Source organism: Oncorhynchus masou, chromosome 29 (genome assembly GCF_036934945.1).
Source record: "Oncorhynchus masou masou isolate Uvic2021 chromosome 29, UVic_Omas_1.1, whole genome shotgun sequence".
Classification (NCBI taxonomy): Eukaryota; Metazoa; Chordata; class Actinopteri; order Salmoniformes; family Salmonidae; genus Oncorhynchus; species Oncorhynchus masou.
Genome location: NC_088240.1, coordinates 84,495,761 through 84,565,760, shown reverse-complemented (window position 1 = coordinate 84,565,760; position 70,000 = coordinate 84,495,761). Strand labels below are relative to the sequence as shown.

The following is a 70,000-nucleotide window of genomic DNA, read 5'->3' as shown; positions in this document are numbered from 1 at the left end:
GAGGTGTCCAATAACACCCAAACCCACATTAGGCTTTGAAGAGGTGTCCAATAACACCCAAACCCACGTTAGGCTTTGAAGAGGTGTCCAATAACACCCAAACCCACGTTAGGCTTTGAAGAGGTGTCCAATAACACCCAAACCCACGTTAGGCTTTGAAGAGGTGTCCAATAACACCCAAACCCACGTTAGGCTTTGAAGAGGTGTCCAATAACACCCAAACCCACGTTAGGCTTTGAAGAGGTGTCCAATAACACCCAAACCCACGTTAGGCTTTGAAGAGGTGTCCAATAACACCCAAACCCACATTAGGCTTTGAAGAGGTGGTGGGTCAGACAGAGGATATGGGAGGATGGGGGCTATCTCATGATGATATTAAACAACATTACTGCTGTTAGATGGAGAAACTTACCGCATTGTCATGCTCTCTGTCCTGAAAGACAGGCAGCAGAGAGTAGCTCGACTGGAAGGAGGACCGGCTCAGAGTGGCAGTAGGAGTGTTGTTAGAGTTGTTGGTTTGGTTCCCCAGGTGTTGGTGAAACAGACTCTCCACTAGTCTATCAATCAAATGGTCTTTGGTAAGCCGGACCCTCTGGTGTGCCCATACACAGTTGTTACAAAGGTACTCCTGGCAGTCTCGGCAGTGAGAGGTAGCGGGATTGCCCTCGTTGCAAGAGCTGCACAGGGGCTCTCGGCTGTGTCTGTGAGACAAGTTGTTGCCCCTGCTGCTAACAGTATTGTTGATTTGCTCCTCAGACAAATGTACCACGGCATCCAACATGTTGCTAAATAAAAAGTTTGAGGAGGGCAAGGCATCTACTCCTGATATGGGCATTAGAACCTTTAGGTCACAAGTCGGGCACCGGAGTTTCAAGGGGTCTTCGGGGTTCCGGTGGCCCTCCAGACACTGCCTGCAGAAGGCATGGAGGCATGGGAGGACGTGGAGCCTTCTGGAGGATGAGGTAGATGAGCTAGTTGAGGTATGAGACGAGGACGAGGAGGTAGAGGAGTTGGAGGAGAGTGGAGCAGAGGAGCAGCACAGTTGTTTGCATAGGGAGCATGTAGTCAAGTCGGAGTCAGGGAATGAAGCCATTTGCACGACTGCTTTGGAATAGGGGTCTTTAAACCCGCATTTAGACATAGCCTACGGTTGCCTTTGTAAATAGATGCAATGACGATAGACTAGATTAAATGGTTCTATTAAATGTTGCTCCTATTGTACAAAATTGGTATCCACTCACTGACACCAAATAAAATGTGTAACTGATTAAATAGGTCTGCCGGTGAAGGACGTGCGTTTGAAGGAAATTGGAATGGCAGTCAACGTCAATGAAAGCTCTTTGGAATAGAAACAACTTCAGGTCTTCCTTATTTACATACAAAATTCACATTTTACGTGTTTTGCGTATTGACATTTGAGAGTAATTTTAACTTAATATTACAGAGTTGTATGTTCATGTTTACGTCAATGCTGCGGGGAATAAACCAATATTGTGGCAAACATGAAATCGGCTGCGTGTCCCCCACCCGAATTCTCCCCTAGCACAGAGAAGGGCCACCTCCGGTTTTCGTTATCAATTCCTCTGTTCATTTACGCACAAACGTGTTAACAGTAAGTGTCCCGCCCAATTATTCTAATCCTCCACCATCACAACTCTTTCAAATGTAATCAACCATGCGCATCAGACAGAGACTGTTGAAGGCAATTCAATCATGAATCCATTTGATGTAAGAAGTTAGCTCGATACTTGCGCGCATAAGAGCAAATAGCCAAACAGTTGCTGAACAGTCTCCCAAAAAGGATTTGTTACTCTATGATACCTTCTCTGAACGAAATGCTCTCTGTGATGCATTCGTTGTGCTCAATAAAAGGCTGCACTTTCTTGAGATCAAATGTCCAGCGTTTTCCCCTGGCTCCCCTTGACCATCCGCCAGCGCAGAATGAATCCATTCGTTCCGTGCAATGAAGCGTTCCATGGAATTGTGTTCATTTGCGCTTGTGCACGCGTTTTACGCATGTTGAACTAAACCACATATCAAGAGGTACAACGACGGTTTTACTATATATGTGTATTATGTGCCATGTTAACTGCAGGACGTGAGTTTCTCGAAAATGCCCTGAATGTCTCTAATCCTACAGCCGTGAGCATACTTCCGTTTCATCACACGGAAGGGGACTTTGTTGGACAGCGGGGCTGGGCAGTTACAAACTGGCGTCTCCCTATTCATGCCATTTAAACAGTAACATTTTAATTGGAAATGTTACAATATAGTATGCAATATGTCGTGGCGTAGACCTCAAACAGCAGTTGTGCAAAAACAAGAAACTTCCTGGAAAAAAATGATAGACTGGCTTTAATTTCATTTGACACTTTTGAGACTATTCCATTGGTTCCATTGTACCAGGCAAACTAAATCAAACTTTCTCTCTGGCTTGTGTATTTAAAACAACTAAAAACGCAATCATTTGTATTTAAACTGCAGTAAGTAGCCTAATGCTAACGTTTTATTTAAACAACTCCAATGCCCACGTTGAATGTGAACAAATCAATGACTGATCATGATAGTATCCATTCACCCTGTCTCAGACTGACAAGCAATGCTTACTCATGCATGCCTCTGTGAAGGCCATGCCATTGATGTTGTGCTTTGGGCAGGAAAATCTCACACACACAGACAGTGGTCAGGACAGGAGAACCCCAGTGAGGTTTATCCTTTACATGTTGGCAGTCCAAAATAAGCAGTGGTATGCCAGCCTGGGTGACAGAGCTCTGACCCCATTATCCAATCCTGGACAAGGAGCTGGCTCCGCCCAATCCTGCTCAGAGGAAAAACCCAAGAGGCTACTAGGACTGGGGCACTATGGAAAGAAAGAGTCAAGAAGCGTCAGTGTTGGAAATGACCAAAGACAACGTGGTTGTCCGTCTAACCAGCCGAGATCTGAACCCGAGTCTCCAACGGGAGGAACCAACCAACCAATCTTAACCATTAGACTAAGAGGACAGTTCCACAGCACTTGTGTTGATGGCCGGGGTAGGCACGGCGTCGACCTCTAACATGCATGTCTCCCTTCCCTGAGTCATATTAAACTTGGAGATAAAACCTGTGAAAGACTCAGAGACATAAAACATGGGAATCACATGAACACCAGTAATACTCTACCAAGCCCCAATCAATATCTGAATGTCAAATCAAGAGTCACGGGTGGGTAAACATGCTACCTTTCCTGTTATTTAGCTTGCTGGGACAATAACTTCAATGTCCCTGGCTACTTCAAAGTAGGTCATATTTCTGGTTCTGAACTGAATGTTATGATCATAATGCCAGGATGTATTTTCTGGTTACTAAAGGAAGCAAGATGACACTGGGAAAGAGAGTAGAGTGATCAGAAACATTCAGTTCAGAACCAGAAATATGATCTACTTTGAAGTAGCCAGGGACATTGAAGTTATTGTCCCAGCAACCTAAATAACAGGAAAGGTAACATGTTTATCTTCCCATTACTTTTCATTTGACATTCAAGATATTGATGGCCCTTGTTATTTTACAGAATAATGGCCAACTTTATTGCACTTGATTAAAACCTTTACCCCAGTCACAAGAGGGCCAAACGCTGGTCAGGCCTCTTGTCATGATCAAATGGGGTAATTGATAGTGAACGCCCCCCTCCCAGGTCTGTGAAAACGCATTAGAGCAGGAGCAGTATGGTAATAACAGTGCGTTAGAGCTAGCCTGGTTGTTGTCTCTGTTCAGTAATAACATTCGATTCCTTGCCACTCTTGTCATTTGCCAAAGACGAGTGGGAAGGAGTAGAATGTTAGTTCTAAAGACTGGTACCTAGACTACGTTAGATCAGGGGAGGTATGGTAACAACAGTGGGAGCTCAGGTATAAATCATTAAAGGCTTTCCTGTTTCAAAACAGTCTGATTTAGCGTCATGACCTCTATGGCTTTAATGGCAACACTCAAACTCAGAGGGGGTTCCTCTCTAACTAGGAGGAAGTGGCCGATCAGGATCAGCTTGCCATAAACCAACCAAACCCATATCCTGCACAATGAAGAGGCAGGATGACAAACACCAGCACTGCGAGAAGGCCAACCCCATGCGAGGCAGGACACAACCTCCCCTGTCTATTCATGTCTGCTAAAAAGCTAAGAATTACTCTGCTAATATCCATCCCACCCTGCCTCAGGGTCCATCCCAAATGACACCCTATTCCCTAGTGCACTACGTTTTACAGGCCCTGAATCTAGGAGCTGGACAGTCAGACCGACAGGCAGACAGGTGATGGTGGATCTATGATCTGTTGTTTCTTTGAAGAGGCTGTTCTGGCCACTGATTTAAATAAACACATTATCTATCTGTATAGTCCTGGCTCAGTATACAGAGGAGGAAGGGACTTCATATCGTCTAATTCAGCACACATTTATCACTCTGGGAGAGTGAGAGACATCCACATGTTCATGTAGAGTTTATGAATAGGTGTGTTTGGATCAAATTGGCTTTTGACAACCTTTCAGCACAGAGCTGATTAGGGATGGTGTCAGTCAGCTCTGCAACAAGTTACAACACACTTTGTGAAGGACAATGCCAAACAAACAAGAATGTTGAAAATAGTGTTCATCCAGCAATAGTCAAACACATTTTACATTCGTCATTTAGCATCTCTAAATGATATTAGATTAAATCAATGATCCATCTTTTAGCAGGTCTTTATTTTGTGGTATTGGTTGTGTTAAAGTTAACAAGAGGTAAAAACAAACATGTATGAATCATTATTGTTCCCAGCTGTCGACAGTATTCTAGCTAGTCAGGTAACTGATGCAGTTAGTATTACTTGATCTTGCAGTATGACGTCTCCATTCCATTTGACTGTCCCATCACACGAGAGCTGCATCAATGTGGTGGGATCCACTTCCAGTACTTTAGCTCTTCTAATAGCTGGTGCCCATTTCAGTCAAGATCAACCTACAGTAGACCACTAACCATAGGCTCCATGTATCAAGCATCTGATCTAGAATCAGGTCTCCCCTGTCCATGTAATGTTTTTTTTATTGTGATCTAAAAGGCCAAACTGAGCCTAAATCCGCACTCCTACTCTGAGAAACACCAGAACATCAAATCACACTCGGAAATGTATATTTCATTACAAAAACCAATGAAGCCCATACTGAGTTTAGTGAGAGAGCACACCATCTAGTGTAGAGTTTAAACACTGCAGCAGTATATGACGTCTCCCGTTCCGGTCATCGTATGAGACAGCTCGTAATACCGAGCCATTTCTTTTCTTAGCTCTTCTTTTGTGATAGCAAAGTGTGTTTCTGTACAGTTTAAAGTCAAGTGTAATAGATTTGAATAAGTGTAATTAGTCGTCTTCGTAGATCGTCTCGGAAATACTACTCCACAAAATGTTAATTAAAAGAACACAATCAATATAAAGTGCCACTGTACTACATTAACAAACATATTGTTTTCCCCCATACACCCCTAATGAACATATTGATACTATTCCTCTGTGTTGGTTTATTCACACACCTTCCTGAACACTGACTGACTTCAACATACTAGGCCTTCTTGTTGGTTAATACAAACTAACTCTATTGCACCAGCCTGCTCTGACCAAACCTTGTCACACTACTAAACCAAGCTGCGCTGGTCTGGTTACCCATCCTATTCACCATAGTCACTGGAACGTGCTGGAAAGGACATTATGAAAAGAACGTATGCACGCCAGCACAGTACTGGGCCTGGCTTCTCCATAGCGATGGAATTTAGGCTTACAAGTGTTTTAACGATGCATCTTTCCTACAATGACCGAAAATGTAACGCCACGCAGACAGAACGTTCGCCAAGTGTGTCGATACTGACAAGATTGAAAGAAATCGGATCAGCTTTCTTCATTAATATCTTACCTTAAAATGATAATTATTCCACAATACTGACAACGGATCAGCTAGTGCGACTGCAAATAATGAGGCTAATGCTTACCCTATAATAAATGCACTACATCAAGATTTGACACATCATGAAATATGCAAAGGCAGAAATGACAGATGGTAGCCAAATAGATAAATAAAACTAATGGAAATATAGGCCTATATAGACTATACTGAAGGTAGGTAGGCTATTTATATCTGAATGCAGTCATATCGGGGTTTTTATATCCTTTGGTTGTTTCTAACGATTGCAAAGGCATTGGCAACTCTACATTTGCAGTCAACATCGTTGTGAAGTTATCGGTGGTCACAGAGAGACAGAGAAGCATCTTGAGTCTGTTTAGTGGAAGGGTAAAATAACACCAGCTGTTCTAGGAGTGATCTGAGGCAGGTGGTAAATAACAAGCGTTTTCAAGTGCAACTTTAGTAAGGATGGCTTTGGAAAACAGTTCAGCGATTTCAAAATGCTCCTACGAAGGTTCTAACTATGAACTCAGCCTTAAGATGCTCCTGGGAAACCGGGCCCTGGTTCAGCACAATAGTGTGAAAAGAGTATGTCTGTTTATCTGTCCTCTCCAGTAGAAGGATAACGTGATTGACCTTGTGAGAGTCGGTCGGTTTGTTTCTCCGTGAGGCAGCTGCAGTGTAGCTTGGTGGTAGACATGGTGAGGATAGCATTGAGTCTGGTTCAACCAGGCGTGCTGCAGCATGTCCCCTGTCCCTGTCCCCTCAGCCCTGCCAGTCCCAGGGGATGCACAAGTCCCCGTCCTGCATGACAGAGTAGAAGTGGGAGACCTCCACCCGGAGGCCCTCCATGAGGGGGGAGCGTTCCTCCAGCAACCGCCTGCAGCAGGGGATCATCTGGTTGTGTCTGACACTGGGCTCCTTGGACAGATTCCTCAGGGCCAGAGCCTCCAGGCAGTGGAGCAGTACCTCCTCCTCCTCCTTCTGCAGCCTGGGGGACGGACACAGGTCAGGGTCACACACAGAGCACGCCTAGCCACACAGACCGAGGGATACACAACGTACACAGACATGTAGGAGGGCAGGAAAACAAGGTTGACAGACACTCACTGGTTCCTGTGTTTGATTCGTTGTCGGGCCTCCCAGGCCCTGCTCTGGAGGAAAGTCTGTAGTCTGCTGGGCTCACAGGTGGCTGGGATGATGAAGTGACCCATCTCATGCAGGCTGGGGCTGGAGCAGTCACTGGGACAAAACACCACAGGTACATCATCAGTGGTCGGGGAATCTCTCACATGCCTCTACACCAGGTTCCCCTCTAGGCAGCCTGCCAGTGATTTCATTTGGCCCTCCAAGTTCTGAGCAAAATAAATCAATAATAATAAAAACGTTTTTGGGAATTGTTGTTGCTGGACATAAAATACTAAAACACACATAAATAGCAAGGCTTATGTGATCCTATCCCAATGTAAACAAGGTTTGAAATTATTCTGCTTTTGTGAAATACTATATCTGTTTGGGATCCAAATGATTTATAACTATGTTCCGGCCCCCCAGCCATCAGGATGAGTCCCACAGCCAAATGTATACTGAACAGAAATGTAAACGCAACATGCAAAGTGTTGGCCCCATGTTTCAGGAGATGAAATAACATTCCAGAAAATGTTCCATATGAACAAAAAGATTATTTCTCTAAAATGTTGTGCACACATTTGTTTGTTTACATCCCTGTTAGTGAGCATTTCTCTTTTGCCAAGACAATCCATCCACCTGACAGGTGTGGCATATTAAGAAACTGATTAAACAGCATGATCATTACACAAGTGCACCTTGTGCTGGGGACAATCAAATGTGCAGTTTTGTCACAACACAATGCCACAGATGTCTCAAGTTGAGGGAGCATGCAATTGGCATGCTGACTGCAGGAATGTCTACCAGAGGTGTTGCAAGATAATTGAAAGTTAATTTCTCTACCATAAACCGCTAATGTCGTTTTAGAGAATTTAGCAGTATGTCCAACTGGCCTCACCACCGCAGACCACGTGTAACCACACCAGCCCAGGACCTCCACATCCGGCATCTTCACATGCACCATCCACCTGGACAGCTGATGAAACTGTGGAGTATTTTTGTCTGTAATAAAGCCCTTTTGCGGGGAAAAACTAATTCTGATTGGCTGGGCCTGGTACTCCAGTGGTTGGGCCTGGTTCCCTAGTGAGTAGGCCTAGGCCCTCCCAGGCCCACCCATGACTGTGCCCCTGCACAGTCATGTGAAATCCATAGATTAGGGCCTAATACATTTATTTCAATTGACTGATTTCCTGATATGAATTCAGTAAAACCATTGAAATTGTTGCATGTTGCGTTTATATTTTTGTTCAGTGTAATTCAGGACCCCCACTCTACAGACTGGTATTACAGTAGCATCAAAATCACACCCTTGAACAGGAATGTGCTGCATAAACAGGGTATTTTGGCCCACTGGTAGACAGTCGGGTACATGGTCTGTGGTGTGGGTGGATAGGGAAGAGTCTCTTACTTCTCCAGGGTCATGGCCAGACCTTGCAGGCTCCTGGGATGCAGGGTTAGGCGTCGGGCCAGTAGTCTCTTATGGAAGGTGTTGAGGATGCTGCAGTGTTCCTCTATAGGCTGTACAGGTCCCAGTCTCTCCATGTTAATTACCTGAATACCTCCCAACACATGGCTGATCCTCTCCTTCAGCCACTCTGTCTGCTGGAGCAGGCTACGGTAGCTGGGGAGACTCACAAACAGCTAGGACACATGTACACACGCACACACAAACAAACACGGAACATGAGCAACAGGAGAATAAAAAAGACTGGTAACTTTTCCAGCTGAAATGTAACATGTGCCATACTTTTGTCCATTGGTGATGAACATCCATTGTTCCCAGCATCACATGACCCGAGGCATTCATCCCTGATTGGTCAGTGAATATTATAGTGTGTCCTAAAAGAAAATAAGGAATGCATAAAGTAATCTACCATACATCATTTTAATTCACTCATCATTCTCTGTCAGTCAGGACATCTTTCAAAATGTCAAGAGAATAGAACAATTCAAACCCACTCTTAAGACAAAGACCCTTATTGACTCTCTCCCAGGTGTGTATACCTCGCAGGTTGAGCACAGCCTCAGGGTTCTGCTGGGAGAGGCGGCTCAGACTCTGGAGCTGACAGCATCTGTGAGTCACTCCCCAGCTGCGCTGCCACCTGCAGGAGGGAGGAGGTATTGTCCTCAGATCAGGTGTTCAAGTGGGAGCAGAGATCCCCAGTCATGATGTAACAACAGGAGGCTCAAAGTCTCCAGAACATTGATAATACCTTACTTTGGAATGACATTGACCACCTTCTATTGTACCGCAGGCCAGTAGAACCCAGTCAAACAGTAACTCACTCAAACATGCACCCTATGAAGCTGAAGGGTCTATGCACTTTACTTCATAGGACCAGCACTGTGCATCAGAGTCATGTTGTATTCGGCGCATGTGACATTTCGATTTTTACTATGCATCTCTGCACCATTTCTATCTGCATGGGAGTTGGTGCACTTAATGAAACTCACCAATGTTTTCTTCTTCTATTAGAATGGAACAGCTGTTGTTCAGAGTGTTGATGATTACCTAATATCTTCCAAGGCAAATTTCTGACACAATTCCTTCTTGAGTCTCTTCAGCTCCTCCCGTCGAGGGACACTGGCGTTCTGCTTCTTCGTAGCCTCCTTCTCATGGTTTCTCAGCCACAAGCTGCAGCAGAGAGACAACTCTTCAGACAGACCAATGGCTCGCTTGTAGAGCATGTCACTTCTCTCATAGCATGAGTGGAATGAGCCAACCAGAGGAACGCAAGTACACAGGCAGTGACAAAGACAGCAAGATCATTTGTTTCTATTTAAACCCGTCTTCAGAATGCATCTGTGAATTTGAGTTGACAGTTAAAAAGTGATCAAGCTAAAGCAATGCTAATGTCTGTCATTCTACATACATAAGAAGTTACCGTTTGCTTTGGCTAGGTAGTCATTATACAGTACCTTAGTGTGGGCTCTACTTTCTTGGCCTGCTCCAGCTCCTGCTCTGGGTCTCTGAAGCCAGTGAAGCTGTAGTAGCTTTTGTCCCATTTGATGGGCCTGTAGAAAGGGTTCCCATGCCCAGCCACTGGCTGCTGGCTCTTGGGTGACTCTGAGCTGGCCTTCAGTCCCTTCATGTGCTCTGTGGACAGACTGCAGGACTTCAACACGTCCATTACGGTGGTCAGGACATCCTTGGTCTGCAGAGTGAAGCTGACTGAACGGAACCCTGAGAAATGCGCTCAAATGTATTACAGAGTCAGTCACAAAAAAATATCTACATTGCAAATGGCAGCATGTTCTCTATATAGCACACTACATTTAACCAGGGTGCATAGGGTGTCATTTGGAATGCATCCATGCATAATACTCACTCTCACAGGAAACGGTATGAAAAATCAAACGATCAAGAAACACCAATACTGTATAGTCTACATTTTAAGCAGGATAAAAGGACATTACCAGGAGGAAGGACGTCCTTCTGAATGTCTTCCTTCTCCTTTTCCCTGACATAAAAGGTGAGCTTTGTCGGTTGGACTGAGCGGGTCCCCGGTTTCTGAAGGATTTCCAAATAACCATTGAGTCTCTTGAGGGAATTTTCATTCACTTCCTGAAGAGAATTACACAAAGAACGTTTTGATTGGCATGTCCACGATAACAGAATGATTCTGAGGCTCATACAACAATGAATGCAAAGTTAAACAAACCACACACCTCTATGCACAAGGACTACTTTTAATAAATACCACTGACAATTTTACAAAAACACATTTACTTGAATAATAGTGCAGATGCAGTTTGGTAACAGAATGAGGGTTTATGCATCACTGTTCTTCAAGTAAATGTGCTTTTGTCAAATGTTGAATGGAAATTGTTAAATCGTTGTTGAATTGCCCTACGACATAATTCTATGATACATGGACATTATTGCTCTTTTGGCCTACGACAGGACATAATCATTCACCCTTTCCCTAGGATGCTGGCCAAAGAAGTCTGGATGCACTGCAAAGTAGAAAGGTCTCAGTGCATTGATAGCATCTGCCCCTGAAAGAGCTCTCTGATGGACCAAATGGGCTGCGACATGTCTGTTCCCCACTCTGAAAAACAACATGGACCAGAGAGGGGGGATAAAGGCTTGTCACTATGATCACTATGAAGTCCAAAGGGGGCCTGCTGTGCATTACATCAGGGTCTCCCGAACTCAGCCCCCCCAGTGCACGTTTTGGTTTCTGCCCTAGCACTACACAGCTGATTCAAATGGTAAAATCCTGATGATGAGTTGGTTATTTCAATCAGCTATTTAGAGCCTGTGCAAAAACCAAAACATGCACCCAGGGGTGGGCCCCAGGACCAAGTTTTGGAAACTATGCATTACATCACTAACAACAGTGGTCCTTTTCATAAAATCAATTCTGAGTGCAGGTGATAATGTAAGTATGATAATGTAAGTACTATAGTGGGTTATTTACCTCATGGCACTTCGCAGGAGAGAGGCCACAGACATAGCTGTAGCTAGCTCTAGCTGGACACCATCAAATCAATGACTTGTGACATCCACAGGTGTTGATTCTCTCCTGTTGGCAAAATAGGTTACAGATTATGAGCTGACTGACTGGTCCAAACTGACAAATCTTAATAAAGATTGTTGTAGCATTTATAGTACAGCAGTAGCTAGCCAGCTAAGCCTTGGTTTGTGAGTGCAAACTCAAAATAGGTCTTATTTACAGTATATTTGGCATTCACAGGACTAGCCTATGGCAAGGCCAAGGGGACACGTTGGACAACACTACAAACAACAACGCTATCACATCGTCTGGCTTGCAAGATCTTTCAGTTTATCCCAGCACAAAACTGAGCAATAAATCGTATGACTCGTTAGAACTAACAGATAATCACAACAACAAACAGGTTCAGCAAGTTTACCCACCTAGCTAGCTTCCTTGCAAGCTAGCTGTCAGCTGAAAATAAGCAACCACATTCAGACTGTATCAGCCACATGTCGATAAGTGTTTGGCTCAGAATTTATCCAAATTAACGAATACAGATGACCTTCTAAAGACTACATTGCTGAATTGGTAGTATGGCAGGGACTTTTTTACATAGATTTTGAGTCCAACGTTAGCCAGTGGTCCATTCACAGCAATCAGACAGACAAAAGCAATCGCACTACTATACTAAAGCATCGATAGCTCTGATATGGACGTTTAATGACCTCTGCTGGTGACTTCTGCTGGTTGGAAAGCTACAATTATTATCTCGCTGATCATTGCACCTCTTCTTAAACGCAGTCCAAATTCATTTTTTTCTGTATTTTGTATGATATTGTACAACAACAGCAGATTAAACTAACACCGTAAAAGAGTGATAAAATGTGATCAGTGTTATTTCCTGATTGTTGCTGGTTGAAAATACAATCTCCACAGGACCTTTTAATCAGCAGGTTTTGCATGGGTGAAGTTTCGGCTATCCATGGTGACATCTTCAGATGGTAAATGAGTTAATAGACCAATAATAAATACAGTTCCAAACCTCTGCCAAAACCTTTTTTTTTCAGGTTTTCCTTCCCACTCAGACCACTAAGTCCTAGCAAAATATTGCTTGAGAAACAGTTTTATGCTAAAAAAAAACCATTTGTTTCTTTTTGACCATTTGAATGGAAATCTATTACATCAAGGTTAATACCCAGACATTATTTGATAATGATATAAAAACGGCTGTATTGGATCTTTAACCAATGTCAGATTCTGATGGATCATAGATGTTCATTTTCTTCACCCACAAAATGATTTTAAGACACCTTCCTTACTGCCTTTCTTTGGCTTGTTTCTCAAACGTCACATTTTCCCTCCAGTCCAGGTTGTCCATCTGCAGAAAACCCTTTTTGTGCTTCATCATACCTGTGAATTACAGGAGGCTGCTAAGGGGAGAATCACTCATAATAATGGCCAGAACGGAGCAAATGGAGTGGCATCGAACACCTGGAAACCATGAGTTTGATACCATTCCAGTGATTCCACTCCAGTCCTTACCAATGGTGGAAAAAGTACTCAATTGTCATACTTAAGTAAACGTAAACATACCTTAATAGAAAATAGAAAATGACTCAAGTAAAAGTCACCCAGTAAAATACTACTTGAGAAAAGACTAAAAATATTTGGTTTTAAATATACTTAAGTAAATGGAATTGCTAAAATGTACTTAAGTATCAAAAGTAAAAGTATAACTCATTCCAACTTAATTATATTAAGCAAACCAGATGTTTTTTTTTATTTTCTATTGACGGATAGCCACGGGCACACTCCAACACTCAGACATAATTTACAAACAAAGCATTTGTGTTTAGTGAGTCTACCAGATCAGAGGCAGTAGGGATGACCAGGGATGTTCACTTGATAAGTGTGTGAATTGGACCATTTTCCTGTCAAAATGTAATGAGTACTTTTGGGTGCTAAGAAAAATTATGGAATAAAAAGTACCTTATTTTCTTTAGGAATGTAGTGAAGTAAAGGTAAAAGTTGCCAAAAATACAAATAGTAAAGTAAAGTACAGATACCCCCCAAAAACTACTTAAGTAGTACTTTAAAGTGTTTTTACTTCAGTACTTTACACTACTGGTCCTTACCACAAGCCCTTTCTCCCCAATTAAGGTGCCACCAACTTCATGTGCTGTGAATATCAATGGATTACATTTGTGGTCAAGTGCTTGTAAAATAAATCTATTTGGTTTGCTAAGTATAACAGTGTATTAAGACATTAGCAAAAATATATTTTGATATACCCAAATGCAACAATATAAAATGTAATGTTCAAAATATAATCTATTTTACATTTCAACATACATTTTTATACAGTATTAAATTGCATAAAATATATTCTAAGAGTAGCGTGTTTTCTACCTCATTACACATTTGACAATACAGTGTATCCTTCATAGATAAAAAAAATTCTCAAATCAGGCCATAGGATGCATACCTCCTACATTAGTAATGTGTAATTCACCACAACACACTATGTACAGGGTGTTTCCACATGTACCAAACACATACACTACCGATCAAAGGTTTTAGAACACCTACTCATTCAAGGGTTTTCTTAATCTTTGCTATTTTCTACATTGTAGAATAATTGTGAAGACATCAAAACTATGAAATAACACATATGGAATCATAGTAACCAAAAAAGTGTTAAACATATCAAAATATATTTTATATTTGAGATTCTTCTAATAGACACCCTTTGCCTTGCTGACAGCTCCCACACGCTTGGCATTTTCTCAACCAGATTCATGAGGTCATCACCTGGAATGCATTTCAATTAACATGTGTGCCTTGTTAACAGATCATTTGTGGAATTTCTTTCCTTCTTAATGCGTTTAAGCCAATCAGTTGTGTTGTGACAAGGTAGGGGGGTATACAGAAGATAGCTTTATTTGGTAAAACACCAAGTCCATATTATGGCAAGAACAGCTCAAATAAACAAAGAGAAACAACAGTCCATCGTTACTTTAAATCATGAAGGTCAGTCAATATGGAACATTTCAAGAACTTTAAAAGTTTCTTCAAGTGCAGTCGCAAAAACCATCAAGTGCTATGATGAAACTGGCTCTCATGAGGACCACCACAGGAACGGAAGACCCAGAGTTACCTCTGCTGCAGAAGATACGTTTATTAGAGTTACTAGTCTCAGAAATTGCAGCCCAAATAAATGCTTCACAGAGTTAAAGTAACAGACACATCTCAACATCAACTGTTCAGAGGAGACTGCATGAATCAGGCCTTCATGGTTGAATTGCTGCAAAGAAACCACTGCTAATGGACACCAATAGCAAGAAGAGACTTGCTTGGGCCAAGAAACACGAGCAATGGACATAAGACTGGAGGAAATTTGTCCTTTGGTCTGGAGTCCAAATTTGAGATTTTTGGTTCCAACCACCGTGTCTTTGTGAGATGTGGTGTGTGTGAACGGATGTGTATTTCCCACCGTAAAGCATGGAGGAGGAGGTGTTATGGTGTGGGGGTACTTTGCTGGTGATACTGTCTGTGATTTATTTAGAATTCAAGGCACACTTAGCCAGCATGGCTACCACAGCATTCTGCAGCGATACACCATCTCATCTGGTTTGGGTTTAGTGGGATTATAATTTGTTTTTCAACAGGACAATGACCCAACACACCTACAGGCTGTGTAAGGGCTGACCTGACTTCCACAATCCCCCAACCACAATCCCCCAACAATGGTTTGGGATGAGTCGGACAGCAGAAGGAAGGAAAAGCAGCCAAGTGCTCAGCATATGTGGGAACTCCTTCAAGACTGTTGGAAAAGCATTCCAGGTGTTGCTGGTTGAGAGAATGCCAAGAGTGTGCAAAGCCATCATCAACGCAAAGAGTGGCTATTTGAAGAATCTCAAATATAAAATACATTTTGATTTGTTTAACACTTCTTTGGTTACTACATGATACCATATGTGTTATTTCATAGTTTTGATGTCTTCACTATTATTCTATAATGTAGAAAATAGTACAATTAAGAAAGACCCTTGAATGAGTAGGTGTTCTAGAACTTTTGACCGGTAGTGGACATGCTTGCAGATCTTTGGGGGAGGAATTTGGAAATTCTACTGCACGGGAACTTCAACTCTATATTTATTTTATGATGAAATTGGTGTATGAATTATACGATTAATTTCCAATGTACCGTACAGTCTGAATGCAAATAATTTGACACAATAAAATACTCAAATCATTTGCAAAGATAATCATATGAATGACAAGATACATAGCTGTCGTTGTTCACATGTATCCTACTTTATTATTAGAATAATGATGCAAAAACCAATTCACAATTGTACTTAAACACTTTCACTCACAAACTACCACCACACAATGAAACATACAATTCGTTAAGTAATGAATAACAAATAAAGAGTCCTTTGATGAGTTTTAATAAAAGTATAAAGTGAAATAAAAGCAGCACTGAGGGATGCCAACAAAGCGTACTGATACTAAGACTGAGACTAACATCAACATCCATTTTCTATTTAATCCCAGACAAAGGAATACACCCAGCCTTTCATTTGTCATGCTTTTACATAAACCGGAACACGTTTCATTTGGATTGATTATTCATGTCATGCTATTCCCATCAGCACTGTCCTCTCTCTAGTTGTACTGTCTTATGCTCTGATAGTTCACTGATGTTGAATCCTAGTCCTAGTGTGCAGACACACAGAAGCTGTCATAAGGCAAGTCAATACAATACAACTCTACTTTAATCACAATTGAGAATTAAACAATGGTGGTTATGCTTCGGGCCCATGCTCAAATGCTCCTCTTATGCCTCAGACACACAGTGGAATATTTAGTTTATTTTTAATTAACTTCAACTAGTCTGTTTTTGAAAGACACATCCTCCACTAGTCTCGGCATGCATTTTGATCTGTCTTCCTGTGATCTGCTGCTGTGCCTTGCTGCCGGTGAGGGAGAGGGCTGGGCTCCGGGGCTTCGGTGCTGCGGACAGTGCTGTTGCTGTGCCTTGCTGCCGGTGAGGGAGAGGGCTGGGCTCCGGGGCTTCGGTGCTGCGGACAGTGCTGTTGCTGTGCCTTGCTGCCGGTGAGGGAGTGGGCTGGGCTCTGGGGCTTCGGTGCTGCGGACAGTGCTGTTGCTGTGCCTTGCTGCCGGTGAGGGAGAGGGCTGGGCTCCGGGGCTTCGGTGCTGCGGACAGTGCTGTTGCTGTGCCTTGCTGCCGGTGAGGGAGAGGGCTGGGCTCCGGGGCTTCGGTGCTGCGGACAGTGCTGTTGCTGTGCCTTGCTGCCGGTGAGGGAGTGGGCTGGGCTCCGGGGCTTCGGTGCTGCGGACAGTGCTGTTGCTGTGCCTTGCTGCCGGTGAGGGAGAGGGCTGGGCTCCGGGGCTTCGGTGCTGCGGACAGTGCTGTTGCTGTGCCTTGCTGCCGGTGAGGGAGTGGGCTGGGCTCTGGGGCTTCGGTGCTGCGGACAGTGCTGTTGCTGTGCCTTGCTGCCGGTGAGGGAGAGGGCTGGGCTCTGGGGCTTCGGTGCTGCGGACAGTGCTGTTGCTGTGCCTTGCTGCCGGTGAGGGAGTGGGCTGGGCTCCGGGGCTTCTGTGCTGCGGACAGTGCTGTTGCTGTGCCTTGCTGCCGGTGAGGGAGAGGGCTGGGCTCTGGGGCTTCGGTGCTGCGGACAGTGCTGTTGCTGTGCCTTGCTGCCGGTGAGGGAGAGGGCTGGGCTCTGGGGCTTCGGTGCTGCGGACAGTGCTGTTGCTGTGCCTTGCTGCCGGTGAGGGAGTGGGCTGGGCTCTGGGGCTTCTGTGCTGCGGACAGTGCTGTTGCTGTGCCTTGCTGCCGGTGAGGGAGAGGGCTGGGCTCCGGGGCTTCGGTGCTGCGGACAGTGCTGCTGTGCCTTGCTGCCGGTGAGGGAGAGGGCTGGGCTCCGGGGCTTCGGTGCTGCGGACGGTGCTGTTGCTGTGCCTTGCTGCCGGTGAGGGAGAGGGCTGGGCTCCGGGGCTTCGGTGCTGCGGACAGTGGGGTGTGACCCTGGTGTTGGGAAGAAGCCGTGTCTGGCACTATAGCGGCCTGATTCACAACACCAGCTGTCCCGCCCCACCAGAAGTCAGAGCTGGCTAGAGCTGTTCCTCCTGAGGCTCTCCTGAGGCCCTGCATCCTCCTGGGTGGATCCTACAGATCTCGGGGGCTGGAATTCAGATATAAACAACAGCATCATTATTCATTCATTCATTAGTATTACAGTCATTATAACAGTAAACACTCATTCCTATTCAGTGCCATTCAGTTGATTTCTTTTTTTATTTCACCTTTATTTAACCAGGTAGGCTAGTTGAGAACAAGTTCTCATTTACAACTGCGACCTGGCCAAGATAAAGTAAAGCAGTGCGACAGAAACAACAACACAGAGTTACACATAAACAAACGTACAGTCAATAACACAATAGAAAAATATATGTACAGTGTGTGCAAATGTAGTAAGATTAGGGAGGTAAGTCAATAAATAGGCCATAGTAGCAAAATAATTACAATAAAGTTTAGGTTAGAATGTATCACCACTTTAATAAACTGCTAACATGGCTACAAATGCAATGTCTAAACAATAAATACTTTTCAAAATCTAGAGTGTAGTATTGGGTGTGAGTAGGTTCAGGTAAATTCGGGGCATCCTTCAGATGTGGCAGATACTGTACCAACATGCAGAGTGGAGCAGAGTGTTCCACTTTAGAATCTGGAAGTGTATTAGGGTCTTGGCAGAGATAGATGGAGCAGAGAATAACTGAGGACCACGGCTGTAGTTCTCTATCCACCTCTGTACCAACATGCAGAGTGGAGCAGAGTGTTCTACTTTAGAATCTGGAAGTGTATTAAGGTCTTGGCAGAGATAGATGGAGCAGAGAATAACTGAGGACCACGGCTGTAGTTCTCTATCCACCTCTGTACCAACATGCAGAGTGGAGCAGAGTGTTCTACTTTAGAACCTGGAAATGTATTAGGGTCTTGGCAGAGATAGATGGAGCAGAGAATAACTGAGGACCATGGCTGTAGTTCTCTATCCACCTCTGTACCAACATGCAGAGTGGAGCAGAGTGTTCTACTTTAGAATCTGGAAGTGTATTAGGGTCTTGGCAGAGATAGATGGAGCAGAGAATAACTGAGGACCACGGCTGTAGTTCTCTATCCACCTCTGTACCAACATGCAGAGTGGAGCAGAGTGTTCTACTTTAGAATCTGGAAGTGTATTAGGGTCTTGGCAGAGATAGATGGAGCAGAGAATAACTGAGGACCACGGCTGTAGTTCTCTATCCACCTCTGTACCAACATGCAGAGTGGAGCAGAGTGTTCTACTTTAGAACCTGGAAGTGTATTAGGGTCTTGGCAGAGATAGATGGAGCAGAGAATAACTGAGGACCACGGCTGTAGTTCTCTATCCACCTCTGTACCAACATGCAGAGTGGAGCAGAGTGTTCTACTTTAGAATCTGGAAGTGTATTAGGGTCTTGGCAGAGATAGATGGAGCAGAGAATAACTGAGGACCACGGCTGTAGTTCTCTATCCACCTCTGTACCAACATGCAGAGTGGAGCAGAGTGTTCTACTTTAGAACCTGGAAGTGTATTAGGGTCTTGGCAGAGATAGATTGAGCAGAGAATAACTGAGGACCACGGCTGTAGTTCTCTATCCATCTCTGTTTACACTGGGTTTGGGATGGGGTGGACAAGTAAAATGATTGAGAGGGAGAGGTTTCACATAATGTGTCCATTTATTTAGAGTGGAAATCCAAATCCAACTAGAGACATTTGACTCAATTAAAGAGGCACTCCTGCTATTTTGGAACTTTTCCTGTTGGGAAACAATATCCCACATATAAATACAGTAATACACACACACACACACACACACACACACACACACACACACACACACACACACACACACACACACACACACACACACACACACACACACACACACACACACACACACACACACACACACACACACACACACACACACACACACACACACACACACACACACACACACACACACACACACACACACACAAATGTTTTTTGGAGCAAAACGTTGTTTTTTCGACACAACTGAAAACTTCAAGGAGTTTGATGGTGCCCTCTGATGTCATCGGGCTCCCCCTTGTGTTTTGTGTGGGGGAACAAAAGAGGAGTAATAGAGAACAGATGAGAAAGCCCCCCCCCCCCACTTGTGCCATGTCATAATACCTGGACCACACATTGAGATGTACCTTTTGTTAAGTTAATCAGGTGATAAATGAGGGTAAAAGGAGACTGGAGTGCCACTTTAACAATGAGGGAGTTTATGCTACACAGGAAATGAGGCTGAGAGACATCATCCAACAACGCAGCAGACCCATTACAGAGAGATTTGGAGAAACTTTTTTGTCTGTGCTAATTTAATGATTCCCAGAGGAAGGTCTGACTAACTGGCCTGGTTGTTATGAGGAGACAGAGATGGAGAGAGAGAGAGAGAGAAAGAGAGACAGAGAGACGGAGACAGAGAGAGACGGGAGCGTACTGGAGAGAGAAAACATCTTGTGAATCATAGCTCCACCATCTCAGCCAACTGTGTTAAAGGAGCTAAGCCTCCGCAGCCTGTCTGGCACCACGCTGTGTGACAGAGGTCAGAAAGAGGACAGAGGTGCTGAGGACATACTTAACTGGAACTTCTAGGGTGGAGCCAGAGCAGTAAAACAATGGCTCTTATTGGCTGCTGCCTCAGTGACTCTGGATAAAGACTGAGGCTCTGTCCCAAATGGCACCCTATGTAGTAGTTCTCATACGGCTCTGGTCAAAAGTAGTGTGTATATAGGGCTTAGGGTGCCGTTTGGGATGCAGCTTGGGCAGATCGTGGGGACATCTTAAAAGGGAAAAGTGACCACAGTGATTGACATACTGTTGCTCTGACTTCAATTCCATCCCACCATACAACTTAATCTCTTCTTGATAGACAGGCACAATCCATCAACAGATACATTCCATGTTCCTCCTCAATGGATGCCATTTTGTGAAAACATGGTTGACATATTAATATGAAACTTACTCTGAAAGCCATCAAAATACACTTCAAGTTGTAAGTGAGAAGAGCATATTAACGGTGTCACAGAGAGAGAGAGAGAGAGAGAGAGAGAGAGAGAGAGAGAGAGAGAGAGAGAGAGAGAGAGAGAGAGAGAGAGAGAGAGAGCAGAGAGAGAGAGAGAGAGAGAGAGAGAGAGAGAGAGAGAGAGAGAGAGAGAGAGAGAGAGAGATACCGGTAGGTAGCTGCATTTGAAGCTGCCACGGTTTGGGGGCCAAACACCTTTACCACTGTTAGCTGTAATGCGACTCTATTAATCTGCAGTTTGTCCTCTCCCCTGGACATATTCCATCACTGGAGGGTCAAGTCCAGCTAATTCCTCCACAGTTGAACATGCCACACAGCATAATATCCCAGCAATACCTTTCTGCCCAATCCTGTTCTATCCGCTCTGTTGCCCTTTCTGGTTAATCTAATTGCGACAAAGCCCACATAAGGGCTTTTGTGCCAAGAACTTCTTTATGGTTTAAAATTAAACGGCTTGGGCGCCCAGTTTTTGGACGGCAGCCAGTGTCCTTCAGACAAAGAATGTCACTGTGCTTAATAGGCAGAAAAGCTCTCCCCTGTCCCACCACACGCCCCAGTACTGCGCATGTCTGCTCCCACTACTTTCTGTCAGGGCAACAATGAGAGCAGTTACATCTGAACTGCACCATAGTGTGAGAGGTCCTTTTGAACAGGCCTGCTAACAGACACACTTCCATTTCTGTACAGACAAGTTAAAGACAGATAATCCTTGCAAACAAGTTTTTTTTTGTGTGTGTGGGGGGGGGATTCTTAATGACCTGATTTAGATTTTCTCAAGTTCTGGAAGTTGCCAGAATTGACCATAGTTTCTAGTAGCTCTGGTCCAGAGTGTTAAGTCCAACTTGCTGAAGGCTCAACATCAGAAAGCTGCACTTAATGCCCTGGACCAGAGCTAAGGTTCCAGCTGAGAGCAAAGAAGAGTAGTTATTCCAGTTATTCTCATATAAAATATGATCATTTCCCAAACAGCCAAGCCAAGCATCATTTCACACACAAGGGGCCACCAGACACAAGCTATGTCACTATTTCTGACACCTCCACATTGTCTGAACAAATCTATTTCCTTTTCATCAGATCTCTATGTAATCTACATTCAGTGATATCATGTCCTTAGTGCTGTGCTTTATTCCATTCTGTGGAATCCATGATTGGATTCCATTCTGGGGGAGTCCCTTCAGCACAGCAACATGCCTCCTTGACATTTCCGTCGGATAGTTCCAGACTCATTTTGCGTATCCCCCATTCATTACAATATTTGCTTATAGCAGAAATCCTTGAAATGATGAATCTACCTCTCACTGTTCCAATGTGGTCGTATGCACCTGCATTCCCCTTGGAGAAATTCAGGATCAATACATTCTCAAGTCAAAGATGCTTATCCCACTCACAAGCTAAGAAAAGTGTCTTACAGAACCCATGATATACTGTAATGTGGCACAGTACCAGTACAAGTGTCCATGTGTAACGGCTAAACCAGTCATTTGAGGTTAAAAAAAATAGAGAAATAGGAGACCTTCCTTGGAGTGAAGACCATTTGACAAGCAATTAAGGACTTGTTCGTTGTCTTGCTTGGGCTATTTCCTAAACGCAAGCATTAGTTAGCATTAATAGCTTCTCACGGTAATTAAAACGCCCTTCTAAATGATCCTGGTGCCCGACCAGACAGTGCAGTATGTCCCCTGTGTCTCCAGACAAGCCCAGCCTACCCCACCCATCCTCCCAACTCGGGCCACATTTCCCTCCCTCTGGCCTGACTTTGTGCTGATGGACGAGCCCATCCCTCACGGTCCTCCCAGACAGCTGTGCTTAGCCTGCAGAATGGAGAGAGAGAGCTTACTGGATGAAAGCAAGCATTTGTTTCCTAATGGAACCTTCAGCCCTCCCGGAAGACCAGTTATATTCTTACACCCAGAAATAAGAGGTTGGCATCATCACCGTCTTGGTAACTGGTCACTTTGAGGGTATGACATCCCTGGCTAATTCTGATTGTTTTGTTTTAGCACAGACTGGCTGATGTGTGATACAGTGTTCAGGTAATAGGGGACATGTTGATGGTATTGTATCTAATAATATTTGCAAATCTGTAAGATTGCACAGTTAGTATCGAATTCTATGAATGTGGAAATTCCCCTCACTGATAATATCACCTGTATTATGGGAAATGCATCATCCTAATCAATCTGAAATGGTTTTCCCTTTCCTATGCATTTCCATTTCCAAATACTAAGAGAAAAAGCCCAAACAAATTCAACAGAAACTTACTTTGGCATGCTAGACGGAAGGGGAAATATTGACTGCAATTTCTGAGAAGACGGACAGACAGACTGAGAGACAGACAGGTCTTATCATGGATGCAGCAGCTGTCAGGAACAGCCCAGGTGACAGAAAAGCATCATCTCATCAGCCTTCCCACAGCCTGTCAATCCTGCAGAATGGACGGATTGACATATCCCTTATATACACCACTACAGCAACCTTCCCACAGCCTGTCAATCCTGCAGAATAGACCGATTGACATATCCCTTATATACACCACTACAGCAACCTTCCCACAGCCTGTCAATCCTGGAGAATAGACCGATTGACATATCCCTTATATACACCACTACAGCAACCTTCCCACAGCCTGTCAATACTGGAGAATAGACGGATTGACATATCCCTTATATACACCACTACAGCAACCTTCCCACAGCCTGTCAATACTGGAGAATAGACCGATTGACATATCCCTTATATACACCACTACAGCAACCTTCCCACAGCCTGTCAATACTGGAGAATAGACCGATTGACATATCCCTTATATACACCACTACAGCAACCTTCCCACAGCCTGTCAATACTGGAGAATAGACGGATTGACATATCCCTTATATACACCACTACAGCAACCTTCCCACAGCCTGTCAATACTGGAGAATAGACCGATTGACATATCCCTTATATACACCACTACAGCAACCTTCCCACAGCCTGTCAATACTGGAGAATAGACGGATTGACATATACCTTATATACACCACTACAGCAACCTTCCCACAGCCTGTCAATCCTGCAGAATGAACTGATTGACATATCCCTTATATACACCACTACAGCAACCTTCCCACAGCCTGTCAATACTGGAGAATAGACCGATTGACATATCCCTTATATACACCACTACAGCAACCTTCCCACAGCCTGTCAATACTGGAGAATAGACCGATTGACATATCCCTTATATACACCACTACAGCAACCTTCCCACAGCCTGTCAATCCTGGAGAATAGACCGATTGACATATCCCTTATATACACCACTACAGCAACCTTCCCACAGCCTGTCAATACTGGAGAATAGACAGATTGACATATCCCTTATATACACCACTACAGCAACCTTCCCACAGCCTGTCAATCCTGGAGAATAGACCGATTGACATATCCCTTATATACACCACTACAGCAACCTTCCCACAGCCTGTCAATACTGGAGAATAGACAGATTGACATATCCCTTATATACACCACTACAGCAACCTTCCCACAGCCTGTCAATCCTGGAGAATAGACCGATTGACATATCCCTTATATACACCACTACAGCAACCTTCCCACAGCCTGTCAATACTGGAGAATAGACCGATTGACATATCCCTTATATACACCACTACAGCAACCTTCCCACAGCCTGTCAATACTGGAGAATAGACAGATTGACATATCCCTTATATACACCACTACAGCAACCTTCCCACAGCCTGTCAATCCTGGAGAATAGACCGATTGACATATCCCTTATATACACCACTACAGCAACCTTCCCACAGCCTGTCAATACTGGAGAATAGACCGATTGACATATCCCTTATATACACCACTACAGCAACCTTCCCACAGCCTGTCAATACTGGAGAATAGACCGATTGACATATCCCTTATATACACCACTACAGCAACCTTCCCACAGCCTGTCAATACTGGAGAATAGACCGATTGACATATCCCTTATATACACCACTACAGCAACCTTCCCACAGCCTATCAATCCTGGAGAATAGACCGATTGACATATCCCTTATATACACCACTACAGCAACCTTCCCACAGCCTGTCAATCCTGGAGAATAGATGGATTGACATATCCCTTATATACACCACTACAGCAACCTTCCCACAGCCTGTCAATACTGGAGAATAGACCGATTGACATATCCCTTATATACACCACTACAGCAACCTTCCCACAGCCTGTCAAACCTGCAGAATGAACTGATTGACATATCCCTTATATACACCACTACAGCAACCTTCCCACAGCCTGTCAATACTGGAGAATAGACCGATTGACATATACCTTATATACACCACTACAGCAACCTTCCCACAGCCTGTCAATACTGGAGAATAGACCGATTGACATATCCCTTATATACACCACTACAGCAACCTTCCCACAGCCTATCAATCCTGGAGAATAGACCGATTGACATATCCCTTATATACACCACTACAGCAACCTTCCCACAGCCTATCAATCCTGGAGAATAGACCGATTGACATATCCCTTATATACACCACTACAGCAACCTTCCCACAGCCTGTCAATCCTGGAGAATAGATGGATTGACATATCCCTTATATACACCACTACAGCAACCTTCCCACAGCCTGTCAATACTGGAGAATAGACAGATTGACATATCCCTTATATACACCACTACAGCAACCTTCCCACAGCCTGTCAAACCTGCAGAATGAACTGATTGACATATCCCTTATATACACCACTACAGCAACCTTCCCACAGCCTGTCAATACTGGAGAATAGACCGATTGACATATACCTTATATACACCACTACAGCAACCTTCCCACAGCCTGTCAATACTGGAGAATAGACCGATTGACATATCCCTTATATACACCACTACAGCAACCTTCCCACAGCCTATCAATCCTGGAGAATAGACCGATTGACATATCCCTTATATACACCACTACAGCAACCTTCCCACAGCCTGTCAATACTGGAGAATAGACAGATTGACATATCCCTTATATACACCACTACAGCAACCTTCCCACAGCCTATCAATCCTGGAGAATAGACCGATTGACATATCTCTTATATACACCACTACAGCAACCTTCCCACAGCCTGTCAATCCTGCAGAATGAACTGATTGACATATCCCTTACTGTATATACGGCAACCTTCCTTTAAGCCTACCTTCCTTTAAGCCTACCTTAAAACCATTTCAGTATGAGAGTATATTTCTTTCCTTCCTTAACTCGACATCGGAGAGATGAACATTTGCTTTCATGCTTCACTCCTAAACTGAAAAGGAAGTGAAATGAGAGAGAGAGCGAGAGAGAGAGAGAGAAAGAAGAAGGAATGAGATGTAATGAGAGTGTTTACAGGAGGTTCCTGTCCATCGGTGAAAGGCAGTCTGCTCATTAAGCTATAGGGAGAACAGAGAAGGCAGTCTGCTCATTAAGCTATAGGGAGAACAGAGAAGGCAGTCTGCTCATTAAGCTATAGGGAGAACAGAGAAGGCAGTCTGCTCATTAAGCTATAGGGAGAACAGAGAAGGCAGTCTGCTCATTAATCTATAGGGAGAACAGAGAAGGCAGTCTGCTCATTAAGCTATAGGGAAAACAGAGAAGGCAGTCTGCTCATTAAGCTATAGGGAAAACAGAGAAGGCAGTTTGCTCATTAAGCTATAGGGAGAACAGAGAAGGCAGTTTGCTCATTAAGCTATAGGGAAAACAGAGAAGGCAGTCTGCTCATTAAGCTATAGGGGGAACAGAGAAGGCAGTTTGCTCATTAAGCTATAGGGAGAACAGAGAAGGCAGTCTGCTCATTAATCTATAGGGAGAACAGAGAAGGCAGTCTGCTCATTAAGCTATAGGGAAAACAGAGAAGGCAGTCTGCTCATTAAGCTATAGGGAGAACAGAGAAGGCAGTATGCTCAGTAATCTATAGTGAGAACAGAGAAGGCAGTCTACTCATTCATTTATAGTGAGAACAGAGAAGGCATTCTGCTCATTAAACTATAGGGAAAACAGAGAAGGCAGTCTGCTCATTAAGCTATAGGGAGAACAGAGAAGGCAGTATGCTCAGTAATCTATAGTGAGAACAGAGAAGGCAGTCTACTCATTCATTTATAGTGAGAACAGAGAAGGCATTCTGCTCATTAAACTATAGGTAGAACAGAGAAGGCAGTCTGCTCATTAAACTATAGGGAGAACAGAGAAGGCAGTCTGCTCATTTATCTATAGGAAGAACAGAGAAGGCAGTCTACTCATTCATCTATAGTGAGAACAGAGAAGGCAGTCTGCTCATTAATCTATAGGGAGAACAGAGAAGGCAGTCTGCTCATTTATCTATAGGAAGAACAGAGTAGGCAGTCTGCTCATTCATCTATAGGGAGAACAGAGAAGGCAGTATGCTCATGAATCTATAGTGAGAACAGAGAAGGCAGTCTGCTCATTAATCTATAGTGAGAACAGAGAAGGCAGTATGCTCATTAATCTATAGTGAGAACAGAGAAGGCAGTATGCTCATTAATCTATAGTGAGAACAGAGAAGGCAGTATGCTCATTAATCTATAGTGAGAACAGAGAAGGCAGTCTGCTCATTCATCTATAGTGAGAACAGAGAAGGCAGTCTGCTCATTAATCTATAGGGAGAACAGAGAAGGCAGTCTGCTCATTCATCTATAGTGAGAACAGAGAAGGCAGTCTGCTCATTCATCTATAGGGAGAACAGAGAAGGCAGTCTGCTCATTAAGCTATAGGGAAAACAGAGAAGGCAGTCTGCTCATTAAGCTATAGGGAGAACAGAGAAGGCAGTATGCTCAGTAATCTATAGTGAGAACAGAGAAGGCAGTCTACTCATTCATTTATAGTGAGAACAGAGAAGGCATTCTGCTCATTAAACTATAGGGAAAACAGAGAAGGCAGTCTGCTCATTCATCTATAGTGAGAACAGAGAAGGCAGTCTGCTCATTCATCTATAGGGAGAAGAGTGTGTGATGATCGAGCCACTGGTCTGGATCTTTCTGCATGGATTCATGAGTTTCTCTGTGGGACACACACACACACTTCTGATGATATTGTGGTTCCCAGACTGCCACAAAACACATGGCTAACAGTAACAGACAGTCCTTTCTGGAGCTCTGTCCTCCATCCCTCCCCTGTCCTCCATCCCTCCCCTGTCCTCCATCCCTCCCCTGTCCTCCATCCCTCCCCTGTCCCTCATTCCTCTCTGACACAATAACATTATGGACCGATGTTATACATATCTAATATACTCCATTGGCATCTGTAACATGCCAGGCAACATCCCAACAGGCAGTAGCGTTGAACAGTAAAAGGAGCCTTCTTTGTGCTACAGCTGCAGAGGGTGTTGGATGTATGTACACGGCTGCCTGCTACTCGACTGTGATGGTATTTCATTGAGTGTTTGGCAGGCGTGGCACTGCAGCATTGCTGAAGGAAACAGCTGTTCTCCACAGACAGACAGGCAGACAGAATAACAGACAGACAGAATAACAGACAGACAGACATACCCTTGAGCCACCATGGCTTTATAGGAGTAGAGGTAACAGGCCAGTTCATGTGGTTAATAGATGGTAGTAGTGGAAGACAGGTCAGTTCATGTGGTTAATAGATGGTAGTAGTGGAAGACAGGTCAGTTCATGTGGTTAATAGATGGTAGTAGTGGAAGACAGGTCAGTTCATGTGGTTAATAGATGGTAGTAGTGGAAGACAGGTCAGTTCATGTGGTTAATAGATGGTAGTAGTGGTAAACAGTGGAAGACAGGCCAGTTCATGTGGTTAATAGATGGTAGTAGCGGAAAACAGTGGAAGACAGGTCAGTTCATGTGGTTAATAGATGGTAGTAGTGGAAGACAGGTCAGTTCATGTGGTTAATAGATGATAGTAGTGGTAAACAGTGGAAGACAGGTCAGTTCATGTGGTTAATAGATGGTAGTAGTGGAAGACAGGTCAGTTCATGTGGTTAATAGATGATAGTAGTGGAAGACAGGTCAGTTCATGTGGTTAATAGATGGTAGTAGTGGTAAACAGTGGAAGACAGGTCAGTTCATGTGGTTAATAGATGGTAGTAGTGGAAGACAGGTCAGTTCATGTGGTTAATAGATGGTAGTAGTGGTAAACAGTGGAAGACAGGTCAGTTCATGTGGTTAATAGATGGTAGTAGTGGTAAACAGTGGAAGACAGGTCAGTTCATGTGGTTAATAGATGGTAGTAGTAGAAGACAGGTCAGTTCATGTGGTTAATAGATGGTAGTAGTGGTAAACAGTGGAAGACAGGTCAGTTCATGTGGTTAATAGATGGTAGTAGTGGTAAACAGTGGAAGACAGGTCAGTTCATGTGGTTAATAGATGGTCGTAGTGGTAAACAGTGGAAGACAGGTCAGTTCATGTGGTTAATAGATGGTAGTAGTGGTAAACAGTGGAAGACAGGTAAGTTCATGTGGTTAATAGATGGTAGTAGTGGTAAACAGTGGAAGACAGGTCAGTTCATGTGGTTAATAGATGGTAGTAGTGGTAAACAGTGGAAGACAGGTCAGTTCATGTGGTTAATAGATGGTAGTAGTGGAAGACAGGTCAGTTCATGTGGTTAATAGATGGTAGTAGTGGTAAACAGTGGAAGACAGGTCAGTTCATGTGGTTAATAGATGGTAGTAGTGGTAAACAGTGGAAGACAGGCCAGTTCATGTGGTTAATAGATGGTAGTAGTGGAAGACAGGTCAGTTCATGTGGTTAATAGATGGTAGTAGTGGAAGACAGGTCAGTTCATGTGGTTAATAGATGGTAGTAGTGGAAGACAGGTCAGTTCATGTGGTTAATAGATGGTAGTAGTGGTAAACAGTGGAAGACAGGTCAGTTCATGTGGTTAATAGATGGTAGTAGTGGTAAACAGTGGAAGACAGGTCAGTTCATGTGGTTAATAGATGGTAGTAGTGGTAAACAGTGGAAGACAGGTCAGTTCATGTGGTTAATAGATGGTAGTAGTGGAAGACAGGTCAGTTCATGTGGTTAATAGATGATAGTAGTGGTAAACAGTGGAAGACAGGTCAGTTCATGTGGTTAATAGATGGTAGTAGTGGAAGACAGGTCAGTTCATGTGGTTAATAGATGGTAGTAGTGGTAAACAGTGGAAGACAGGTCAGTTCATGTGGTTAATAGATGGTAGTAGTAGAAGACAGGTCAGTTCATGTAGTTAATAGATGGTAGTAGTGGTAAACAGTGGAAGACAGGTCAGTTCATGTGGTTAATAGATGGTAGTAGTGGTAAACAGTGGAAGACAGGTCAGTTCATGTGGTTAATAGATGGTAGTAGTGGTAAACAGTGGAAGACAGGTCAGTTCATGTGGTTAATAGATGGTAGTAGTGGTAAACAGTGGAAGACAGGTCAGTTCATGTGGTTAATAGATGGTAGTAGTGGTAAACAGTGGAAGACAGGTCAGTTCATGTGGTTAATAGATGGTAGTAGTGGAAGACAGGTCAGTTCATGTGGTTAATAGATGATAGTAGTGGTAAACAGTGGAAGACAGGTCAGTTCATGTGGTTAATAGATGGTAGTAGTGGAAGACAGGTCAGTTCATGTGGTTAATAGATGGTAGTAGTGGTAAACAGTGGAAGACAGGTCAGTTCATGTGGTTAATAGATGGTAGTAGTAGAAGACAGGTCAGTTCATGTAGTTAATAGATGGTAGTAGTGGTAAACAGTGGAAGACAGGTCAGTTCATGTGGTTAATAGATGGTAGTAGTGGTAAACAGTGGAAGACAGGTCAGTTCATGTGGTTAATAGATGGTAGTAGTGGTAAACAGTGGAAGACAGGTCAGTTCATGTGGTTAATAGATGGTAGTAGTGGTAAACAGTGGAAGACAGGTCAGTTCATGTGGTTAATAGATGGTGCTAGTAGTGGTAAACAGTGGAAGACAGGTCAGTTCATGTGGTTAATAGATGGTAGTAGTGGTAAACAGTGGAAGACAGGTAAGTTCATGTGGTTAATAGATGGTAGTAGTGGTAAACAGTGGAAGACAGGTCAGTTCATGTGGTTAATAGATGGTAGTAGTGGAAGACAGGTCAGTTCATGTGGTTAATAGATGGTAGTAGTGGTAAACAGTGGAAGACAGGTCAGTTCATGTGGTTAATAGATGGTAGTAGTGGTAAACAGTGGAAGACAGGCCAGTTCATGTGGTTAATAGATGGTAGTAGTGGAAGACAGGTCAGTTCATGTGGTTAATAGATGGTAGTAGTGGAAGACAGGTCAGTTCATGATGTTAATAGATGGTAGTAGTGGAAGACAGGTCAGTTCATGTGGTTAATAGATGGTAGTAGTGGTAAACAGTGGAAGACAGGTCAGTTCATGTGGTTAATAGATGGTAGTAGTGGTAAACAGTGGAAGACAGGTCAGTTCATGTGGTTAATAGATGGTAGTAGTGGTAAACAGTGGAAGACAGGTCAGTTCATGTGGTTAATAGATGGTAGTAGTGGAAGACAGGTCAGTTCATGTGGTTAATAGATGGTAGTAGTGGTAAACAGTGGAAGACAGGTAAGTTCATGTGGTTAATAGATGGTCGTAGTGGAAGACATGTCAGTTCCTGTGGTTAATAGATGGTAGTAGTGGTAAACAGTGGAAGACAGGTCAGTTCATGTGGTTAATAGATGGTAGTAGTGGTAAACAGTGGAAGACAGGTCAGTTCATGTGGTTAATAGATGGTCGTAGTGGTAAACAGTGGAAGACAGGTCAGTTCATGTGGTTAATAGATGGTAGTAGTGGTAAACAGTGGAAGACAGGTAAGTTCATGTGGTTAATAGATGGTAGTAGTGGTAAACAGTGGAAGACAGGTCAGTTCATGTGGTTAATAGATGGTAGTAGTGGAAGACAGGTCAGTTCATGTGGTTAATAGATGGTAGTAGTGGTAAACAGTGGAAGACAGGTCAGTTCATGTGGTTAATAGATGATAGTAGTGGTAAACAGTGGAAGACAGGTCAGTTCATGTGGTTAATAGATGGTAGTAGTGGAAGACAGGTAAGTTCATGTAGTTAATAGATGGTAGTAGTGGTAAACAGTGGAAGACAGGTCAGTTCATGTGGTTAATAGATGGTAGTAGTGGAAGACAGGTCAGTTCATGTGGTTAATAGATGGTAGTAGTGGTAAACAGTGGAAGACAGGCCAGTTCATGTGGTTAATAGATGGTAGTAGCGGAAGACAGGTCAGTTCATGTGGTTAATAGATGATAGTAGTGGAAGACAGGTCAGTTCATGTGGTTAATAGATGGTAGTAGTGGTAAACAGTGGAAGACAGGTCAGTTCATGTGGTTAATAGATGGTAGTAGTGGAAGACAGGTCAGTTCATGTGGTTAATAGATGGTAGTAGTGGTAAACAGTGGAAGACAGGTCAGTTCATGTGGTTAATAGATGGTAGTAGTGGTAAACAGTGGAAGACAGGTCAGTTCATGTGGTTAATAGATGGTAGTAGTAGAAGACAGGTCAGTTCATGTAGTTAATAGATGGTAGTAGTGGTAAACAGTGGAAGACAGGTCAGTTCATGTGGTTAATAGATGGTAGTAGTGGTAAACAGTGGAAGACAGGTCAGTTCATGTGGTTAATAGATGGTCGTAGTGGTAAACAGTGGAAGACAGGTCAGTTCATGTGGTTAATAGATGGTAGTAGTGGTAAACAGTGGAAGACAGGTAAGTTCATGTGGTTAATAGATGGTAGTAGTGGTAAACAGTGGAAGACAGGTCAGTTCATGTGGTTAATAGATGGTAGTAGTGGAAGACAGGTCAGTTCATGTGGTTAATAGATGGTAGTAGTGGTAAACAGTGGAAGACAGGTCAGTTCATGTGGTTAATAGATGATAGTAGTGGTAAACAGTGGAAGACAGGTCAGTTCATGTGGTTAATAGATGGTAGTAGTGGAAGACAGGTCAGTTCATGTGGTTAATAGATGGTAGTAGTGGTAAACAGTGGAAGACAGGTCAGTTCATGTGGTTAATAGATGGTAGTAGTAGAAGACAGGTCAGTTCATGTAGTTAATAGATGGTAGTAGTGGTAAACAGTGGAAGACAGGTCAGTTCAGACCTACTAATGTGGTTAATAGATGGTAGTAGTGGTAAACAGTGGAAGACAGGTCAGTTCATGTGGTTAATAGATGGTAGTAGTGGTAAACAGTGGAAGACAGGTCAGTTCATGTGGTTAATAGATGGTAGTAGTGGTAAACAGTGGAAGACAGGTCAGTTCATGTGGTTAATAGATGGTATAGTGGTAAACAGTGGAAGACAGGTCAGTTCATGTGGTTAATAGATGGTAGTAGTGGTAAACAGTGGAAGACAGGTAAGTTCATGTGGTTAATAGATGGTAGTAGTGGTAAACAGTGGAAGACAGGTCAGTTCATGTGGTTAATAGATGGTAGTAGTGGAAGACAGGTCAGTTCATGTGGTTAATAGATGGTAGTAGTGGTAAACAGTGGAAGACAGGTCAGTTCATGTGGTTAATAGATGGTAGTAGTGGTAAACAGTGGAAGACAGGCCAGTTCATGTGGTTAATAGATGGTAGTAGTGGAAGACAGGTCAGTTCATGTGGTTAATAGATGGTAGTAGTGGAAGACAGGTCAGTTCATGTGGTTAATAGATGGTAGTAGTGGAAGACAGGTCAGTTCATGTGGTTAATAGATGGTAGTAGTGGTAAACAGTGGAAGACAGGTCAGTTCATGTGGTTAATAGATGGTAGTAGTGGTAAACAGTGGAAGACAGGTCAGTTCATGTGGTTAATAGATGGTAGTAGTGGTAAACAGTGGAAGACAGGTCAGTTCATGTGGTTTTAGATGGTAGTAGTGGAAGACAGGTCAGTTCATGTGGTTAATAGATGGTAGTAGTGGTAAACAGTGGAAGACAGGTAAGTTCATGTGGTTAATAGATGGTCGTAGTGGAAGACAGGTCAGTTCCTGTGGTTAATAGATGGTAGTAGTGGTAAACAGTGGAAGACAGGTCAGTTCATGTGGTTAATAGATGGTAGTAGTGGTAAACAGTGGAAGACAGGTCAGTTCATGTGGTTAATAGATGGTCGTAGTGGTAAACAGTGGAAGACAGGTCAGTTCATGTGGTTAATAGATGGTAGTAGTGGTAAACAGTGGAAGACAGGTAAGTTCATGTGGTTAATAGATGGTAGTAGTGGTAAACAGTGGAAGACAGGTCAGTTCATGTGGTTAATAGATGGTAGTAGTGGAAGACAGGTCAGTTCATGTGGTTAATAGATGGTAGTAGTGGTAAACAGTGGAAGACAGGTCAGTTCATGTGGTTAATAGATGATAGTAGTGGTAAACAGTGGAAGACAGGTCAGTTCATGTGGTTAATAGATGGTAGTAGTGGAAGACAGGTCAGTTCATGTGGTTAATAGATGGTAGTAGTGGTAAACAGTGGAAGAAAGGTCAGTTCATGTGGTTAATAGATGGTAGTAGTGGTAAACAGTGGAAGACAGGTCAGTTCATGTGGTTAATAGATGATAGTAGTGGTAAACAGTGGAAGACAGGTCAGATCATGTGGTTAATAGATGGTAGTAGTGGTAAACAGTGGAAGGCAGGTCAGTTCATGTGGTTAATAGATGGTAGTAGTGGTAAACAGTGGAAGAGAGGCCAGTTCCTGTAGTTAATAGATGGTAGTAGTGGTAAACAGTGGAAGACAGGTCAGTTCATGTGGTTAATAGATGATAGTAGTGGTAAACAGTGGAAGACAGGTCAGATCATGTGGTTAATAGATGGTAGTAGTGGTAAACAGTGGAAGACAGGTCAGTTCATGTGGTTAATAGATGATAGTAGTGGTAAACAGTGAAAGAGAGGCCAGTTCCTGTAGTTAATAGATGGTAGTAGTGGTAAACAGTGGAAGACAGGCCAGTTCATGTGGTTAATATACATATGCTAGTAGGGGTCAACAGTGTGTCTAGACACACTAAAGCACTAGGCCACTACATGCCAATGATTGAAGTAGGACACACTGCTAATAGTATTCAGGGAGGTTGAATGTGACTTAAATGTTATGTCTGCGTCCCACATATCATATCAAATCAAATCAAATGTATTTATATAGCCCTTCGTACATCAGCTGATATCTCAAAGTGCTGTACAGAAACCCAGCCTAAAACCCCAAACAGCAAGCAATGCAGGTGTAGAAGCACGGTGGCTAGGAAAAACTCAAAGGCCAAAACCTAGGAAGAAACCTAGAGAGGAACCTGGCTATCAGGGGTGGCCAGTCCTCTTCTGGCTGTGTCGGGTGGAGATTATAACAGAACATGGCCAAGATGTTCAAATGTTCATAAATGACCAGCATGGTCAAATAATAATAAGGCAGAACAGTTGAAACTGGAGCAGCAGCACGACCAGGTGGACTGGGGACAGCAAGGAGTCATCATGTCAGGTAGTCCTGAGGCATGGTCCTAGGGCTCAGGTCCTCCGAGAGAGTGAAAGAAAGAGAGAAAAAGACACCACATTTCCACTATAAAGCTATGGTCTGCACTGAACTCAAAAACACCATAATTCCTTATCAAATAACCAACAAGTAAAAGACATTGATCAGAGCCTGTACTATTGACCTTAGGACAGATACTGTATATGTTAATACCTGGTGCCTTGACTAAAACAGGAAGGATGAATGTCATTACAGGATATCAAGAGAGAGTAAATGAACATGTGACTTCTCTCTTTCTGCAACACCATCCTCCTCCCCCCAGCTAGCTGTGCTAAATATCTCTCTGTGCATCTGTCCTAAATTGAGAGGTGATTTATAAAATGGACAGCCGGCGGTAATGCATTACTAATACCATTAAAGCATTGCATTTCTTAATTCCCTTCACGGGAACTTGGTATCCTTCTGCTGTCTGAAAAGCAGGTCCTTTTTCCTCCCTTCTAAAATAATTGAATCCAACGCGACCACCTTCAGGCTAAACTGTGAATGTAGTTAGTGTCATTTCTTGGTCACATTATCATCATGATCAGATCTGTAATGAAGCAGAATATGCCCTTTGCCTTATTGGGGAATGTGAGGATGTGCTCTTGTTATATTTGCCACAGTATCAGAACAACACAAGGGAGAGGAATTAACATCTACTAATTAGACCATTATAACAAAATATTATCATTGTGGACCCCAGGAAGAGTAGCTACTTCTTCTGCAAAAGCTAACGGGGATCCAAATAAACAAATAAATAAACAAATGTCAATTATATTGAACATCTTCAATGTTTTACATAAAAGGGTCGGCACTTTTCACATGACATAAATGAATGTGCAACACAATGACATAAAATCCCATTTCGTACAGGTACCTATGGAATAAATGGAACTGGACAGCATATTGCACATTTCACTATTTCAGTCAGAACTTATGTATTATGGGAAATCAATATGAAATCAATATGAATCTAGAATCTATATAAACTACAGCACAAAATCAAAGAATGACTATATGGTGTATGTATGAACTGCACAAAGATACACTGTCCCATGTAGACACATGTCAGGGTTTAACTGTATTTGATAACCAATTATGCCTTTGGTAGATCTAGTTAAAAAATATCTATGTGGATTCTGGACATGATACAATGCTTTGTCCCCAGGGCTATAAAGGGCTGTTTGGTTTATTTCACCAGTTAAACTTGAATATAGGAGCGCTGCCAACCCGCTGAGGGAATTAAGCAGAGTGAAATGCAGAGTGGTGCTGCTGAATGGGCAGATTGGCAGGCCTACCCTTCTACTCTACTCTAACAAGTCCACACAATGAACACACGACCAGCCCCATTACCCACCAAGCTACAGTGGAGAGACAGGGAGGCAGGGGCTGAAGATGCAAGACATTTTCATAAGCCCATCCACAGTCTATTATTGGCCACTTGTAATTGATCCCTATACTGGTCAAGCCTTCTCACAATAGTGATGTTGAACATAGACCTACTAATGTCTACTCATAATGATGTGAAGTTGTTATCATGGAATATGTTTCTGTAGGATATGATCTTGAATATTGTTTCTCCCCTTTGACAGAAGTATAACTTTATCTGTGGGAAAAAGTTCAAAATGGATACATCTTTCTACATTTTAATGGTATAGGATACATCTATCTACATTTTAATGGTATAGGATACATCTTTCTACATTTTAATGGTACAGGATACATCTATCTACATTTTAATGGTATAGGATACATCTATCTACATTTTAACGGTATAGGATACATCTATCTACATTTTAATGGTATAGGATACATCTATCTACATTTTAATGGTATAGGATACATCTATCTACATTTTAATGGTATAGGATACATCTATCTACATTTTAATGGTATAGGATACATCTATCTACATTTTAATGGTATAGGATACATCTATCTACATTTTAATGGTATAGGATACATCTATCTACATTTTAATGGTATAGGATACATCTATCTACATTTTAATGGTATAGGATACATCAGTCTACATTTTAATGGTATAGGATACATCAGTCTACATTTTAATGGTATAGGATACATCTATCTACATTTTAACGGTATAGGATACATCTATCTACATTTTAATGGTATAGGATACATCTATCTTCATTTTAATGGTATAGGATCATTCTATCTACATTTTAAAGGGTATAGGATACATCTATCTTCATTTTAATGGTATAGGATACATCTATCTTCATTTTAATGGTATAGGATACATCTATCTACATTGTAATGGTAGAGGATACATCTATCTACATTTTAATGGTACAGGATACATCTATCTACATTTTAATGGTATAGGATACATCTATCTACATTTTAATGGAATAGGATACATCTATCTACATTTTAATGGTATAGGATACATCTATCTACATTTTAATGGTATAGGATACATCTATCTACATTTTAATGGTATAGGATACATCTATCTACATTTTAATGGTATAGGATACATCTATCTACATTTTAATGGTATAGGATACATCTATCTACATTTTAATGGAATAGGATACATCTATCTACATTTTAATGGTATAGGATACATCTATCTACATTTTAATGGTATAGGATACATCTATCTACATTTTAATGGTATAGGATACATCTATCTACATTTTAATGGAATAGGATACATCAGTCTACATTTTAATGGTATAGGATACATCTATCTACATTTTAATGGTATAGGATACATCTATCTACATTTTAATGGAATAGGATACATCAGTCTACATTTTAACGGTATAGGATACATCTATCTACATTTTAATGGTATAGGATACATCTAACTACATTTTAATGGAATAGGATACATCAGTCTACATTTTAATGGTATAGGATACATCCATCTACATTTTAATGGAATAGGATACATCTATCTACATTTTAATGGTATAGGATACATCTATCTACATTTTAATGGTATAGGATACATCTATCTACATTTTAATGGTATAGGATACATCTATCTATATTTTAATGGTATAGGATACATCTATCTACATTTTAATGGTATAGGATACATCTATCTACATTTTAATGGTATAGGATACATCTATCTACATTTTAATGGTATAGGATACATCTATCTATATTTTAATGGTATAGGATACATCAGTCTACATTTTAATGGTATAGGATACATCTATCTACATTTTAATGGTATAGGATACATCTATCTACATTTTAACGGTATAGGATACATCTATCTACATTTTAATGGTATAGGATACATCTATCTACATTTTAATGGTATAGGATACATCTATCTACATTTTAATGGTATAGGATACATCTATCTACATTTTAATGGTATAGGATACATCTATCTACATTTTAATGGTATAGGATCATTCTATCTACATTTTAATGGTACAGGATACATCTATCTACATTTTAATGGTATAGGATACATCTATCTACATTTTAAAGGGTATAGGATACATCCATCTTCATTTTAATGGTATAGGATCATTCTATCTACATTTTAATGGTACAGGATACATCTATCTACATTTTAATGGTATAGGATACATCTATCTACATTTTAATGGTATAGGATACATCTATCTACATTTTAATGGAATAGGATACATCAGTCTACATTTTAACGGTATAGGATACATCTATCTACATTTTAATGGTATAGGATACATCTATCTACATTTTAATGGTATAGGATACATCTATCTACATTTTAATGGTATAGGATACATCTATCTACATTTTAATGGTATAGGATACATCTATCTACATTTTAATGGTATAGGATACATCTATCTACATTTTAATGGTATAGGATACATCTATCTACATTTTAATGGTATAGGATACATCTATCTACATTTTAATGGTATAGGATACATCTATCTACATTTTAATGGTATAGGATACATCTATCTACATTTTAATGGTATAGGATACATCTATCTACATTTTAATGGTATAGGATACATCTATCTACATTTTAATGGTATAGGATACATCTATCTACATTTTAATGGTATAGGATACATCTATCTACATTTTAATGGTATAGGATACATCTATCTACATTTTAATGGTATAGGATACATCTATCTACATTTTAATGGTATAGGATACATCTATCTACATTTTAAGGGTATAGGATACATCTATCTACATTTTAATAGTACAGGATACATCTATCTACATTTTAATGGTATAGGATACATCTATCTACATTTTAAAGGGTATAGGATACATCTATCTTCATTTTAATGGTATATGATCATTCTATCTACATTTTAATGGTATAGGATACATCTATCTACATTTTAATGGTATAGGATACATCTATCTACATTTTAATGGTATAGGATACATCTATCTACATTTTAATGGTATAGGATACATCTATCTACATTTTAATGGTATAGGATACATCTATCTACATTTTAATGGTATAGGATACATCTATCTACATTTTAATGGTATAGGATACATCTATCTACATTTTAATGGAATAGGATTCATCTATCTACATTTTAATGGTACAGGATACATCTATCTACATTTTAATGGTATAGGATACATCTATCTACATTTTAATGGTATAGGATACATCAGTCTACATTTTAATGGTATAGGATACATCTATCTACATTTTAATGGTATAGGATACATACATTTTAATGGTATAGGATACATCTATCTACATTTTAATGGTATAGGATACATCTATCTACATTTTAATTTTAATGGTATAGGATACATCTATCTACATTTTAATGGTATAGGATACATCTATCTACATTTTAATGGTATAGGATACATCTATCTACATTTTAATGGTATAGGATACATCTATCTACATTTTAATGGTATAGGATACATCTATCTACATTTTAATGGTATAGGATACATCTATCTACATTTTAATGGTATAGGATACATCTATCTACATTTTAATGGTATAGGATACATCTATCTACATTTTAATGGTATAGGATACATCTATCTACATTTTAATGGTATAGGATACATCTATCTACATTTTAATGGTATAGGATACATCTATCTACATTTTAATGGTATATGATCATTCTATCTACATTTTAATGGTATAGGATACATCTATCTACATTTTAATGGTATAGGATACATCTATCTACATTTTAATGATATAGGATACATCTATCTACATTTTAACGGTATAGGATACATCTATCTACATTTTAATGGTATAGGATACATCTATCTACATTTTAATGGTATAGGATACATCTATCTACATTTTAATGGTATAGGATACATCTATCTACATTTTAATGGTATAGGATACATCTATCTACATTTTAATGGTATAGGATACATCTATCTACATTTTAATGGTATAGGATACATCTATCTACATTTTAATGGTATAGGATACATCTATCTACATTTTAATGGTATAGGATACATCTATCTACATTTTAATGGTATAGGATACATCTATCTACATTTTAATGGTATAGGATACATCTATCTACATTTTAATGGTATAGGATACATCTATCTACATTTTAATGGTATAGGATACATCTATCTACATTTTAATGGTATAGGATACATCTATCTACATTTTAATGGTATAGGATACATCTATCTACATTTTAATGGTATAGGATACATCTATCTACATTGTAATGGTAGAGGATACATCTATCTACATTTTAATGGTATAGGATACATCTATCTACATTTTAATGGTACAGGATACATCTATCTACATTTTAATGGTATAGGATACATCTATCTACATTTTAATGGTATAGGATCATTCTATCTACATTGTAATGGTAGAGGATACATCTATCTACATTTTAATGGTATAGGATACATCTATCTACATTTTAGTATTTTGAATTTGACTACAAATGAGTTTTAACTGTAGTACACTTCACCAGCACACAGTGTTGTTTGGGAGAGAGGATATTTAATTTCCAATGTATTTTTTTCTATAGGTTGTTGTGTCGGTCATCAGTCGTGTTAAGCGACTCCAGTTTTAAAAGGAAAGGCTGAAATAAATGCAGTACATAACAGTGGAAGGGAAATGGCCTTGACTTGATTGGCATCAAATGACTGTAATGTTTGATCTTCTTCTCACATAAATCACAGTAAAAACCAAAGGGTTGGTTCACTGGTACGCAGCAATCAATCTGGTTCATTACACTGATTCAAGTAGGTTTGTCTTTAATATATATATATATATATTGCTGTGAAATGTAGGTATGATGAAGTAGCTCTTTTTAGCAAGTTTTATAGCAAAGTGTCATGAATTGAAATGATTACTATTGTGATGAAAAATTCATAAGGAATGATACACACTTCCTGCAACAATATCTTTGAATACATTTTTGTGAAAAAAGGATCTATTCTGGAATCTTTTATTTAGCCTCTACATTTTGCTTAAATTCCAAGCCCATAGACACAATAAATTACTATCATACATTTCATGAAGCAGAAGGCATAGAGGGTAATTTACTGTAGGATTGACTTGCCATTTGTTCTCATAAGTAAATGAAAAAAGTCACCTCACTTTTAATGCAAATTCATACAGACCCCTAATGGCCATAGACATATAATTCTATAGTGAGAACAGCAGAGATGTTAGAAAGATGACAAACCTCTGACGCCATGTCAGTCCTCCTGGCTTTGAGAGAGACATCAGGACAGCATACCTTTCAGTGGTGATGAAAGCCCTGCAGCCTGTCAAAAGAAGAAGACGGATATTTCTGTCATGTGCATAAACATCTCGGTTCTGTTGTGTGAAGGCGTCACTGTGATTACAGTACATAGAACCATTTAACAAACACACATGCACTCATGTACAAGTACACTGATGGAGGAATGGACAGGCGGACGGATGGACGGATGGACGGGCGGATGGACGGACAGGCAGACAGAAACCTGAAACCTAAATATATTCATTGTACTCAACATCTTATGTATCAGTATCAATAAAACTGAGACCTACAAAACAGTCAATACTGATCTAACATATCTAGTAGCATTGTTCTAAAGCAGCAGTCTACCCTTCCTCTCTTTATAGACAGTGGAGGGAGGTGAGGACACAGTGAGGACTCTCAATGCCTCTCCCCTCCCAGGCAGGCAGGCAGGCAGGCAGGCAGGCAGGCAGGCAGGCAGGCAGGCAGGCAGGCAGGCAGGCAGGCAGGCAGGCAGGCAGGCAGGCAGGCAGGCGGCAGGCACTCTACGCTGCCTGGCTGATAATAGGGTCATTAATCATGCGTTCACAGACTACTCTCTATCAGACGTGAGTCCTATGATTATGGCCATTGATTGGGGTGAAATAGTCCTCTGCTGCTGCTCCTGCTGCTGCTTGGACCAATCTAGTCCAGGCTTGTTGGGGCGTGATTGTTTATTAGTTGACTCATTGATTAAAGCATGAAAGCTAACAAAATGGAGTTTGAATGATTTCACTCTCATTAATATGTGTAGTAGATGATCGACGCTGTGGTTCAGTAGGTGCATAGGACATATAGTATAGTATAGTAGTATATTGAGTATAGTATAGTATTGTGCAGTACAGTGTAGTATAGTGTAGTATTGTATAGTATAGTGTGGTATAGTGTGGCGTAGTATAGTGTGGTATAGTATAGTGTAGCATAGTGTGATATAGTTTAGTATAGTGTAGCATAGTGTGATATAGTTTAGTATAGTGTAGTGTAGTATAGCATTGTTTTCCAAACTCGGTACTGGGGCCCCCTTGGGTGCACATTTTGGTTTTTGCCCAGGCATTACACAGCTGATTCAAATAACAAACTCATCAGCTTGGATTATTTGAATCAGCTGTGTAGTGCTAGGGGGGAAACTAAATGTGCACCCCCAGGAAGGGCTCCAGGACAGGGTATTATGGGAAACCCTGTAGGATAGTATAGTATAGTATAGTATGGTATAGTATAGTTTGGTATAGTACATTATAGTATAGTATAGTATAGTATAGTATAGTATAGTATAGTATAGTATAGTATAGTATGGTATGGTATGGTATGGTATAGTATAGTATGGTATGGTATAGTATAGTACATTATAGTATAGTATAGTATATTATGGTATAGTAGAGTATAGTATAGTATAGTATGGTATGGTATAGTATAGTACATTATAGTATAGTACATTATAGTAAAGTATAGTACATTATAGTATAGTATAGTATGGTATAGTATAGTATGGTATAGTATAGTATATTATAGTATAGTATAGTACATTATAGTATAGTATAGTATGGTATGGTATGGTATAGTATAGTACATTATAGTATAGTATAGAATAGTATAGTATGCTATAGTATAGTACATTATAGTATAGTATAGTATAGTATAGTATAGTATGGTATAGTATAGTACATTATAGTATAGTATAGTATAGTATAGTATAGTATAGTATAGTATAGTATGGTATAGTATAGTATGGTATGGTATGGTATGGTATAGTATAGTACATTATAGTATAGTATAGTATAGTATAGAATAGTATAGTATGCTATAGTATGGTACATTATAGTATAGTATAGTATGGTATAGTATAGTACATTATAGTATAGTACATTATAGTATAGTATAGTATAGTATAGTATAGTATAGTATAGTATAGTATAGTATAGTATAGTATAGAATAGTATAGAATAGAATAGAATAGTATAGTCAACATGGCTCAACTCCCCCAAGGAGTCATATGTTTTATCATTTTAAATGTTTCACAAATTTACAAGGGAGGTTCATTCTCCCCTTTCTACTGTCATTCTCCCCTTTCTACTAGATTATGTTAATAACAAGTTAATAATCAGATAGGGAATTGCTACATATGTACAATAAAATGTATCACATATAAAGTACAGGTATTAGATACATATTAATTGTTGAACTTGAATTCAATAAGGAAAGATAAACAAGGTGTATTGAAGGAATTATAGACACAATTCACAAACTGTATTCACCTCATTATTCACTGAAATATGGGCGTGTCTGACTTCCGGTTAAGCACTTTGGGCCAATAGTTTGCCGCTAGCTAGCTATCTCTTCTCACAACTTTCCCAACATGGATTCACACAAAACAGGCATTACTCTCAGTAGCAGCGACTTATTTATACAGTCCTATGTAATGACAGTTAGACAAATCCTGTATAGTGTCTGTTTCCCTTCACCTGATTAAATGTGACAGTAATGACAGTTGGAGATAAATTCAATCCCTGTCTATTCTCAGGGCTCCCTCATTGTCTTTCAAACCATATGCTGCTGGACAAACAATGATTTTACATAGAACACCCTAACCTGAAAATACACAACAGAGAGAACACACATAATAAGCTTTTTTTAAAGGAGGATACAGAATTAGGGCAGTCTAAAACATGGATTGAAATAGAAACGCAACAAAGCTCCCGGGTCTAGTCAAAATGGCTTCTGTCTCCGTGTGCCCCACTAATGAAAGGATATAGCTGTGTGGACACTGAACACCTGTGATGGTTCGTCTGGTTTTACACAGTAGCTTTGTGTTGCAGCCATGTCTTTTCCTTACATTGTCAGAGAAATACTGGGAAACTACAAGACATTCGATATGAAACATGCTTCGTTGTAGTTTGAGTATAACATTTGAAATGAGTGCTAAAGAAAATGATTTGTTTGTCTCCCTCTATTGCATATGCTTTTCAGTGGTCAGGTGTGAGCATGTCTATGGATTTGCGGAAAAAAAAATGTTCTCTTGCAAATGTGGTTGATGCTTATCTTGTATGTTACGATATATGACTTCTATCTGCTAAGATTTACATAGTGAATACACTTCACTTAATACGGTGAAAATGAGCAAGGAGAACAGAGAAAGGGATGTGTATGAGAGTGTGTGTATTTCTTAAGCTTCCTAAAGCAGCCACACACCAAACTCCTGTAGATAAAACCCATAGCGAGCTCTGTCACTCAATTAATGTCACTTTTTATCTTCTGTTAACATACCTGCCATCCTCAGCGAGGAATTAAAGCACACTCTCTCTCTCTCTCTCTCTCTCTCTCTCTCTGGGGGAGTAAGAAGTAAGCTAAGGGGAGTAAAAAGAAGCTAAGCAGAAGGCCGGGTGGATTAAATTTAGAGCTAATAATTTAGCGGTGTAAAAAAAGGACAGATTTGGGGTTCACAACCCAAATGTTTTCTTCATACTAAAACACGGATGTCTTTTCGTTTCTTTAAATACTAGTAAGGTGTGATAAATAACAGGTGTAATATAAATAAACTGGCTGGTACCACCCCACCACATAGGAGACGGCTCAAATGGCGGCATGGAAATCGCTGACATTTTGTGGCAGAATTTTTCTCACTTGCCCGGCAGCAGCAAATCCCCTGTTGAGAGGACTTGAGTGTGAAATCCATTTAGGACAGATTCCGGCAGAAAGCTTGTCATCTCATTGAAAAGATACCCCTCTCAAAATATGGAACAAGGCCTGTAGGTGTCAAATGCATCACATTCTTATAGCCTCAGTCCCCCAGCCAATCTCCTGTTTATTTAGTTAGTGTGTGTACACAGAGAAAACAAGCCAGGGTAATTGTTTCTTGTTTAATTTCCTATCTATACGTGGCAGCGGAAACAAGCATGTCCTCGGGCAGCAAACAAACATGACTGCAGTCCCAAGGTTACTGAATCACAAAGAGGAGAACATGTCTGAAAAGGAGCACATTAAAGGATTCCGTGAGAAAGTCCCTGAGGATGACAGTACAGCAGGCCCCAGATCAGTTTTGACTAAGACGACGTCCTAAATGGAACCCTATTTCCTATTTAGTACACTACTAAAGCTCCACGGATGATGTAGGGAATAGGTTGCCATTTGAGACGCCTCCTAAGGCCGTTCTACAGCAGACCCCCTCCTGACCTTGCCTTTAAACATGACAATGGGTTCACTTTTAGAAGTCTTACTCATACTTCCAGCGTGTTTGTAGGAGGTTTCACGGTATCACACAGACAGCATATTGAAGCAGGCAGGAGAGGGTAAGCTGTATTTTATTATCCTCAGAGCAGCTTGGTTCCTCTACATCCTAGTAGTTCACCACTCACCCTTTAAGTCATTTTATAACACAATCCTGTACTAGACAGACTGTTCTTGGGGAGTCACAAAGTGTATATTGATAGACTACACCATTCAGAGTTAAAACCCCAGTCATTTTCCAATAGGAAACTACATCTGAAAGCTCTAGAATGGCAGATGTGGCAGACACGTCTGTCGCAGTTAGTTCCCTGCAGCCTCCAGTTGCTTAGTTACTTTCAGCGGGTGGCTCATGCTCTCTAGGCCATAGGGGACAACTTCTCCTTCCGTATCCTTCCACCTCCCCTGCAGTGTTAGCTGAGAGGGGGATGTAGGGTCTAATGTCTCCTTCCGTATCCTTCCACCTCCCCTTCAATGTTAGCTGAGAGGTGGACTGGGAACTATGTTGTGGGAGCCGTTCCCATGGAGAAGTGGACTGGTGGGAGGTCAGATAAGGATGAACTACTACTGTTCTACTGTTCCAGAAGGAAACTGCTGCACTACCATTCTAGATTAACATGGTCACTGAGGAGGAGACAGCTGCACTACCATTCTAGATTAACATGGTCACTGAGGAGGAGACGGCTGCACTACCATTCTAGATTAACATGGTCACCGAGGAGGAGACTGCTGCACTACCATTCTAGATTAACATGGTCACTGAGGAGGAGACGGCTGCACTACCATTCTAGATTAACATGGTCACTGAGGAGGAGACTGCTGCACTACCATTCTAGATTAACATGGTCACTGAGGAGGAAACTGCTGCACTACCATTCTAGATTAACATGGTCACTGAGGAGGAGACTGCTGCACTACCATTCTAGATTAACATGGTCACTGAGGAGGAAACTGCTGCACTACCATTCTAGATTAACATGGTCACTGAGGAGGAAACTGCTGCACTACCATTCTAGGTTAACATGGTCACTGAGGAGGAAACTGCTGCACTACCATTCTAGATTAACATGGTCACCGAGGAGGAAACTGCTGCACTACCATTCTAGATTAACATGGTCACCGAGGAGGAGACTGCTGCACTACCATTCTAGATTAACATGGTCACCGAGGAGGAGACTGCTGCACTACCATTCTAGATTAACATGGTCACTGAGGAGGAAACTGCTGCATTACCATTCTAGATTAACATGGTCACCGAGGAGGAGACTGCTGCACTACCATTCTAGATTAACATGGTCACTGAGGAGGAGACTGCTGCACTAACTACCATTCTAGATTAACATGGTACGGAGCTGAGGGGAACGGCACCGCAGACCTCCAGGCTCTGATCAGGCCCTACACCCAAGCAAGGGCACTGCGTTCATCCACCTCTGGCCTGCAGTTCCCGCTCAGCCCAGTCAAAACTGTTCGCTGCTCTGGCCCCACTCACGACGCCAGGACCATTCTAGATTAACATGGTCACTGAGGTGAATTCACCAATTTGTAAGTCGCTCTGGATAAGAGCGTCTGCTAAATGACTTAAATGTAAATGTAATGTAAATGTACCATTCTAAATTAACATGGTCACCGAGGAGGAGACTGCTGCACTACCATTCTAGATTAACATGGTCACAGAGGAGGAGACTGCTGCACTACCATTCTAGATTAACATGGTCACTGAGGAGGAGGCTGCTGCACTACCATTCTAGATTAACATGGTCACCGAGGAGGAGACGGCTGCACTACCATTCTAGATTAACATGGTCACTGAGGAGGAGACTGCTGCACTACCATTCTAGATTAACATGGTCACTGAGGAGGAGACTGCTGCACTACCATTCTAGATTAACATGGTCACTGAGGAGGAGACTGCTGCACTACCATTCTAGATTAACATGGTCACTGAGGAGGAAACTGCTGCACTACCATTCTAGATTAACATGGTCACCGAGGAGGAAACTGCTGCACTACCATTCTAGATTAACATGGTCACTGAGGAGGAAACTGCTGCACTACCATTCTAGATTAACATGGTCACTGAGGAGGAGACTGCTTCACTACCATTCTAGATTAACATCGTAACTGAGGAGGAGACTGCTGCACTACCATTCTAGATTAACATGGTCACTGAGGAGACTGCTGCACTACCATTCTAGATTAACATGGTTACTGAGGAGGAAACTGCTGCACTACCATTCTAGATTAACATGGTCACTGAGGAGGAGACTGCTGCACTACCATTCTAGATTAACATGGTCACTGAGGAGGAGACTGCTGCACTACCATTCTAGATTAACATGGTCACTGAGGAGGAAACTGCTGCACTACCATTCTAGATTAACATGGTCACTGAGGAGGAGACTGCTGCACTACCATTCTAGATTAACATGGTCACCGAGGAGGAGACTGCTGCACTACCATTCTAGATTAACATGGTCACTGAGGAGGAGACTGCTACACTACCATTCTAGATTAACATGGTCACTGAGAAGGAGACTGCTGCACTACCATTCTAGATTAACATGGTCACTGAGGAGGAAACTGCTGCACTACCATTCCAGATTAACATGGTCACCGAGGAGGAAACTGCTGCACTACCATTCTAGATTAACATGGTCACTGAGGAGGAGACTGCTGCACTACCATTCTAGATTAACATGGTCACTGAGGAGGAGACTGCTTCACTACCATTCTAGATTAACATCGTAACTGAGGAGGAGACTGCTGCACTACCATTCTAGATTAGCATGGTCACTGAGGAGGAAACTGCTGCACTACCATTCTAGGTTAACATGGTCACTGAGGAGAAAACTGCTGCACTACCATTCTAGATTAACATGGTCACAGAGGAGGAAACTGCTGCACTACCATTCTAGATTAACATGGTCACTGAGGAGGAGACTGCTGCACTACCATTCTAGATTAACATGGTCACTGAGGAGGAAACTGCTGCACTACCATTCTAGATTAACATGGTCACTGAGGAGGAACTGCTGCACTACCATTCTAGATTAACATGGTCACTGAGGAGGAGACTGCTGCACTACCATTCTAGATTAACATGGTCACTGAGGAGGAGACTGCTTCACTACCATTCTAGATTAACATGGTCACTGAGGAGGAGACTGCTGCACTACCATTCTAGATTAACATGGTCACTGAGGAGGAGACTGCTGCACTACCATTCTAGATTAACATGGTCACTGAGGAGGAGACTGCTGCACTACCATTCTAGATTAACATGGTCACTGAGGAGGAGACTGCTTCACTACCATTCTAGATTAACATGGTCACTGAGGAGGAAACTGCTGCACTACCATTCTAGATTAACATGGTCACTGAGGAGGAAACTGCTGCACTACCATTCTAGATTAACATGGTCACTGAGGAGGAAACTGCTGCACTACCATTCTAGATTAACATGGTCACTGAGGAGGAGACGGCTGCACTACCATTCTAGATTAACATGGTCACTGAGGAGGAAACTGTGCACTACCATTCTAGATTAACATGGTCACTGAACACTACCAAGATTAACATGGTCACCGAGGAAGAATACCATTCTAGATTAACATGGTCACTGAGGAGGAGACTGCTGCACTACCATTCTAGATTAACATGGTCACCCAGGAGGAGACTGCTTCACTACCATTCTAGATTAACATGGTCACTGAGGAGGAGACTGCTGCACTACCATTCTAGATTAACATGGTCACTGAGGAGGAGACTGCTGCACTACCATTCTAGATTAACATGGTCACTGAGGAGGAGACTGCTGCACTACCATTCTAGATTAACATGGTCACTACTGCTGCACTACCATTCTAGATTAACATGGTCACTGAGGAGGATGACTACCATTCTAGATTAACATGGTCACTGAGGAGGAGACTGCTGCACATCCATTCAGCACTTAACATGGTCAGCCAAGGTAACATCACTCATTGTAGATTTATGGTCACTTGTGTTATCATTTTCACTACCATTGTTCTAGATTGCATTGTTGGGAAGGGCTTGCTGCATTTCACTGTTATTCTAGATTAACATGGTCACTTGAGGAAGTATGTGACAAATTCTAATTAATTTGGTCACCTATAGGCTTTTCTGGATATTCAGTATCTGATACTGAGATGTCTAAGTGTGCTTCCCAAATGACACCCTAATCCCTACATACAGTGCCTTCGGGATTTATTTACACGCCTTGACTTTTTCCACATTTTGTTCCATTATAGCCTTATTCTAAAACGGATACACAATACCCCATAATGGAAAACAGATGTTAGGACATTTTAGCAAATTTATAATTACTTAAAAACAGAAATACCTTATTTACATAAGTATTCAGACCCTTTGCTATTAGACTCGAAATTGAGCTCAGGTGCATCCTGTTTCCATTGATCATCCTTGAAATGTTTCTACAACTCGATTGGAGTCCACCTGTGGTAAATTCAATTGATTGGACATGATTTGGAAAGGCACACACCTGTCTATATAAGGTCTCACAGTTGACAGTGCATGCCAGAGCAAAAACCAAGCCATGAGATTGAAAGAGTCGTCCATAGAGCTCTGAGACAGAATTGTGTCGAGGATCAGATCTGGGGAAGGGTACCAAACATGTCTGCAGCACAGCCCGCTGGGAGTTTGCCAAAAGGCACCTAAAGACTCTCAGACCATGAGAAACAAAATTCTGGTCTGATGAAACCAAGACTGAACTCTTTGGCCTGAATGCCAAGCGTCACGTCTGGAGGAAACCTGGCACCCTCCCTGCACCATCCCTACGGTGGTGGAAGAATCAAGCTGTGGAGGTGTTTTTCAGCGGCAGGGACTGGGAGACTAGTCAGGATCGAGGCAAAGACGAACAGAGCAAAGTACAGAGAGATCCTTAATGAAAACCTTCTCCGGTGCTCCCAGGACCTCAGACTGGGGCCAAGGTTCACCTTCCAAAAGGACAACGACCCTGTAACGATCTTCGTCTTCATCGGATGAGGAGTAGGAAGGATCGGACCAAAACGCAGGGTGGTAAGTGTCAATGATTATTTATTATACCAGAACACAGAAATAGAAAATAACAAAGTGAATGTAAGAAATGAAAATCGAAAAAGTCCTGAAAGGTGAAAACACAGAACAGGAAACAACTACCACAAACACCAGGTGGGAAAAGGCTACCTAAGTATGGTTCTCAATCAGAGACAACGATAGACAGCTGCCTCTGATTGGGAATCATACCAGGCCAAACGCATAGAAAAGAAAACATAGAAAAACAACATAGAATGCCCACCCCAACTCACGCCCTGACCAAACCAAAATAGAGACATAAAAAAGGAACTAAGGTCAGGGCGTGACAAACCCTAAGCACACAGCCAAGACAACGCAGGAGTGGCATCGGAACAAGTCTCGGAATGTCCTTGAGTGGCCCATCCAGAGCCCGGACTTAAACCTGATCGCACATCTCTGGTGAGACCTGAAAATAGCTGTGCAGAAACACTCCCCATCCTACCTGACAGAGCTTGAGAGGATCTGCAGAGAAGAATAAGAGAAACTCACCAAATACAGGTGTGCCAAGCTTGTAGCGTCATACCCAAGAAGACTTGAGGCTGTAATCGCTGCCAAAGGTGCTTCAACAAAGTACTGAGTAAAGGGTGTGAATACTTATTTATATGTACTATTTCCATTTTTTATTTTTAACAATTAGCAAACATCTCTAAAAACCTATTTTTGCTTTGTCATTATGGGTTATTGTGTGTAGATTAATGAGGGGAAAAAAACAATTTCATCAATTTTAGAATAAGGCTGTAATGTAACAAAATGTGGAAAAAGTCAAGGGGTCTGAATACTTTCCCGAAGGCACTGTAGTGCACTACTTTTGACCAGAGCTCTATGTGGTATATATGGAATAGGGCGCCATTTGGGATGCGTACTGAGGCTCAGTCAGTATATAGGTTAAATCTCACATTTATAGGATAGGATTGTTTAATGCAGAATCAAATGAGATCTTGACCTCCACCTGGCACAGACAGAAAACCTGGGGGTAACTACCTGGGGGTAACTACCTGGGGGTAACTACCTGGGGTTAACGAAGCAGAGATGGATCGTGATGTTAAAAGGCTTCCTATCCTACTGTAAGAAACAGCATGAGCTACACTCTTAGTTAAAAAGGGTTCCTGGGGTTAACTAAAAGGGTTCTTCGTGATGAAAGGCTGTCCTATCCTATAGGAGAACCCTTTTACACTTCCAGGAAGAACCCTTTTGGGTTCCAGGTGCAGCCCGTTGTGAAAAAGGTTCTACTTAGAACCAAAAAGGGTTATTCTACGGGGACAGCCGAAGAACGCTTTTAGGTTGTAGATATGACCTTTTTTCCTAAGAGTGTGTTCTAGATTGTAGATAGCAGGGACCGTATATCAAGCGTCTCAGAGGAGTTCTGATTTAAGAACAGTGTTACATTTTAAATCACAATGAATAAGATTAGATGGACGGGAGAGATATACTCTTAGATCAGTACGTCTACTCTAAGACACTTGATACATACGGCCACAAGTCTGAGCCACATGGTAATATACTGTATAGCAGTGTTTCTCAACCTCCGGTCCACGGGCCGGTGCCAGTCCGCGGGATGTTGCTGGCTGATCCCTGATTTAGTCAAGGAGGAAAAATCACAGTTTATCGGCCCCTGACACAAGAGGGACCAAAGTATGCTGGTTCATGGTAAAAAATAACTTGAGAAATACTGGTGTACAGATGTAGGATCTTAATGTGATCACCCTGTTGCAGGATAACTTTTCTGCAGTGCAGGACATTTAAAACTTGCAGTGAATTTGTGTTTTAAAAAGGCTTCTGAAGTTTGTAATTTCAACGTTGACATTTCAGACTTAATTTTCCCTGACGAAAAATGTATCAACTTCTACAAAAATGTCCATTCATTATAATCCACATAATAATGAATATTTTCTATTGCTGCAGGATTATTTTCCTGCTGTAGCAAACGGTCTCAAATGAAGATCCTACATCTGTATACGTCAACCAAAGACTCGTCACTCTTCCTGTCCCTGCCGAGGTGAGGTGTCTGTCTGCACAGACCAGTGAAGCATGTGAAAATGACTCCACGTTGACTCTGTCATACTCTGTCATACCATCTCCTCTGTTCTGTCCCTTTAGATGTCACCCAACCCACTGCCAGCAGCTACTATTAGCCTGCACAATAATTATTATGGAGAATATATGGTCAGTAATAGCTCCATTGGTGCCACAGCACCTTTGATATGGAAATGTGCTGGTGTATTTTTGACTAACTACACATGTGGGCTATGGAAGCGTGGGAAGACAATGAAGAATGGAGGTTCCTTTGGGGACCCTGTTCTAAAATGCTTCAACAAATTGGGACTGATGGTATGCCTCTTTGAACATGTGTTGAAGCCCTCACCGCCCATGTGCATGTCATATTGACATATGACAAATTGCAAAAGTCATTGATGGAATAACTTGATGGCAGATAATGAACTCATATGGCTCACTGGACTATGTGACTCCCTGCCAGACAGGTTGTCACAAAAGGTTGAGAGAATCAACTCGTAACAAAAATAATAGATATCTTATGGACGAGTCTTGAGATCTTATGAATCATATAATTGATATTGCCCAATCAAAAACATTTTTAAGACAGTATTTGTTCACAAAAATAATTACCTCATAATTACTGAATAATATCACAATAAAATACATAGAACAATAGAACAATGAAATATAATATTTCCATAAAGGAGAAGATGGATAAACAGTCGACACTAAGAACGACAACCCTGTGCGTATCAGCCACAGCCAGTACAAAGAGAGATAAAAGGGTCTTACCTTCCTTTACCAGAACATGAGAGTAGACACACACTATATGAACAGGCAGACGAGAGAGAACCCATCATTGTTCTCCCACACACACAGCTTGCTCTGTCTCTCTCTCTCTCTCTCTCTCTCTCTCTCTCTCTCTCTCTCTCTGTCTCTCTGTCTCTCTCTGTCTCCCTCTGCTTCTCTCTTTCTCTCCCCCCCCTCTCTCTCTCTCTCTTTCTCTCTGGATGGATGGATGGAAATATGCTGGAGTAACAGTCTACCCCCAGCACCATCCCCCCTCCATCACCACTCGGAATCCCACCCTGTGCATACAGTCTCTCTCTCTCTCTCTCTCTCTCTCTCTCTCTCTGTCTCCCTCTGCTTCTCTCTTTCTCTCCCCTCTGTCTCTCTCTCTCTCTCTCTCTGTCTCCTCTCTCTGTCTCTCTCTCTGTCTCCTTCTGCTTCACTCTTTCTCTCTCTCTCTCTCTCTCTCTCTGGATGGATGGATGGAAATATGCTGGAGTAACAGTCTACCCCCAGCACCATCCCCCTCCATCACCGCTCGGATACCCACCCTGTGCTCTCTCTCTCTGTCTCTCTCTCTCTCTGTCTCCCTTTCTGTCTCTCTCTCTCTCTTCTCTCTGTCTCCCTCTGCTTCTCTCTTTCTCTCCCCTCTGTCTCTCTCTTTCTTTCTCTCTGGATGGAAATATGCTGGAGTAACAGTCTACCCCCAGCACCATCCCCCCTCCATCACCGCTCGGAATCCCACCCTGTGCATACAGTCTCTCTCTCTCTCTCTCTCTCAGCGTATGTGCTCCACAAAAAGACTCTCCCTCACAGCCCATATGATCATGCGATGTGTGTGAGAGTGAGTGCGCTTGTAAGTATATAGTATGGCAACGTGTGTGTGTGTTTGCATGTATGCAAGCGTGTGTGTGTATTTTTGCGTGCATGTTATGTGTATGTGTGTGCATGCATGGAGTGAGTGTGTGTATTACTACTGTACAAGTGTGTATTTCTGTTTCACCAGAGGGTTAGCTACTAGCGAAAACAAACAGGAACCTTCCCGACCCCAGCCCCCCCGGGCCCCCAGTCCTGAGCGACAGCCATCAGAAGGCAGCAGAGAGGATATAGCCCACATGTGTTTTTACCAGCCCCTAGGGGAGAACACGACTCCAGATACTTACCCCAGCTGCATTATTAACACGTTGATGCTTCCATTATATGGAATAGGAGCGTCGCTGTTTTAACATGGAGGAGAGAAGAGGGAGACGTGGAAGGGAAGGGCAAGCCTGGGCACCACCACGTTCTGCTGACTGGAGCGATTTCACCCCGTCCACTGACTCCACACAGCTGGGCCGGACGGACTAAACAGGGTGTCATTTGGGACGCAGAGTCTTTTTCCCAGACCATTCAGATTGGGGAGAAATCTCTAAGCAGCTAGCAGTGGCAGCAAAGCACACTACTACATAACAAATATATATTTCTCCACCGACTGATTTTCCTTTTGTGTTTTTAATTGTTGCTGCAGATTTCAGTACTCAATCAAAATATTTTTTATTTCATTACATTTCCATCCATCTAAATGTTCTAACAGTGAGCAATGTAGAGGGATGATGGAAGATGCACAAACCCCCGCGCGCACACACACACACACACACACACACACACACACACACACACACACACACACACACACACACACACACACACACACACACACACACACACACACACACACACACACACACACACACACACACAGTGTAGTAACTCTGATGTTGTACATTGCTATGTTGGAAAGATTATAAGGATATTTTTTCATTAAATGTCACATGTGAATTCTACTATAGATAATTAACAGACTTTTTTGATGACTAATTTCACTCTGTATGATTTTGTAAACATAAATATGTGTTGTATACTGTATGTTATATTTGTACCATATAATTAATGGACCCATTAGAACCCAGTTACTGAACATGTTTGATATGTCTCTCTCTCTATATGTCATTATTGGAGGATGATGGTAATAAACAGACATAAACAATCATATCTATGTCATTCTGTCTCTAATCTACTAGTAAAATGTACGCCGTGGGATTTAGTAACAACTATTTTCTGAGGAGTCATTTCTCCATTTTCAATATACACTATTTTACAACATGTGTGTATTTTAGTTCATGACATTTCTGAAAGGCAATGACAAAATAAATGGTGTTGTAAACTCTCATTAAAAATCTAATTCATTAGTTCCCAACTGCCTTTGTTCCACATGCCCTCTGAGAGAACAAAGGATTTGAACCCCCACCATAACATACCATACGCCCCCCACACTGGTTCCTCACTAACACATCTTACAACCATCTCTGTTGCATTCTTCTGAGTGTACGTTGGCCGGGCTAGTATTCAAGGTTCAGGGTATTACCATGTCTAAAGAAACATGTTCTTATAATATGTTCCCTTGCCATGGAATGGAGTATAATACAGAGTGTATAGAATACAGAGTGTATATAATACAGAGTGTATATAATACAGAGTGTATATAATACAGAGTGTATAGAATACAGAGTGTATAGAATACAGAGTGTATATAATACAGAGTGTATATAATACAGAGTGTATATAATACAGAGTGTATAGAATACAGAGTGTATATAATACAGAGTGTATATAATACAGAGTGTATATAATAACAGAGTGTATATTACAGAGTGTATATTACAGAGTGTATATAATACAGAGTGGTATAGACTGTATTCTGATAACTATAAATAGAGGATATGGTTGGTTATTACAGAGTGTATATAAATATCCCTATATAGTGGAATGGATATAATACAGAATGTATATAATACAGAGTGTATATAATACAGAGTGTATATAATACAGAGTGTATATAATACAGAGTGTATATAATACAGAGTGTATATAATACAGAGTGTATATAGTACAGAGTGTATATAATACAGAGTGTATATAATACAGAGTGTATAGAGTACAGAGTGTATATAATACAGAGTGTATATAATACAGAGTGTATAGACTGTATTCTGATAACTATAAATAGAGGATATGGTTGGTTATTACCGTGGGTTAGTGAAATATCCCTAGCAGTGGAATGGAGTATAATACAGAGTGTATATAATACAGAGTGTATATAATACAGAGTGTATATAATACAGAGTGTATATAATACTGAGTGTATATAATACAGAGTGTATATAATACATAGTGTATATAATACAGAGTGTATATGTATTCTGATAACTATAAATAGAGTGTATATATGAGTGTTATTACAGTGGGTTAGTGAAATATCCCAGCAGTGTATATATAATACAGAGTGTATATAATACAGAGTGTATATAATACAGAGTGTATATAATACAGAGTGTATAGACTGTATTCTGATAACTATAAATAGAGGATATGGTTGGTTATTACCGTGGGTTAGTGAAATATCCCTAGCAGTGGAATGGAGTATAATACAGAGTGTATATAATACAGAGTGTATATAATACAGAGTGTATAGAATACAGAGTGTATATAATACAGAGTGTATAGACTGTATTCTGATAACTATAAATAGAGGATATGGTTGTTATTATATGAAATATCCCTAGCAGTGGAATGGATATAATACAGAGTGTATATAATACAGAGTGTATATAATACAGAGTGTATATAATACAGAGTGTATAGACTGTATTCTGATAACTATAAATAGAGGATATGGTTGGTTATTACACAGTGGGTTATGAAATATCCCTAGCAGTGGAATGGATATAATACAGAGTGTATATAATACAGAGTGTATATAATACAGAGGGTATTTAATACAGAGTGTATATAATACAGAGTGTATAGACTGTATTCTGATAACTATAAATAGTGGATATGGTTGGTTATTACCGTGGGTTAGTGAAATATCCCTAGCAGTGGAATGTATAATACAGAGTGTATATAATACAGAGTGTATATAATACAGAGTGTATATAATACAGAGTGTATATAATACAGAGTGTATAGACTGTATTCTGATAACTATAAATAGAGGATATGGTTGGTTATTACCGTGGGTTAGTGAAATATCCCTAGCAGTGGAATGGAGTATAATACAGAGTGTATATAATACAGAGTGTATATAATACAGAGTGTATATAATACAGAGTGTATATAATACAGAGTGTATATAATACAGAGTGTATATAATACAGAGTGTATATAATACAGAGTGTATATAATACAGAGTGTATATAATACAGAGTGTATATAATACAGAGTGTATAGACTGTATTCTGATAACTATAAATAGAGGATATGGTTGTTATTACAGAGTTATAAATATCCCAGCAGTGGAATGGATATAATACAGAGTGTATATAATACAGAGTGTATATAATACAGAGTGTATATAATACAGAGTGTATAGACTGTATTCTGATAACTATAAATAGAGGATATGGTTGGTTATTACAGAGGGTTAGTGAAATATCCCTAGCAGTGGAATGGAGTATAATACAGAGTGTATATAATACAGAGTGTATATAATACAGAGTGTATATAATACAGAGTGTATAGAATACAGATAATATAATACAGATATGTATGGTTATTACCAGAGTGAAATATATAGCAGTGGAAGAGTGTATATAATACACAGTGTATATAATACAGAGGGTATATAATACAGAGTGTATATAATACAGAGTGTATATAATACAGAGTGTATAGAATACAGAGTGTATATAATACAGAGTGTATAGACTGTATTCTGATAACTATAAATAGAGGATATGGTTGGTTATTACCGTGGGTTAGTGAAATATCCCTAGCAGTGGAATGGAGTATAATACAGAGTGTATATAATACAGAGTGTATATAATACAGAGTGTATATAATACAGAGTGTATATAATACAGAGTGTATAGACTGTATTCTGATAACTATAAATATAGGATATGGTTGGTTATTACCGTGGGTTAGTGAAATATCCCTAGCAGTGGAATGAAGTGTAACACGGACGCCTACATTATTATTTCAAATATATTCACAACTATGCAATAGGTCTGGTTAACCTCCTGGTTTACTTCCTCATTTCAATGTAGATTGTTCTATCTGCACCAGCAATTGGATATCACAGTTTAAAAAATAAAATAATAATTGGTGCATGCAAAACATTTCATATATATATATTTTTTAAATGTAAATCAAATCCTATATAGAATGTGTACAAGACAGTCTAACTATATATATATATATGAGCTCATATGAACAAGACAGAAATTGTGAGGAAAAGGAAGAGCATGTGAGAAACGCCGTATTTCCGTGGTGAATGAATGGCCAAACCATGACAGTCCACAGACAGGCCTCTGCTGGAGTCTGGAAAAGGCTGTGGCTGCAGTGATACCACCTCCTATGAAGTACATACCTATAATACTTGATCATGTATCATAGTCCACGTACAATGTGTTATCCCACTGGCTATTTGTGTGGTAAATCTACTGTCCAATGTCCTCAGGACAACGTGAGCAATGTCACCACACCCCAGGATTTCCCAGCATATAGTGGCAAGCCCAGGCACCTCAGACTGCATGACTGAGCGCTATGCACATAATGCATTACAACGACAAACTCTGCATAGCCACAATGAGGCTGAACTGTTGCAGTGTGCAGGGCTGAGTGGATGACAGGGATGACAAAGCATTTAAGTGCAGTTGAATTTCATCCAATTACAGTAACGATCCCAGAATTGTGATAACTGCATGTGACGTTTGAATAATTTCTTATTTTATAATACTTAGTATCCCTTTTCAGATATACTATTATGTCTAGAATACACAAGTCTAGTAACACAAAGCTATGGCATGTGATTTTGTTAGGATGCATCCATCTGGTCAGAAGAATCATTCCGTCCTCTGACAGCAGAATGGAGAACCAAGGGGACTATGGTACACAGTAATACTACAAGTCAAAGAGTTCTTAAACATTCTCTCTACAGAATCATTATCCATACCATTCTATAAAAGTACCAGCTGTATTTGTTAGTGCAGAATTATCATATTATTTTGCCAAACATACCTGTATGCATAAACATTGTTCGTGGACATCATATCATTTGTTGTAGGGAGTAATGACAGATGTAATGACAGATGATTCCAATGTCAGATTGATCACATTGAGTCGTCATTTTCTGTAATACATATATTGGTTTTAATTCATTTGTCTATCTATATAAAATAAATCACTTTCGGGAAGCTAAATAAAGGCTCTTATATTGCCCAGCCTGACACTTACACCCATATGGATTCATGTGTATACATTTGTATTGGTAATTGTTTATAGCTGTAAGGGGTTGCTATATAATCTAGTCATTTGTTGTTTAATCAGATATTCGTTTTTTAAATGCTTCGTAGACTGTGGGTTTTGATATCTATTCAAATTCCCACTCAAAATGCATAAGTAAAAGCTTCAGGGCCTGAAAACTCAACTGACCCAATGTATTTGGGCTAAAAACATCTAATAGCACCATATCCTTATACATCCCCTCTGGGCAAGTCATATAAAACACTAAGGGAGTGAGTGCTAAAACAGTGAGTGCTAAAACAGTGAGTGCTAAAACAGTGAGTGCTAAAACAGTGAGTGCTAAAACAGTGAGTGCTAAAACAGTGAGTGCTGGCGAAACAGGAGAAACGTCTGAGAAAGTCAACTTCTGTCTCAGATGAAAAGGAAGGGAGAAATAGATGTGTGTGTAAAGACATCGGAGAGAGAGGGAGACAGGAAGGAGCTCCAAATGTCACACATAGCACCCCTCCTAGGCAACCCCTCCTAGGCAACCCCTCCTAGGCAACCCCTCCTAGGCAACCCCTCCTAGGCAACCCCTCCTAGACAACCTGTGGGGTGGGGCTCCCGGGGCTGCATGGCGGCTCATCTACCTGCTCCTCCAAGGCCAACTAAGGTGATCTCCCTCTGACTGTGACAGACATCCAGAAACACACGTACACACACGTATCAATCTGCTGAGGACAAATCCTACAAGAAGCAGTGTCAGGAGAGAGGGAGGTTCATGCCACAGCACAGCTATCCAATTTAGAGTTACATCCTCAACTCCAATTCATCCTCATCTCCACCACCACATCCCCTCTCCATCACATCTCCATCTCCATCACATCCCCTCTCCATCACATCCCCTCTCCATCACATCCCCTCTCCATCACATCCACTCTCCATCAGATCCCCTCTCCATCACATCCCCTCTCCATCACATCCCTTCTCCATAACATCCCTTCTCCATCACATCCCCTCCCCACCACATCCCCTCCCCATCACATCCCCTCCCCACCACATCCCCTCTCCCCATCCCCTCTCCATCATCCCCTCCCCCCATCACATCATCCCCTCTCCATCACATCCCCTCTCCATCATCACCTCCCCTCACTCCCCTCTCCCTCATGCCCTCTCCATCACATCCTCTCTCCACCATGACTGTCTATCACAGGAGTCACCAGCAGTCAGCTGTCAAGGCCCATCAACTCTGTAACATGGCTGCCATAGTCACACTGGCCAGGACCGGTCACGCCAGTCCAATATGGCTGATGCTTTTATCCAAAGTGGATTACAGTCATGCATGGTGTGCATACATTTTTGTATGTTTCCAGTAGGAATTGAACCCACGATCCTGGCATTGTAAGTGCCATTCTCTATCAATTGAGCCACACAGACACAGGAGCGCCTCTAATAGGGACATGTTAGGGGTGACTCGTCCTCCCGCTACCGAAATGTCCTCCCACTCCATCTAATGCAGCACACTCTGGCTCCTGAATCTACAGGGTTAACCAACCAACCAATCCCTCCACAACACTGTATCCTCTCTCTCTCTACCCCCCCTCTTTCTCTCTGGTCTTCGCTGGAGAGAAATAGAAACCCACTGGCCCACCATACATGGGGCTGTGCCTGCATGCCTCGGAGAAAAATAACTTGCTGGTTTTGGGCAGCTAAATGGGTGGATACTTCAGAGTGAGGTGTCTGTGTGGAGGCTGGTGTGATGTGAAAGGATGATTGTGTACCAGTGACTGTGTGTCTCTCAGCATTGATCTCATTACAGGATGTAAATGAAACACACAGGCGTCCCTCTTTGCTCTGAGCTCTTCAAGCAGCTCTTTGTCTCCAGGGGATTTTAACTAAGGATTCCATGACAACATGTCAGACACTGTATGAAACTGATTACATGCAGCAAAAGCGCCTCTCTCTATCAGTGCCGTGTTTCGTTCTTCGCGATGCTCCTTCCTATCTTTCCAAAAAGAAAGAGGTGCTCTGTGTTCTACAGAGCTGTGGAAACAAAGACAAAGGAAGGAAGAGACTGAAGAACTTAAGAAGACCAAGGTCCAACTTTGACCCTCAGGTGATGCCAAACTAATCAAAAGGAGTGTCTGTTTTACGGTCTCTTCTCAGGTCTGTCCATTTGAAATGATCCAGGTGTATCTGTTACCTTGTTTAAAACAAGACATGTTAGGTGTTGTGAGTGAGTCAAGCTCAGCAATAAACCCCAGAGTGTATGTATGTATGAGGCTCGGTAGTTACGGCAGCTGAGGGAAGCAGGACAATGAACAGACAAATATAGACAGAGTATGTGACAGAGTGTGTGAGCACCCTTCAGACTTACCCCTTGTGATAGCAGCAGGCAGAACACACACCAGGCGCAGCAGCCAGGGATGGTTCCTGGTCCTGGAGATCCGGCAGACCTCCATGTACTGTCAACCGGAGGCTGCTCTCTCTCTCTCTCTCTCTCTCTCTCTCTCTGTCTCTCCCTTCCTGGTTCATTCCCTCCCTCCTCCTCCTCTCTGACATGCGCTTCAGAAGAATCAGATCACTCTCTCCAGCCTGGTACAGAGAGCAGTGAGGCACATGGGAGGGGTGTTTTGTAATCTACCAGGTTGTACCACCCAGAAGAGAAATATGAGGGGGTGGGGGAGAAGGAGGAGAGGAGGGTTAGACTAGTCTAACGCTCTCCAGCCATACCTTCCCTTCATCCCTCTGTCTGCCCTGGGATTGGTCTCTTCCTTTTTCTTTGCTCTGATTGGAGGTCCTGCTTCCCCCTCAATAACATTATAAGAATCCTAAAGAAGGATAGAGAGAGAGAGAGAGAGAGAGAGAGAGAGAGAGAGAGAGAGAGAGAGAGAGGAGAGAGAGAGCCGGGGGAGAGAGGTGAGAGAGAGGGAGAAAAAGAGAGAGAGAGAGCGAGAGAAAGAGAGAGGGGTAAGAGAGAGAGAGAGAGGAGGGGGGGTAAGAGAGAAGGGGGTAGAAAAAAGAGAGAGAGAGAGAGAGAGAGGGAGAGAGAGAGAGAGAGGGATAGGAGAAATAGATGCCTTAAAGCTTTAAATACTGATTCAGTGGAGACTCTGGACTTAAGACGTAGTAGACAATAGCATCATTCATTTTGACATGGGAAAAAAGCTCTGACTGGGTGTTAATGCAGAATTCCACTGTTTTGTAGTTCACACTCCTCTAGCATACAGGCTTTAACCACCAAAATGATGGTGTGTTTGTGTGTGTGTGTGTGCATGTGCGGGTGTGTGTGTGTCTAAGAATCTCCTCATGTCATGCCCCAGGGTGTCTGTCTGTCTGACTGTCTGTCACACTGTCTGCCAGCCCACCTTATTATCCTCCTCCCTCCACTGTTAATACATGCATTGTCCTCAGCATCATCTGCTACTCAGCGTTATGGTTCAATAGACTTATTCTAAAGACCTGGAAATGCTTCTGTAAACGTGGAGATGTGAAGTTACTCATGTTAATGAATAAGCAGCGAACCATGAATGAAGGTAAACCAGAGATGTTATTCATTCTAGTGACTACAGCAGTCAGCCAGAGATGTTATTCATTCTAGTGACTACAGCAGTCAGCCAGAGATGTTATTCATTCTAGTGACTACAGCAGTCAGCCAGAGATGTTATTCATTCTAGTGACTACAGCAGTCAGCCAGATGTTATTCATTCTAGTGACTACAGCAGTCTGCCAGAGATGTTATTCATTCTAGTGACTACAGCAGTCAGCCAGAGATGTTATTCATTCTAGTGACTACAGCAGTCAGCCAGATATGTTATTCATTCTAGTGACTACAGCAGTCAGCCAGAGATGTTATTCATTCTAGTGACTACAGCAGTCAGCCAGAGATGTTATTCATTCTAGTGACTACAGCAGTCAGCCAGAGATGTTATTCATTCTAGTGACTACAGCAGTCAGCCAGAGATGTTATTCATTCTAGTGACTACAGCAGTCAGCCAGAGATGTTATTCATTCTAGTGACTACAGCAGTCTGCCAGAGATGTTATTCATTCTAGTGACTACAGCAGTCTGCCAGAGATGTTATTCATTCTAGTGACTACAGCAGTCTGCCAGAGATGTTATTCATTCTAGTGACTACAGCCATCTGCCAGCGATGTTATTCATTCTAGTGACTACAGCAGTCTGCCAGTGCCAGAGATGTTATTCATTCTAGTGACCACAGCAGTCAGCCAGAGATGTTATTCATTCTAGTGACTACAGCAGTCTGCCAGCGATGTTATTCATTCTAGTGACTACAGCAGTCAGCCAGAGATGTTATTCATTCTAGTGACTACAGCAGTCTGCCAGAGATGTTATTCATTCTAGTGACTACAGCAGTCTGCCAGAGATGTTATTCATTCTAGTGATTACAGCAGTCTGCCAGAGATGTTATTCATTCTAGTGACTACAGCAGTCTGCCAGCGATGTTATTCATTCTAGTGACTGCAGCAGTCTGCCAGCGATGTTATTCATTCTAGTGACTGCAGCAGTCTGCCAGCGATGTTATTCATTCTAGTGACTGCAGCAGTCTGCCAGAGATGTTATTCATTCTAGTGACTGCAGCAGTCTGCCAGAGATGTTATTCATTCTAGTGACTACAGCAGTCTGCCAGAGATGTTATTCATTCTAGTGACTACAGCAGTCAGCCAGAGATGTTATTCATTCTAGTGACTGCAGCAGTCTGCCAGAGATGTTATTCATTCTAGTGACTACAGCAGTCTGCCAGAGATGTTATTCATTCTAGTGTGACTGCATGCAGTCTGCCAGCGATGTTATTCATTCTAGTGACTGCAGCAGTCTGCCAGAGATGTTATTCATTCTAGTGACTACAGCAGTCAGCCAGAGATGTTATTCATTCTAGTGACTACAGCAGTCAGCCAGAGATGTTATTCATTCTAGTGACTACAGCAGTCTGCCAGAGATGTTATTCATTCTAGTGACTACAGCAGTCTGCCAGAGATGTTATTCATTCTAGTGACTACAGCAGTCTGCCAGCGATGTTATTCATTCTAGTGTGACTGCCAGAGATGTTATTCATTCTAGTGACTACAGCAGCCAGAGATGTTATTCATTCTAGTGACTGCAGCAGTCTGCCAGAGATGTTATTCATTCTAGTGACTACAGCAGTCTGCCAGCGATGTTATTCATTCTAGTGACTACAGCAGTCTGCCAGCGATGTTATTCATTCTAGTGACTACAGCATGTTATTCATTCTAGTGACTGCAGCAGTCTGCCAGCGATGTTATTCATTCTAGTGACTACAGCAGTCTGCCAGAGATGTTATTCATTCTAGTGACTGCAGCAGTCTGCCAGAGATGTTATTCATTCTAGTGACTACAGCAGTCTGCCAGCGATGTTATTCATTCTAGTGACTGCAGCAGTCTGCCAGCGATGTTATTCATTCTAGTGACTACAGCAGTCTGCCAGAGATGTTATTCATTCTAGTGACTGCAGCAGTCTGCCAGAGATGTTATTCATTCTAGTGACTACAGCAGTCTGCCAGAGATGTTATTCATTCTAGTGACTGCAGCAGTCTGCCAGAGATGTTATTCATTCTAGTGACTGCAGCAGTCTGCCAGCCAGAGATGTTATTCATTCTAGTGACTACAGCAGTCTGCCAGAGATGTTATTCATTCTAGTGACTACAGCAGTCTGCCAGAGATGTTATTCATTCTAGTGACTGCAGCAGTCTGCCAGCGATGTTATTCATTCTAGTGACTGCAGCAGTCTGCCTGTAAAGAGTTCTGTAGTTGTTTGTTCATCATGGCTACTACACCTGATTCCTCTTCGACTAAAATATGAAGGTAAATACCTTGACAGCAGTGCAATGACCAGCTGGTTTATAGTGTGTTTTCAGAGCCATCAGCTTGGAGGAAAGCAGTTGCAATTATTCAAGGCTTGCATTGTGAAGTCTTCTCAAATAGTAAATTGATTACCATTTTAGCATGAACTACAAAGCGGTAGAATGGAATTTCACACTGTACGCAATCACAATGATCTGGCGCCATCCCGGGCATCAAAGCACATATAATGAACCCTTCATTCATCCTACATTCCTGCCGTAGCATCTGAGCTAAATTCCTCTAGATAGACCGTGTAGGAAGACTGCCTATGTTGAGCAGTGTTCTGCTACTCATAACAACATATGGCTGAGCTCAATGGCCGTGGGGTCTCATATGGACAGGCACTTTGATTGACAGCCAGCCACACAAAGGAACGGTGCATGCTGGCCTGTGTGAGTGTGTGTGCTATGAGAGGTATTCTATGGATTCTGACAACAGAGAGATCTACCCAGGCAGAGATGCCACAGTATTTGTGACTGAAACTAAGTACGTTTGATGAGGGCTAATAGGGAGCCATTAGGAGATATGTCAGTGTGTGTCAGTCAATACTAAAGCTGTGTGTGTCTCCTGCAGCTGCTCTGCACGTATTACCCTCACTGCTGCAGCTCAGCAGACCTCTCTCTGCCTTTTCCTTCTTTGTCTCAGTAAGTCAGTGTGGGTTGAGAGGAGATGAAACACTTTCTGACTCCGTCCGCATCTACTTACTGTACAAATCCCCAGCAGCCTCCGTATTTGATGAGCATGTGTGTGTACGCATTTGCGAGTGTGTGTGTGTGTGTGTGTGTGTGTGTGTGTGTGTGTGTTGTATGTCTGTCCTTGTCAAAGCAGAGTGCCTGTCTGTCTGTCTGTCTGCTGCGTTACGCTGTAGGTGTGCGAGGCGGATATTGACATGATTAACAACGGTATTATACATCAGCTACATTTGAAATAACATGGCCGTACAGCATCACTTCCTCTTGAAGCCGAGATTACCATTATCAGACAGTCTGCTACAGGAAGCTGAGATGACCATTATCAGACAGTCTGCTACAGGAAGCTGAGATGACCATTATCAGACAGTCTGCTACAGGAAGCCGAGATGACCATTATCAGACAGTCTGCTACAGGAACCCGAGATGACCATTATCAGACAGTCTGCTACAGGAAGCTGAGATGACCATTATCAGACAGTCTGCTACAGGAAGCCGAGATGACCATTATCAGACAGTCTGCTACAGGAAGCTGAGATGACCATTATCAGACAGTCTGCTACAGGAAGCTGAGATGACCATTATCAGACAGTCTGTACAGGAAGCCGAGATGACCATTATCAGACAGTCTGCTACAGGAAGCTGAGATGACCATTATCAGACAGTCTGCTACCGGAAGCTGAGATGACCATTATCAGACAGTCTGCTACAGGAACCCGAGATGACCATTATCAGACAGTCTGCTGAACCCGAGATGACCATTATCAGACAGTTTGCTACAGACAGAGGAAACACCACACAAGTCCCCATTATCCAGGCTCCACACTGCGCTCAGAATGCTGTGAGAAAAGAAATGATTTTCATATGAAGCATTAGTTTAAAAGGGAAGAGAGAGATCAATACAGTATAGAATAGGAGAGGAAAGAGATAGAATATAGAAAGAGTGTCAGGTGTGTGCGTACTCAAATCAAGTCAAATTTTATTTGTCACATACACATGGTTAGCATGCGAGTGTAGCGAAATGCTTGTGCTTCTAGTTCCGACAATGCAGTAATGACCAACGAGTAATCTAATTAACAATTCCACAACAACTATCTTATACACACAAGTGTAAGGGGATAAAGAATATGCACATAAAAATATATGAATGAGTGATGGTACAGAACAGCATAGGCAAGATGCAGTAGATGGTATGGAGTACAGTACATACATATGAGATGAGTAATGTAGGGTGTGGAAACATATAGAAGTTGCGTACTGGTAGAGAAGTCAGGTGCAGGAGAGCAGAGTTGTGAACAGGCGCACACTTTATTGAGGCAGGAGAAACCAACAGACAGACGCCACTGCGTCAACACCTCCAGCCAATAGGAAAAAGTGCAAAACGCGCAAAACAGTCACAATAATTTATGTTTAACAATAAACATCTTCATGAACAACACTGTATAAGCAAACCAGTCTGGCGCGTCAAACAATAAACACGTAACACAAACAATTACCCACAAAGACATGAGGGGGAACAGAGGAATAAATACATGCAGTGTGATTGGGGAATGAAAACCAGGTGTGCAGGGAACAAGACAAAACAAATGGATCAATGAAAAATGGAGCGACGATGGCTAGAAAGCCGATGACGTCGACCGCCAAACGCCGCTTGAACAAGGAGAGGAGCCGACTTCGGTGGACTTCGTGACAACGAGATAGGAGGAGAGGGGATTAGAGGAGAGGGGATTAGAGGAGAGGGGATTAGAGGAGAGGGGATTAGAGGAGAGGAGGTTAGAGGGAGGGGATTAGAGGAGAGGGGATTAGAGGAGAGGAGGATTAGAGGAGAGGGGATTAGAGGAGAGGGGATTAGAGGAGAGGAGGTTAGAGGGAGGGGATTAGAGGAGAGGAGATTAGAGGAGAGGGGATTAGAGGAGAGGAGGTTAGAGGGAGGGGTTAGAGGAGAGGGGGTTAGAGGAGAGGGGGTTAGAGGAGAGGGGTTAGAGGAGAGGGGGTTAGAGGAGAGGGGTTAGAGGAGAGGGGTTAAGGAGAGGGGTTAGAGGAGAGGGGGGATCAGAGGAGAGGGGGATTAGAGGAGAGTGGATCAGAGGAGAGGAGGTTAGAGGAGAGGGGATTAGAGGAGAGGGGATTAGAGGAGAGGAGGATTAGAGGAGAGGAGGATTAGAGGAGAGGAGGTTAGAGGAGAGGGGATTAGAGGAGGAGAGGGGATCAGAGGAGAGGGGATCAGAGGAGAGGGGATCAGAGGAGAGGGGATCAGAGGAGAGGGGGTTAGAGGAGAGGGGATTAGAGGAGAGGGGATTAGAGGAGAGGGGATCAGAGGAGAGGGGATCAGAGGAGAGGGGATTAGAGGAGAGGGGTTAGAGGAGAGGGGATTAGAGGAGAGGGGATTAGAGGAGAGGAGGTTAGAGGAGGTTAGAGGAGAGGGGATTAGAGGAGAGGGGATTAGAGGATAGGAGGTTAGAGGAGGTTAGAGGAGAGGGGATTAGAGGAGAGGGGATTAGAGGATAGGGTTAGGAGGTTAGAGGATAGGGGATTAGAGGAAAGGGGATTAGAGGAGAGGGGATTAGAGGATAGGAATTAGAGGAAAGGGGATTAGAGGAGAGGGGATTAGAGGATAGGAGGTTAGAGGAGGTTAGAGGAGAGGGGATGAGAGGAGAGGGGATTAGAAGATAGGAAGTTAGGAGGTTAGAGGATAGGAGGATAGAGGAGAGGGGATTAGAGGAGAGGGGATTAGAGGATAGGAAGTTAGGAGGTTAGAGGAGAGGGGTGAGAGGAGAGGAGGTGAGAGGAGGTAAGAGGAGAGGGGGTGAGAGGAGAGGGGTGAGAGAAGAGGAGGTTAGAGGAGAGGAGGCTAGAGGAGAGGGGATTAGAGGAGAGGGGATTAGGAGATTAGAGGAGAGGGGATTAGAGGAGCCCACTTCGGTGGACTTCGTGACAAAGAGATAGGAGGAGAGGACTACGGCAGCAGTATTGTTTGAGGAATTCTAACAGGGTTTTCAATGGGAATAGGAAAAGCTAGAGAGCAGTAGAGGTTCCGAGAGAAGTAATTAATTGGAAAGATGAAATCTGAGAAAATCCATAAAGAGATCAAGAGATCACTCTATGTGGGAAAAAGTGTGGGAGAGAACAAAAGGGGATTAGAGAAGTGGGGGTTAGAGGAGAGGAGGTTAGAGGAGAGGAGGTTAGAGGAGAGGGGGTTAG

At 41.9% G+C, this 70,000-nt stretch overlaps 3 protein-coding genes across 4 annotated transcripts in view; all 3 read right to left on the bottom strand.

The window, feature by feature from the left end:
- LOC135520845 (E3 ubiquitin-protein ligase TRIM71-like) overlaps window positions 1-1,610 on the bottom strand; it is a 21,877-nt gene extending 20,267 nt beyond the window's left edge. The window contains exon 1 of the mRNA XM_064946652.1: window positions 413-1,610. Within this exon, the coding sequence (XP_064802724.1) occupies window positions 413-1,141 (729 nt within the window). The 5' untranslated portion in view covers window positions 1,142-1,610. The remainder of the gene's footprint in view (window positions 1-412) is intronic.
- Window positions 1,611-4,695: 3,085 nt separating this feature from the next.
- Window positions 4,696-12,171, bottom strand: tcaim (T cell activation inhibitor, mitochondrial). 2 transcript variants are annotated; one of them, XM_064946650.1, is made up of 11 exons: window positions 11,912-12,171; window positions 11,454-11,558; window positions 10,949-11,081; window positions 10,447-10,594; window positions 9,949-10,213; window positions 9,542-9,664; window positions 9,034-9,131; window positions 8,777-8,868; window positions 8,438-8,670; window positions 7,012-7,143; window positions 4,696-6,892 (listed from the first exon to the last, which is right to left on the bottom strand). In XM_064946650.1, exons 2-11 carry the CDS (start codon window positions 11,486-11,488, stop codon window positions 6,667-6,669), a joined length of 1,485 nt encoding a protein of 494 aa, XP_064802722.1. In that variant the 5' UTR covers window positions 11,489-11,558; window positions 11,912-12,171; the 3' UTR covers window positions 4,696-6,666. The 2 variants fall into 2 exon arrangements, with proteins under 2 accessions (XP_064802722.1, XP_064802723.1); XM_064946651.1 differs by lacking the exon at window positions 11,912-12,171 and adding an exon at window positions 11,710-11,881.
- Window positions 12,172-15,766: 3,595 nt separating this feature from the next.
- LOC135520843 (mucin-1-like) lies at window positions 15,767-62,809 on the bottom strand. The gene is made up of 3 exons (XM_064946649.1): window positions 62,606-62,809; window positions 41,791-41,872; window positions 15,767-17,686 (listed from the first exon to the last, which is right to left on the bottom strand). The coding sequence occupies exon 3, from the start codon at window positions 17,653-17,655 to the stop codon at window positions 16,363-16,365; it is 1,293 nt and encodes a 430-aa protein (XP_064802721.1). The 5' UTR covers window positions 17,656-17,686; window positions 41,791-41,872; window positions 62,606-62,809; the 3' UTR covers window positions 15,767-16,362.
- Between the last annotated feature and the right edge of the window lie 7,191 nt (window positions 62,810-70,000).

Coding starts and splice junctions, on each gene's coding strand:
- tcaim (XM_064946650.1), bottom strand. CDS start 11,488: ATGTCTGTGGCCTCTCTCCTGCGAAGTGCCATGAG. Junction 11,082..11,453: donor CTCCTGCGAAGTGCCATGAG/GTAAATAACCCA, acceptor GTTGTTTTTCAG/AGTGGGGAACAGACATGTCG. Junction 9,665..9,948: donor AAAGTAGAGCCCACACTAAG/GTACTGTATAAT, acceptor TCTCTGCTGCAG/CTTGTGGCTGAGAAACCATG.
- LOC135520843 (XM_064946649.1), bottom strand. CDS start 17,655: ATGCAGGGCCTCAGGAGAGCCTCAGGAGGAACAGCTCTAGCCAGCTCT.